This window comes from Melospiza melodia, chromosome 2 (assembly GCF_035770615.1).
Source record: "Melospiza melodia melodia isolate bMelMel2 chromosome 2, bMelMel2.pri, whole genome shotgun sequence".
NCBI lineage: Eukaryota > Metazoa > Chordata > Aves > Passeriformes > Passerellidae > Melospiza > Melospiza melodia.
Window position 1 is genome coordinate 137,012,514 of NC_086195.1, and position 72,089 is coordinate 137,084,602.

The 72,089-nt window shown below is 37.0% G+C and overlaps 1 long non-coding RNA gene across 1 annotated transcript; it reads right to left on the reverse strand.

The window, feature by feature from the left end:
- Window positions 1–23,442: 23,442 nt before the first annotated feature.
- LOC134415279 (uncharacterized) lies at window positions 23,443–29,104 on the reverse strand. The gene is made up of 3 exons (XR_010027013.1): window positions 29,037–29,104; window positions 27,532–27,595; window positions 23,443–23,459 (listed from the first exon to the last, which is right to left on the reverse strand). It is a non-coding gene; the product is annotated as an uncharacterized LOC134415279 (long non-coding RNA).
- Between the last annotated feature and the right edge of the window lie 42,985 nt (window positions 29,105–72,089).

Sequence of the window (72,089 nt, forward strand, 5' to 3'; positions counted from 1 at the left end):
TTCTCAATATGGTTTTGCAATGGACTCATTTAGTGCTGTGCTTACATGGTACAAAAATGCACATTTCTTCTTTGGAAAAGCTGCAAAAGGGAAAGAGAATCCACCAAAAAAATCAAAACCTGTGGTAGTTTTCAAATGGATCAAATTTTAACTGAAGAATTTATATGGCGGAAAAATAATTTGCTCATGCATAAGCACGCAAAGAGAAGGTGCAATGAAACAGAAAACATTTATCCAAAGATACCTACTGACAGAACAAGAGGCAATGGACACGTGAAAGTGTCCACCTTCAGACGGAAAGGAAAGGAAAATTTTCGTAAGCAAAAAGTTAATCTCACTCAAACTCAATGTCTTGCTGAAGGATGAGGTGGGTTTGAACCCTCCTCAAGAAATATAGGAATAAAGCATGGGATGAATCTTCCACTAGAGTCCCAGCTATGAAAAATAACAGAAAAGGATGGAGTATTTCAGTGTCCTATGCTGAGTGGAAGGGGCTCTGCTTAAGTGAAATTCCCATCTGGAAAATGCATTTCTCTAAATATATTGATGCCAGGTTAAATTCCCAGAGAAGGTGTGCAGTTGGAACACATGTTCAGGGACCTAGATGGGTCCAGCTATGAAAGAGGGAGTGGACTCTTGGGCCCTACATCAATAAATTTCCTGATTGCATTCTGAAATATTTCTGGGGAAAACAGCAGTAAAAAGTGCTAAAATAAATTTTCTAGGAGCCCTATTGACATGCTCTTTGTTCTTTGAAGAAAAAAACCCCAACGCTGTAGATGCATAAAAATGCTCTGATTGTCTGTGGTGTTCCACCTTGACAAATGTCAAACACGTTCCACCTTGACAAACATGTATACATTGCAGAATAAAGCATTTAATTTTAGTGCTTTTGAATTTCTTCAATGACATATGACAGTATAAACCAGTAAAAATCAGAAAGTATTTTTTGGGTGGTGATTTTGTCCTCTGGAATTTGATTTGGCTTTGTAGAATTTGTCACCCTATGAGTCCTGATGCAGAAGGTTCTCTAAGAAGGTTTGTAAGAAGTACTTTCTTCTTCAAGCCCTTAGCTGTGAAGTCACTGATATCTGAGAAAGATGGGCTTGTAATATAATGCAGCAAATCAAAAGCCACCAGGACATAAAGGAGATTAGAAGAGCAGATTAATTTCACAATTTCATACAGTCAGTTTCCAGGAGATAAATTAAAAATCTCTTCCAAATTATTTGTATTGGCTGATAAATAGAACACATGAACATATAGGATTCATTACATTGCCATATATAATATCTTGTAAATACAAGAGTATCCTCATAATAAATCTGCAATAGCATGCATATCACTTCTGCATGCAATGTTAGCAAAGAAAAGAAATTCCACCCTTTCTAATTAAAGGGTATTTTAGAAAGAATTATACGAAAGTAGAAATGAAAAGACAAAAAGCTCTGCAGACAAAATTTAGGAGATTAATCAGGGATCTCATTTTATTCTCTTTTCCCCATTGCTTTGATTAATTTAAAGCTATTTTCTATTAAAACAAACAAAACGTGTGCACGCACACAAAGCCCAAACATAACAAAATAAAGCCCAACAAACACTGTGGAGGTGAGAAAGTAAAAGTTTTAACAGTTCTCCTATTCATAAAAAAAAAAATTGTGTAAAATTTGAAAGTGCATGTTGAAAAAGTATATGAAGAGATGATGAAGCCTGAAGAAGGAAAAAGAAATCTCCTTCACTCCATTTCTGTTCCACAAAAATGCAAAAATTCAATTAACCTCAAGCACTTAAAAATGGCATTGGAGTTACAGAAAAGATCTGTTTTATTTGTCAGCATTCTATACAAAAATGCCTTTTTCAACAACATTTTGCTGTACTTTCCTGTGAAGTGCTGAGGTTAGAAATTTCCTTGAAGTAATCTGTACATCCTCACATTTCACCAGTGAAAATTTTCTTCTGATTAAACAGTTATTCTTTAAAGCAGAAATGACACCTCCCAGGCAAGGAAGGCTTGGAAGGTCACAGATTCTGTCTCCATAGGAGGCCAAGCTGTTTAGCAGAAAGGATGACCTACTGTGGAAACCAATGACCTAGCAAAAAAAAAAATAAACAGTGCTGTGCTGCAAAGTGGTGGAGCCAGCTGAGAAATAGAGACCTCAGTAATGAACTGCCTTCCTCCTACAGAGATCAAATCACGTTAAGTTATGCTATTAAAATAAATCGCATTTTAGGAGTCTTAAACTGAGATATTAACTTAAATTATTAAACCACAAAAATATCAATGTTATTTTCTACATATATGACCATGATTATTTTTTATTTGCAACAGACTGAAGTCCAAACTCTCAGCTCAACACCCACCCAAAAAAAAATTTAAAATAAATATTTAAACCATAATAACATATTTAAAATATATATTTAAACCATAATAACATAAACCCAAATATTTCTATATTCTGTTTTTCTAAATTAATTAAAAACTCTGAGAATTATCTGCTGATTTCAATGAACTTTGAATAGTGACCTCAACTTTAGAACTCAATTTCTTATTAATATTGTCAAACAGCAATCAGTTAAAAAAGACGGAAATAAAATGTCACTGCGTTAATTGTAGGCTACTCCTTTGCATATAATAAAAATACATGAGTTTAATCCTCAGAGCAAACCATGACAGCACCCTCCCTATCAGTGGGGCTATGACCATCTGCCCTGCCAACAGTCCTTTTAATTAGGCAAACCACATAAAACCTTGCTTAAATTTGAGACACAATGGACAACGCTTCATGGCATTATCTTAAAGATAAACTTGGTCATCGTTCTGCAAAAGAAACCAAAAACTATGGGAAATAAAAGTGCCATTGACTACATTTCAGCAGCGCAAAGCAAGTTGATCTCGCTTAATTTTAACCTTAAAAAGAGGGTTAAAACTAACACAGCATCAAGGTGCAGCAGAGATCAGTCATCTAGAAACTGGGGTGTTTACTCTGTTATATTCACATGTAATTACTGAGAAAAGCAGATGTGCCAGTCACCCAGCAGGCCCCACACCGTGGGGTGCACAGGGAGCAGTGCCCCGAGAGTCAGATATGAGGGATTAAAAGAAAGGCCTTGGAATGGCACCCAGCCCATAGAGACAAATACAATTTAATCAAATTATCTTCAGAAGAATGAATCTTCTGTGATAGACTGAAAAAAAATACGGTTCCAGAGAGGAAGGTGAGGTGTTTCTCAGGAAAAATTGCAAATACTTTTTATTTAGTAACTCATCCTTCCTGTGCTGCTGGACTGACAATAAAACTAAATAGAACAGCACTTGCAAGGCTGTCATATGTTTGTAAAACACAAGAAAAAGCATCTTAGGATAAATTTTTATTTCAAATAAACACTTATGGCTAGGAAGAAAATTCTGGATGCTGGGTTTCGTATTGATTGTGGCTTCTAAGAAACCATGTTTATGAACTAAAAGAGAAAACATCCCAAAGCTCACATCCTCAGTGAGAGGAGGAAGTTTTTGTCACACAGCTTTTTAACACATTCTAATAAACTTTTTCACAGATTATATTTCACAATCATTTCTAACCCCATCTACCTACAAAAATGTAGCACGTGGTGCTCTCCTAAAGACTAACCATCTGAGAGAAAAAGTGCTCTGATTATATTATGTTATATTTCCAAGCAATGCCATAGATCTGGAGTTAAAACTGTTTGTGATATCTTTTGTCTTCCAAGCAGAGAAAGGACTATTTTCTTACTCTTACTGATGTTACAAGATGAATTTTATACAGGCTTGTGTCTGGGACTTTCTGCTCAGCTACTTGATTTGTAGCTGCACAATTAAAATTCCCCTATCACTTGAGCTAGTATAAATTTCCCAGCCAAAATCAAGATTTACACTTACATTAAAGAGTAAGATCCTCTAATGCATTGAACCTCATAGCAGACCAGTAGTACAACTAATTAATATTATCACCAAACTTGTCATATCTAATACTTTCTTCAGAAAAATCACCCCAATACGGTTTGCTACCCGCTCCTTTCAGACATTTTCAATGCAGTGTCTCTGCAGAGCTGCTCCTGGTGTGCACAAAGACATCCACTGACCTTGTACATGACACATGGGGACCTGAGGATGCGCTGATGTGTCCTTGTGATGGAAAGAGACCTGTTAAAAAAACGCAGTCCCCAGCTACAAAATTACACGTCAAGTTACAGATACTTTCAATTACATAAATCAACCATCTGGCAAAAAAAAAAAAAAAAAAAAAATTAGCTATAGACATGAAAGAAGAGGGAGTGTGTCCAGAAAAGGGAAACAGATCTGGTGAAGGGTCTAGAGCACAAGACCCATGAGGATTGGCTGTGGAAACTGGGAGTGTTTGGCCAGGGGAAAGGAAAGCTCAGAGATGACCTTACCTGAAAAAAGTTGTGATGATTTGAGGGTCAGCCTCTTCTCCCTCAGGTCACAAGCAGCAGGACAAGAGGAAATGGCCTCAGGTTGTGCCAGGGAAGGTTTAGCTTGGATATTACAAAAAATTTCTTCGCTAAAAGGGTTATGAAGTGATGGAACAGGCTGCCCAGGGATGTGGTGGAGTCACCCAGCCTGGAGCTATTTGAAAGTTGTCCAAATGCAGTTCCTAGGGACACAGTTTAGTGGTGGGCTTAGCAGTACCGAGTTAACTGTTGGACTCTATTAACTTATAAGAATATTTTCCAACACAAATGTTTCTATATTCTGTGATCCAAGCAGAGCTCATCACCCCTGTTTAAATTTTGTGATATATGTAAACATAGATGACCATCCTATGGATACAAAGAATGAAATCCTCAATCATTGACATCCAATTGTTGGGCTAAGCATCAGACTCTCTCTCCTAATGCCCACAAAATGTACATTAAAACAGAAAATAAATTTTGAGATGGCATAGAAAATACTCAAATGTTCCTTGACTCATAGCTGGTTGGGGATTAGATTATTTAATAAGAAATTTATCGTGCTTCTGTAAAACTGCTTGTTAGGTCACATATTACAAACTTGGAAAAGCTGTTAGCAAAAAAAAAAAAAAATGAAGAAATCAATTTCTAGTCCCTGTGGTGATGTATTCTAAGTGTGAACTGTGTTATGCCTGGGGAGCACAGATTTCAACCTTAAATAGAAAAATTCTGGCTTGTCTTAGCTTTTTGAAATATCTTTTTAGTTCAGATTTTCTTATGAGGATATGCCTTGCTGTGAGAATGCCATGCTCCCCATTTGTATTACCAAATATGAGATCCATCTCACAGAAAATTATTATTATTAGCTGTTCCAGAAGCAGAGCCAAGTTCAAAAAGTTTGAAGAAATGGAAAAACTCCCTTTTAAGCTTTCCCTCAAGAACTCATTCCAAATTGAAAAAACGAGGATGGTGAAGGGACCAGAGGGGAAGCCTTAAAAAGAGTGGCTGAGGTTACTTGGTCTTTTCAGTCTGGAGAAGAGGAGGCTGAGGGGGAACCTCATTGTGTCTTCAACATCTTCCTGAGAGGAGGAGGAGGGGCAGACACTGATCTCTTCACCCTGTGACCAGTGACAGGACCCAAGAGAATGGCCTGAAGCTGTGTCAGGGGAGTTCCAGGGTTTCAGGAAAAGGTTCCTCCCCCAGAGGGTGGTTGGGCAATTGAACAGCTCTCCAGGACAATGGCCACAGTCCCAAACCTGACAGAGTTAAGAAGCATTTGGACAAAGGACTCAGGAACACGGTGTGACTCTTGGGGTGCCCTATTGAGGGCCAGGAGTTGGATTTTGATGATCTCGAGGGGTCCTTTCCAACTCAGCTTGTCCTATAAATCTGTGACAAAAAGTAGCACGACTTATAAAAAAATCTTCTTTTTAATACAATTCAAAATGTAATACTTAGGTTGTACAGTAACTTGAGATAGAATAACAGAATTATTTTGGTTGGAAAAAGATGTCTAAGGTCACCAAGTCCATTAACCCAGCACTGCCAAATCTACCAGAGCTGTTCTACCTTACGTTTGGAAATCAATGAAAAAAAGATGTGGGATTAGATGACAGACATCTGCTATCAGCTCTTCTCCAAGTATTATACAATGTAAAAAAAGAGGAAGCAAGGAGAGAAACCTGTGCTGTTGTATTTCTGCACCCGAGTGTCACACACTATTGATTCACCTCCTTGAGGACCAAGTAGGAAAACAAACCAAGACAAGTATGAATAAGCAAAGCCTATTTATAAATACGTTTATATATAGCTCAAGCCCCAAGTTTGTAGGTACAGACCAATACTCCACCAATATCCCGCAGCAAATATTAAGTAGCTGTGCTGACAGCACGTTGGAGGATGACAGATGACATTGGCAGCTGCTGTAGCAGGGAAGGCCTTTTGCCAGAGCTGTCAGTGCAGCTCAGAGCTGACAGCCAGCTCCGAGCGAGCCGGCCTGCCCTCGCCGCCCCGCGTAAGAGATACCGGGGAAAAGGCTTGACAAGCCCACGCTTCTCCACACAGCAGACACAAACAAACACCGTGTCAGGGAATACACAGCATCTATAATTCATCCCACAGCTACAGCAATTTTTAAGTGAAGGCAACTGCAGTTAGCGCGTCGCATTTATAGCAGGTCAGTCGGAGACTTTTAAAAACCTCAACCGAAACACTGTGACTCAAAGCAAAACCCTCTCAATATTTAATATTTCATATTGGGTAGAACTCCCTGAGTCATCTCCTCTCCTTAAACAAAACCAAGCAACACAGGTAATAAAAAGCAGAATATGATGAGACTTGAGAATTTTGGACTGAGAGATGTCAGTATGGTGAGATGAACAAGGGAGAAGCAGGCTGATGATAAACTCTCAAAAACTCTTGTCTTCCTGCTTCCCATTTCTGAACCTGGCAAACTGGCAGAACAGCTGAGAAAAACCACTTCAGTTGTTACCAGTTGGCAGAAACAGTTTAGACAGGTCGAGATACAACAAAAATTAATAGATCCCATTTAAGAAAGGCAACAAAATTAAAATGTCGTGACACGATCTCAAAAAAAAAGTAAAATAATGGTAAAAATATTAAAAGTTAATAAATTATTAATAATGAATTAACAATATTTAATAATAAAAACCGGATAAAAATCTCTACAGCTTTCAGAGGTGTTTTTATATTCAGATTTTTGCTCATTATGTGCTACTCTTACAATTTTCTGTGGCTTTCTGTATAATTTTGAGCTTTGAAAAGAACTCTGTTTAGTGACAGCTACTATTTATTTATTCTCATTTAACTTAAGGATCTAACAGAAGAATAAACTTCTGCTTTATAATGAGATTTAGAAAAAAAACCCATAAAATCTTTCAAGTAGTAAAATATTTAATATTTAGGGTGTGATATTAGCCATAGTGCTAATCTTGTCTAAAACAGCCTTACATCTTTGAGATCTTGAACCAACCTGCTACCAAAACCACAAATGTCTGGGTGACCTGTAACATTGATATCACTAATTAGCTGCCCTCCTCCTGCAGACCAGACAGAAGTAAAGATAATGAGAAGGTCAAGGAGAGTGGCTGAAGAATTGCCATAACTTGCATTGACTCCGCATAGACAGGGCCATTAGAGACTTTGAGGATGATATGCTTCTCTAACACAATAAATATTCCAGAGTCACTGAGAAGGAACAAGATTCCTGTCATTTTGACTGTTTTTCCATTCCCAGAGTATTAGAATAGTGACTTGCAGAAAAGCTGTAAGGCTTATCAACTCCTACTAGGGCTGCAAAATCAAAGCCAACATTTATGCAAGTTCCTTGGTTTTAAATGCACAGGACAGGTGCCTAGGTTTGGTACAGTAAATTTCTAATTAATGAACATTCATTAATGGACATAGTAAAGAAAAAAACTGTTTGACTGTCCCAAGTTACAAAAATGATGCAAAAAATTTAGATTTTATTTCTCATTTTTAGAGGTGCCCAACGTCTCTACACATTCCACTCACGTCCTTTTGCATGGTACCTCACAGAATCAGCTGTAACACGGAGATTATACAGGTACCTAAATCACAAAGGAATTCTAACAATGACTTAAAAGAACATACTGTGACTCCAAAGCCTTCTGATAAAAAAAAAAAAACCAAAAAAATGCAAAATACTCCGCAAAAAGGTAAGTAATAATTTCTGATGTGTGCAATAATCCCAGCACGTGCTAACATCTTGCCCTGCCTAATACATTAGTAATACTTTATGGTTTAACATTAGGAAATATTTAGGTAAACAGTTAATTAAGATTAAAGCCATATTTCCAAGTTATTCCCAAATTCTCATACTCATAAGGGTTCTCATTGTGTGCAGCGGAGCTCACCATCTTTTCAGAGGTACCTTCTCTGAGGACTGTTATCAAATATCCATCACAAAGAGACTTAAACCTGCTCATGTAGGAGCACCAGCTTAGTTCATGCTGGACCATAACAAAGCCCAGTTCCCAAGTAAACCTTGGATGGATTATTAATGAGATCTGGAAAAGGGGATTATCACCACTTGGGCAGCAGAGACAATGAGAAGAGCAGCAACCCTGACACCCAACAGAAACTGGGATTTATCATGGCACCAGTTGTAAAGTGCAGGCTAAAATACAGGTCACACAGGCCAGAGGCTGTGCTGCATCTACAACAAAACCTGCAAAATATGGTTTGTTGTAGTTGAGAGAGCCTGACAGCTGAAAATGAATCTTCACACCTGGCAGAACTTTTCATGCACAAGAAGACTGCTGGAGCCTCTTCTTACAGTCAGGTTCTATGGTTTCAAACAAACCAAATTTTTGTAAAAGCAAACAAACCAGTTCAAACCAAGAAAAACAAAGCAAAAGAAGAAAACAAACAATCATAAAATAAGCAATAAACATTGCAGCAATGCTCAGTCAGAAATCCTTATCTTAAAAAGCCTTTCATTATTGAAAATGGCAAGTATTTTTAAAGAGAGTCTAGAGATGCTTTTAATGCATATCTGTTGAAAGTAAGAAGTTGAAATTATTTGAAAAACTGGATGGATTTTTTTCCCCCCTGAGAAATGCTGCGATATCTTTTTGTTGTTTGTTTTCTGTTATTGTTTGTTAAAGCAGTTTATTCTTTTTTCTTCTCATTATTGATTTAATCAAAATTTAAGCTTCTCTTTTTTTCCCAGCCAGGAATATCATGGTTAAGAGAACTTCATGGGATACTAAGGTTGAATTCCTTGCTGAGAATCACACCAAACATTGAAAACATGGCCCTTGCACTGACTGTGACAGACCCAGCTGCTGGCTGTGTCATGCAATCCCTCACTTTAAAATTAGAACAGGACTGTTTATTTTGGTTTTGTTTTTTTTTTAATGAGGAAAAAGCAGCAAATATTCCTCAAAACAATGCCCCTGAATTTAGGGCCAGATAGGTCTTAGTTAAATGCCTCAACCTCTAGGCAAATTCACACTGGATCTGCGAAACAATGAAATTATTTTTCACAAGAGCTTATTCCAGCAAATTTTCACATGTTATGAAATAAATCTCTTCAAAATGAAAAAAAAAAAAAGTTTTGTCAGTTGTTAGCATTACTGGGAAAGAGGGCAGAGACTTATATAAATCAGTCATTAGATTAATCGTGTCATAGACAATACACTGAACAAGCATTTAATTTCCTTGATGACAGTTTGATGGTTACCTATTACTTTTTATAGAATGTTAAATGCAATGTCCTCCAATTAAACTATTTACAAATATCTGCGAAGCTAATTATCTTTTGATCATTAATCTGGCTTCTCTGCATGTTTATTTGTTTTCAGAGACAGTAATCCACATTACAACAGCCAAGCACCCAATATCAGCATAGCACAGCGTTTTCCAGATTTTTCCAGGCTTTTGCCTATTTCCTGATGCCATATGACAGATCTGCAGCACTTTATGTTCTGATTTACTAGGAGTATCCAGCTGAAAGCTTTGCAAACAATGCTGATTTTGAAGGTCAAACAAATTACAAAGATATTCACAATTTTATTAAGTCTTAAAAAAATTCTGATTGCTCTTTAGCTTTGAATTCAGGGTTAGGATTTAATTTTATTTAGCATTCATATTTTTAAACTACTTTAACTGGAAATCATTCAAGGTTTTTGTGTGTATGAGGAAAAATAATAGAGGTGAGATCATTCTTAGGATTTAACATTGTTTTCCTCCTTAACATCACGAAAACCTCATATTTTGCACAGAAAAAGAAGAAAACATGAAGAAAACAGGAAAAGCAGCTTCACTCATTTTAAAGTGTAGATGGTCATGGACAGATGAGATAACACAGAATCAGTTGAGTTAGGACAGAAAATCTTTAAAAATCTAAGAGGTAGGAAATAAATTAATCTCTGTTTTCCTGTGAGACTTTTGACACAAGTACATCTGACCAAACTTCTCATTTGAAACCAGCATTTCATTTGCAATCTTGAGGAATTATAAGAGTCTATGCAATTGAGCAGTACATTGTGTATTAATTTAAAATTATTATTTTAAAATGTCCTCCTCAAACTCAAGCTATTACACATTTCACCTGAAATGACCTTTCAGTCAGTGAAAATAAAATTTAAAAAAAACCCTGTGTAATGTGAGTAACATTAAAAATTATCTCCTGCCACATCTTTCCAGAGACCACTGATGTTCAACCTGAAATGCAAAATGTTTCAAACTCACATCTATGTTGATATTGACCCAAAATTAAAGATCAACAGTGATAAACAGTGGCATAAGAGTCCCAACACATAAAATCTAGTCCTATTTGAGTGGGACAGCACTTCCACATATTCAATTTATCTGATTATTAGGGTCTGTAGGCTATATACAAACAGAAAGGTCACAGCTCTCTCCTTTTATAGAATATTTGTGCACAGTTTTATGGATTGAAAATTTTTTGAGCACACCTTAGATTTGTTCTACAAGGAACCTGAACAAGTTTTTTTTTTTTTAAACAGCACAAATATCTCACATAAGCTGTGACACTTTTCAGAGGAGTCTCTTAAAGCGCGCTGTGAATTTGGTATTAAACAATTCCATATGTTTGCCTCCAATTTGTGGCTAATTACAGCAAGTTTTTTAGCACCTTCTCCTCTGTCATGAACCTTTTAGAAAATGACTGAAGAAAAAATCACGGAGTTCAGGAACATGCAGTTGCTAAATATGCAGGTTTTATGAACCGCAAGGCAATCTCAGGGAGTATTTTAGCATCGTTTTCTCTTTTCTCACTATCAGCAATGCCAATATGAGATCATCAGGTGCAACACAATAATTCTATCATCACCTTACACACTTCTGTGTACATCTAATTACATGGACTCTTCTGTAACAGACGGAAAAATACCCTTTTTAATGAAGTATATTTTCAAAAATTTTTATTGATAAATGATAAAATTAGCGTTACTCTTAATTTAAAAATATGTCACTTGATTTTGTATTTCTTTTCAATTGATTCCACAAATAATTGGATGTGTTCCTCTCAGACAAACTTTTTAAAACTTATATTGCCTCTCCAAGGTATAAATATATTGACAAATACTCTGATAACATTAACAATTAAAAATGTCCTGTATCAAACCATCATCAAAGGCTAGGAAATGTTCCATTGCTACTAACATATCACAAAACTGATAAAATCAATTAATGATTGCACTTTATTTGTGAAAATCATTAGTAATGGAATTTCCCTCTGGTGATAAATATTTTTATGCTTTTTTGTTGGTGGGAAAAGTTCAAAATTCTGATGGTTTGAAAAAAATAAGCAGAAGTGATAAACACTACTGTGTCCCATCTTCAATTCCTCCAAAAAAGATATCTTTAAAATACTATGAAACCATAATACAGCATGTTTTGGAAAATTATACTTTACAACTCACAACAAGGCAAAACTGTGAAATATCCCTGCAACGTAAGAATTGCATGTTTCAACAAGATCATTTCCTTCCCTGGCAGAATTATGGAGCACACAGCAGGACCCAAATGCAGCATTATCTGTGATTATTGTAATGGTAAGTTTTGATGGAAGTTGCAATTGTTCTTTCTACTCCTTCCCTCTTCCACCCTTGTTAAAAAGTGTGGCAAATGAGAGAAGCCCAGGATTTCTGTTCAAGAGGCAATGATGGCTACATGCAGATGAAAATTTATTATCCTACCCTTGGTTTTCCCTTAAACAGACATCTTTATTGTGTTCTTCCTCCTGAGCATCCCACTGCCACCTAATCTGTAGTCTTAACAGTCTAAACAAACTGCTTTATTAATATTAACAAGATATTTCAATATTTATAACATATAGCAAGACTAAGGGGTAGTGAAATGATGGGCAGCTCAGCACTCAGGTGCTGAATCTAAGTGACTGAGAGAGCACATTACAAATGGGTACAGATGGATGTCAAAAAAAGGCAGGAGAGAGGCAGAAGGAATGTCTTTTGGCTGTGCTAGAGAACATCCTGCTTTCTAGATATGCTCAGGTCTGCTCTGGCTTTTGGTGAGAAGCGCATTTCAATTGTCCTTTTATTTTACATACTTCTATCATTTTGATTTTGTATTAAGACCTTGACATGCAAGAATTTGTAACACTTTACAGGTATTATCAACAAATGTCACTAGTCTGGAACTACACTTTCCTATTCGAGTGTTCTAATGCTCCATAGCGATCTGGGAGTCAAAGTAGATCAAAACCCAATGCCAGCTTTCTTTACATAAACACAAACAAGCAATCAACTACATTGTCACCTAATCACCCTGAAGTGTCTTATATTAATAAAATAAATTGATTTTTCAGGTTTTGCAGTACAAGTCCAGCTTTCCAAGGCCATGCCAACAACACTGAACAAGTCTCACAGGACATGGATAAGTATTTTGACCTGAAAGTAAGTGACTGAATTCCACTCACCAGACAAATGATGGAAACCATTCTCAATAACACAGACCCAACAAGACTCCTGCATTGCAGTGAAAATACTGAGGCAGCTTTACTCACCGTGTGCATGAAGTTCAGTCTCTTTCATCGAGGACTCTCTGCTCATTCTGACTCAAAATCCAGATGTTAGATCCGTGTCAGGCAGTCCATCCATGTCCTGAAGTCCAGCAGTCTGGTGCCAGCTCCTACAACCAAAGGTGAGACCCCAAATGTCCGAGCCCACAGTGCCTCCTTTCCCTTTCACCTTCCCAGAGGACACAGCAGCCTCCAATCTGAGGAGTTATGACACCCGAGTCAGCTGTCTCCTCACCCTTTTTACTCTCTGGAGAAAGTGAGCTACAGGATAAGATAGGCAGGCTCTCCTTCACAACATGGAAAATAAATCCCTGCTGGAAATAAATCCCTTAGGATATATATTCCCTGATTATGTTAAATTTTGTCTTGAACTTGCAAAGAAAGTTTGTTTTTTCTCTTAACTGTCCACATCAAATCAAGATCCTCTCTTTGAGTTGGATCCCACCAGAAGGGAAGCCACTCTTTCCATTTCTTTATTTAATTCATAGTAATGTTACTTATCTAATGCATGAAGAAAGTTGCTGCCCTTTTTCTTTTCTTTTTTTTTTTTTAGGCACAGGTACTTTCCCAACAAAGAAAAGACTTTCATACCTTCTTGGGTTGATTGGGTTGTCTTTTTTATCTTTTCAGAGGATGCAAACATATCCCTTTTTCAGGTGAATCAATTAATTCTTCTGCTATAAAGAAATGAGTGGCATTCTCTCAGGTTTTGAGCATGCAGCTCCTTTGTTCAACACCTAGCACAACTCTGGAATCTATTTTGTGAATGATTTTAATCCTGCAGGAAAAAGAAACTAATTGTGTTAAGTTTAGCATGATAGCCAGTTTTTAGCACAAAACCAATCATTACAAGAGCAAAATGAGACATACATTGAATATGCAACAAATGAAAACTGAATTACACCTTTAGAGAGTATCTGCAGTACACAGCCAAACCACTGTGCCCAAATGAGCTATTTTATTAGGACAACTTTTATTTGTTTAATTTTATTATTTTAGAGTTTTTATATACCACTTAAGCAGCTCTAATTGCAGCCTGTTTCTGAACCTCTTGCTCCTAGATCAGAGAGAACAAGTAGATACTGACAAAAGCTCCTCTGCTCAAAGCTGTTCTGCTTCAGAGGACACGTATCCACATTCAGGGAATCCTGAACTTGAGTTAGTGGGATCAATATTTCAAGTCAGTATCAACTGTGCCTGCAGAGACTCAGAACCAAAGCTTCCTCTCATCCTTGCAGTCAGACATTTGGGAAAGGAGCTTATTCTGCTGTGCAGGCATGCCTCTGTCTCACAAACCCTGTTCTTTTTTTCTGTCCTTCAGCTGTTTTGCCAAAGACAATCATCACCAAACCTGCTTGTACATTGTTACTTACCATCATTTCCTTCCTTGCTGCTGTGCTATGCAAAGGGCTAATTATGTATCAGTCTCTGCAATTCTAATGTAGGAAGTACAACCACTTGCAGTACCTTGATGACTGCTCTAAGCTCATTTTGGAGGTGCACATAGTAATTATTTTTTTTACAAAATTATGTCAGCTGTATAAAAATATTAACCTGAGGAGAAAGAGGATAGCTCAGAAATGGCAATAAGCTACTGAACTTCATATAACTAGTTAACTGGTTTAAATCTAGTGAAACTAGATTAAAGCTAACACTCATGAGAAGACTGTTATAATGTTACTTGTCCCAACATCCAGCTATTTCTCTTCACTCAGACTTGTCCCATGTGCCCATATCCATGGCCAGCTTCCATCCTGCACTACTTATTTCACTTTGTTGTGCGCAGTTCACAGGTCACCTTTTGCAAGGCTGACAGATTCTTTTCAGGTGGATATTTCCTGCTTGTCCTACAAGAGTTTAGAGGGTGGTAGCAGGAGGTGGCAAAGCCTACACATCATGTAGACCAATTTCCCAGTGTGGAAGGTGTTTCTACAGATAACCACAGCTTAGCATTTTTCATCCCAAGGCTCACAGAAAACCTGCTTCCCCTGTGCCACCACATGTTCAAATGTCAGACATGACCTGACAGGAGGAGCAGGTTGGCCACAATAAATTAGGAAGTAGTGCTGCCAGGTGGGAGAGTAATGACTAGGAAATATTGCCACAGCAGGGCTACATGTTGGAGTAAGCTTAGAGTAAAATATCCTGTAAAAACCCATGAGTCCTTTCCTTTTTCCTGGCAGTTAAGAGACAAACAACCAAATTTTGACTTTAGAGCATCAGTTCCTGAGGACAAGAAACATTTATCCATCTTGGCTAGAGTTTAAAATAAGGAACAAGCATTTGAGAGTTGAAATGCTGGATAATTGCTTGATAAATTACGTTAATAAAAATAATCTGTCCTCTAGCTCTTGCTTTCTTTCACTGCCCATTCACAAAATGGACATAGCAGTACTGGTATGATGAAGAATGAATTTTTACACTAGAGCTATTTTTATCATAGCTTTGGTGTAAACAAACAACTTCAGCTTCAAAACTACCATTTTGCCCTCTTTCACAAACAGCAGATCAAGTGGAATTGCTTTTAACAATGCTTATTTGTATTGCAAAATGAGGCTTTTATTATTTCCAGTAAAATAAACTGAATCAGATATTGTGCAAAGTTTTCAGTAGAACATTTATTTTTTTCGAAAGAGAGGGATATTCAAATCTTATTTTAGAAAACCCAGCTATGTACTGTAAATCTAAACTTGTTTGAGAGAGAAGTTAAAGGCCAGTTCTCAGTAATTGTTTAGGGAAGGATTAGAGTCATGTTAAAAGCCTAATTTGTTGCTTTCCTGGAAATGTTGTTTTCAGCTCCAAGCATAATTTTGAATGGACTGCCTTGTAATTGGCACAAAAGATAATTATCCCAGTCCCACCCAAAGAACTGAGCTTGAGCCAGCAGGGACAGCTGAGCTCAGAATTAAACAAGTGCCGTGTTCAAACTGAAGACATTGTACCATGTTTCTAGTAAGATCTTATTGAGTTTTCAGCCACTTTTACACACTCTAGAGGGTGTCACGTGCCACTGACCTACAAGCAGTGTGCAGGAAGGGCAAAACTAAACACTCTTAGCCTGTTAACAGCACGAACAAAACTTTTACACCAGTCTCATTCAGAGGGGCCAATGGAATGTAGTACCTACAATCAACGGCCTCCATGCCATCAGAACATGTCAAGCCTGCAAATTATCTAGATGATGGCTTTTTAAGAAAGCTCATGGTCAGGAGCAGCAAGTGAATGACAGTAAAAAATACAGAACTAAACAAAATTAACAGCATAAAAAAATATAGTGTCATTATGTAACTTGCTTCTTACGGAAAACTTTGTCCTGGCCCTATGCAATGTCAGAACTGGGTGGGTACAGAAGCAGAATAAACCAGTATGTTCAAGCCTAATGACTGCTTAGGCTGATCCCAGTTTTAAAAGAAGTGATTTTTTTTTTTTTAATTTTAGCTAACTCATTGTCAAGATAACATCCTTTATTAAAGAATCATTTAAAATGGAGTCATTGTGAGGTTTAATTTAGAAACTCATCAAAAGTCAAGCCTGAACATGAAAACTAGATTCACAAATCCAACACTTAGCATTTGCAGAGACAGCATCATTTCTTTTCCATTAAAGTTAATTATTTGTATGCAAGAAGTCTTTTCAAAACTCAAAGGAAGTATTAAACCCAGTAATCAACATGTCCTTGAAATTTATCTTTTAGACAGTCAACTGCAGACAAACAACATATGCTTATGTCATACAGATTCAAAGAGTCTCTAAAGTCCCAACACACTGGAGATACTGGAAGATGTACACATTTTATTTACTTATTTGTACCTTTTTGTTACTCACCTCCACATATCCTGGAAGAGAGCATGTAAATTTAAAGTATACTGCTGCCCAGTCAGCATGGTGGAAAAAAAGCTTAATATTCAGGTTATTTGACAAGATCAGAGAGGCAGCAAGAATGGTACCTGCAATAGATATGGAAGACCATCTGAAATTTTGATTTGACAAATATTTCATTAAAATATAAGTTGAAATTCAAATTCTAGTCATGAAAAATGATAGCTTTATGGAGGCCCTAGTCAGGAAGCAAAGGAAGAAACTTTTAACCAGGTCCAGACTCGGAACAGGGTGGGGCTCAAGAGCTGTGATTAAAGATCTGCCCTGCATAACTCAAACAGACAAAACCACGCCTAGGTTGGACATCCATAGGAGCAAAGAGACTTGCAAAGTTTGCTATTGCTTGGTACTGCAAAATGTGAAAAGCAGAATAACAAAGAATAAGGAAGTTGCCAAAATCCGTGAAGGACAGTCAAAAGTTTGAGCAGTAGGCTCAGAATTGTTTAAAACCATATTAGAGGCATAAATCATAGGTACAAAGATTCTGAAAAAAATTATGAAGTTGAGAAAACCTAGTTAAATATCAAAGTAGGAGAAGGCAGTAAAAATCCGTAAGTCTGCTTTCAAATAGTGAAGATGTGTGCAAATGAGGAAGATAGAAAAGTTCTTAATCTTTAGCAGGTTTTAGCAGGCTAAACATGAGCTTGAAAACCAACTTGCAAAGAACTAAAACCAAATAATACAGATTAAAATATTTTTAATTTTTCAAATACATAAGAAGAAAGACGCCTGCAAGAAGACCACAGAAAAAGTAGAACATTTAAGCATAACAGGAGTATGCAGAGCAGATAATGCTAAAGCTATTTTTTTTAATCTATGGATCCACTTAGGTAATTATTCTGAAAAACCTTCCTTTGCAAGGTAAATAGCAGTGATCCATGCCAAGCTGAAATACTGGTAGAACAATTTATTAAGTTGACAAAATGACTTTTCAGTAACAGATAGCATAGTATTCAAAAGGAGATCAAGGGTTAAACAGCTGATCTTTTGCTCATAATAAAGAATTGAATTAATGAAGTTAAGAATAAAATACATTGTGAAGGGTCAATACAGCTCTTCCAAAGAGAAATATTTCCTTCCCAATTATAGGGTCTTTTGAAGAAATGATCAAGTATAGTGATGAATCAGATTTGCATCTCATCCCCTTGGAATGGCAAAATGTGTCTCACAGGTTCAAAACTGAAAACTTCTAGGCATAGGATGATGGCAAATGTTCTCACACAGTTGAAAAAAAAAAATACAAGAAAAGTGGCTAGATTTTACAGAGCCAGAAGTGTCTAGTGGGGAGTTATGAGTTATATTCATAAATTAATACAGAAACTTGGATGAACAATGAAGGATGCAGTGTGTTGATGATGCTGACATATTCACAGTAGCAAAAACAATGACTGCTTTCAATAAACAGAGAAACTTAGAAGACTCTGCTTTGGGCCAATAGAATTCATCCTAAAAAATTAAAAACTATTTGTGTATGGAAAAAAAAAAAACCTAAACAAAACTCTACAAACACATTAAAAGCTCTGCCCAATCAGGTACATCAATAAAATGATCAATGGAAATTTGAAATAATAAAAAAAAAGTTTGTGAATAATTAGGAAAGAAACAGAAAATAAGTCAGATTTCATTATGACTATGTAGAAAACGATGCTGTACCTTCCTGTTAAATGTTGTGAGTTCTCACATCAAAAAGGACACACTGAAAATGAGAATTCCTATAGGAGAATGACAGTGATTATCAAGGTAAGAAATGTTTCTGTGCAAGAAGTGACAAAGCAGACCAGGACCTTTCATCCTGAAAAAGACCTGGCAGGGTGAGGGGTACACGGCACAAATGCACACAGCCATCCATGAGCAGAACATGCAGAGCAAGTGAAGACCTTGCTCTCAGCCCAGGAAGAGCTGCAGTGCATAAAAACTGGTGTACAGCTAAAGGGAGAGTAAAATCCTTTGAAGGTGATAAAATGCAAAGTGTTACTGCTCTCTAGGAAAAGCCTCTGACCAGAGGCCGTGGGATTTTTGGGAGAGCATTCCAGGGAATGCCATTACACTTCTGCCAGATCCTGGAGATCCACTGCTGGCCTTTGCCAGACTGTCAGGCATGGTCTGAACTCATTTGGTCTCTCTCATGTCACTCATGAAACACTGAGACCATTCACTGCTTCCAAACTGAATGCAATATTTGACTGTAGCCTCCTTGAGTGTGGTTTTTCTCTTTGTACATTTAATGTACTCAGAAAAAAGACACAACTAGATATACTTATTGACTAAATACATGAGAAACACCTGGAACAGTATTTCGTGTCGGTTTACACAATGAGCAAAATGTATTTACTGAAAATCTCTTACCTTTCTTTCTAATCATTCAGGTGTTGCCCAATCACTTTGAAAGAGCTGATAGCATCAGGCAGATTTCCAGCTGTGCTTTATCTGAAACCAGGAAATAATGTGTAAGCTTGCTCATGTAATAATGAACAAGCAATTAACAGAATCAAGACAGTTTCCAAAGGGATCCTGTCTCTCCACGTATCAGTGGTGAAAAGAAATCTGTAGCTATATTTATCTAACCTCCAGTTTCTCTAGGGCTGATTTTTAGTTCATTGGTTCAGAATTACTGTGGTCCTGACAAGGTGAAGTGAGCTCCCAAAACTATGGGAGCAGCTGATAAAATTCACAGTAAGTGGGAATGTTCAGGTTATCCACTCTAACATCTGCATCACGTTGTTTTATACTTGTGAACAAAAACTCTTTAACAGATGTTCCCATATATAGGAATGCTTCTGTAGAGGCAGTTAAAACTGCTTAGAAAGGCTATCATAATCCACTAGCCATAAGGGAAAATGGAAAATAAAAGTTTTAATAGATGGTACTTAAGGTACTCTTCAATGTATTGGCTCAAAAAAAAAAAAATCCTAAGAATCTTTTATTAGATTTTTTAAAATAGCTATTATCATGCAATGATGGTAAAAATGACTGAAGAAATTAACTTAAAATTATTTTAAGTATTATACATCTGTATTTCTACAGCTGGAAAAGATATTTTACAAAAACTGAAGGAAGCACACATCCTTTGGAACTCATCTCTCAGTAACTTAGAAGCTGACTCCATCATCTCTGATTTCTCCTCTTCCTCTCAATATTGCAATTCTATTCTGTAAATTTCTCAGAATTTAAGAATAAAATGGACCTAAAAGGAAAGATTAAAAAGAGTTCTGTCTTAGAAATATCAAACTTCCTTTTCAACATGAAATCCTGGAAGAGTAAGGAACAAATTACCTAATTTAGCCAGGAGACTGTATCACCTTGGCATAACTGCTGATTCTGGCTGTTCTCATGGGATTTAGGAGGTGTGCTGCGGGTCTCACAGAAGAATAAAAACAAAAACAATATGATCGCTTATGAAATAATTTTGAAAACATTGGTTTTTTGTGATTTTTTTTCTCTAATTTCACCATAGATTGTTTCTATTGCTGTTGCATTTTATGCTTTCACAACATTTAAGTTGATTTGACCCTTTTGATACCACACCGCATTGCAATAAAAAGAGATGCATTTCTCAGCGAGGAAATGACAAAGCTGTGGCAGCTTCCCATGGAGGTTGTTAAAACAGAGTTGATGAAACATTCTGTTTGTTGTTTGGTAGCTTAGCTACTTCATCAAGCATTCTGCTTATTTCCCCTCATTACTGGAATTATGCCTTTCAGCTATGGAGACCAAGAATATTAATATATGATTTAGGCAACAAGAATATTAAAAGTGTGTGCGAATGAAATACTGACTAGGCTGAAAAGAAAATGGGACAATGCTAAGCATCCTCATTCTCCTGGTACATCATGAAGATATAGTAGGCATTGTTTTAAAGATACATGTCCAAAACAAACAATAAGGACCATTTTTTTTTTCATATTAGCAGAAGCTCTACATAGCCTTTCTACCTGGAAAAAAAAAGAAATAAATAAAAAAACTGCATTTTTCAGTCTCCTGAATGATACAAAGAATAACATTTTATAATTCCTTGATCTTTAGTTTCTATCACACCATTACATTTTGGGGCTTTTCCTGACTTGTTGACTGCAATACCCCTGAGCCTAAAAGAAAACAAACGTCTCATCCAGACACACACCCCAAAAGCAACAAGCACTCACATTTCAAAGTACCTGGGAGCATCATTCCATGATGAACACAAAGATAAGCATATATCTGAATAGACAGGTATATAATGAACATTATTAATACAGGATTGAACTGCAAGAACAAGAAAACTTAATGTGAAATAACCCTTTCATCCCAAGCAATCAGATAAAAAACATAGTTGATTTTTCAAATTGAAATCAAAGCAATTTTTAAGGCTCTGAATGGATAGTATTACTTTTTCTGAGCATTTTTCTTTTTTATTTCTAAAAGATAAAAAGCAAATTGATTTCTATCTCAATGACTTTTTGCATTTTATGTTAAGAAACCAAGCCAAGTAATAACTTCAAAAATTCTTAAGCATTCAAATTTTCCAAACATGGACCAGAGAAATGAATCAGGATCGTCATCACTGTTCCTGCTAAAGGTAATGCTAAACAAAACTCCCACGATCCTTAATGAGATAAAATTAGGACAATGCTGAAAGTTTCCATTCCTGTGAAGTGAAAAAGCACAACATCAATATTTTTGCTACAAATCCAAAGCTGATTAAAAAAAGTCTACCATGATTTTCCTGGGATGTTCAGGCATCAGAAAAGAGAAAATGGTTGGGCCATGGATAAACACCACCTTCTCCATAAGCAGCAGGGAACAATTGTGGAATGATGATGCTCCAAGGAAAGCACAGATCCTTCTATCGTTCAGACCTTGATGAAAGAAAAAGATACAAGCCGGGCAAAGTGACAAAATGTATGGGACATGTAGATTTTAAGCATTTTTGTCAGCTCTTCCATGTCTGTAGTTATGATCAGATATACAGATGGAGAACACAATGCTAAAGCATAACGAGTGAAGATGAGCTTTAATTGGGGTTAAAAAATGAAGATGATCTAGAAAGTATACAATATTAGAAGAGCATCAATTTAATGGTTTAATGGATTGCTGTTGCACCAGGAAACTGTTCTTGCTGTTCTTATCCTAAATAGCAGGCTCCAACAAATACTTTATACATATATATACATATATATATATATACACACACACACGTCTGTATGTATTAATATGTAAATTATTTCTTTTTTCCTTAAAAATAAAAACAGAGTTTTCTCTAGCTCCTGTTAACTCTGAATTTCTTACAGCCCTCATAATAGAAATTTACCTGAAATCCTGATTTAGAAAATGTAAATCTTTGAGCTTTACAGCTCTTTAGGAAACATCATGAACAGACCTGTGATAGAGATGGACAGACATAGAAAACTTGAAGTCAGATAAGCAAGGAGTATCATAACTGTGAATGACCTTAAAAATAAGAAAAAATGATGTGAATTGAAATTGCTATGAACTGGAAGCCAAAATATGGATTTGAGGAATGTAGGTATTATTGAAGAGGTAATAAAAATAAACAAGTTTAATACTGAAAGTTGTAGTACTATGGTTTTGATTGACAGGTAAGGATGGTGCTATTCCATCAATATGAGAAAAAAATATGGAATTTGGAAGGGTACAGGAGAAAATCAAATTCTGAATGGATAGACAGATTTTAGGAAACCAGACGCTAGAGAGGTTATGGAGCAGGAGGGAAAATAGCTTGGAAGGATGAGGACAAATTGGTTCTGGAAATATAATTTTCAGATTACTACATAGCTTGGGAATGTATCCAGTAATCAGACTTAGTGTTACAAAGACAGATTGCTCCAATAAGTCTTACTGCGCTATTGTATCTTCCTTGATTTTCTGGGAGGCAAGAGAAGTCTGAAATTTATCCCAGAAAAAATATCCTTATTTCAAATTGCACCCCGATATCCTAAGAAACAAAGCTTATTCACAGGCTTGCTGCCTACCCTCCTGGTGAAAACGTTTTCAATAAATCACCTAAATCCAACAATGTAAGTCTGGCTGCATCAGAAACATGAAGTCTGAGAAAATCAGCCTCTGGGTAGGAATAAAAATTTTTATCCCTGCAGAAGGAGCAACTCTTTGAGTTCTCATTCATCAGCTGGTCAATGAAACAGACATACATATTCATTTCAATAAATTAGCTCAGTAGCAGCCTGAAAGAAGTAACAAAGTATTTTTCTATCCACCTGGGGATTCAGACACCTGAGAAGATCAAGGTACAGTGGAAGAATATAGAGAGTAGAGGAAAAGAGGGGGAAAAAAAAGAAAAAAAAAGGAGCAGGGAAAAAAGCACCTATTAGATATGAACACTTAGGAACAGAGAATCATGAGTTGCAATGCTCACAAAACAACTTCCTTTAGAAGACTGTCCCTTTGAGGTGTGCATATAAGAGAAAACAAAGAAAAAAATATCTGGTACTACCTTTATAAGTAGTTTTTCATTCTCATGTGTTCATGACTTAGATCACTTACAGACACATCAGAGTTCAGGTTTACTCACTCTGCATCCCGCACATTTGTATTGGGCACCTCTACTGCTTCAAGTTTCCCTTTGCCTTGAATGTTTCCTGAACTGTATGAGACAAGATTCCAGTTCAGATAATTATAGCAGATGTAGACTAAAAATTCCAGACCCCTTCTGCTCACTCTGAGAACCTGTGAAGGAGGCAGGTCCAGTTCCACCATCCTCATTCACCCAACATCCCATTGATTTTTTTTTAAAGTATAAAATACAATCTTTATAACAAATTGGGTTTTAATTTACTTGTAACATTAATTGATGTTGCCTGGTAACAGTTTGCATACAAAATATGTACAGTATCACACATTTGTATGCCCAATCCTCAACACATATATTATTCAGTGACTAGGAGCAAAATCCACTGCAGAGTAATGAATTAACCATCCAAAATAAGGAATCACTGCAGTTAAAATGACTGAGCACATACTTAATGGTATTCTCATGATCCAGATCTGGTATTTGGAGAAACAGAAAAATTCTGTAAATTCCTTGATGAAGTATAAGACATTTACAGGTCAATAAATTGTGAGTGCCCTTCCACTTCAGTTAAGCAAATACTTATTTGTAGTTAGAAACAAAGACTGGCATTGGGGAATGAACTTTGTTTCAGTTCAACAGCTGCATATTTACACTAAAACAAGCGTTCTGCATCCTCATGGATTTTATTGAGACTTGACAAACTAAGCTCTGATTTATATTCAGATTCTAATGAAGGTAACCAGATATTGTTATTATTGGAATGCACAAAGACCTTCCTTTGTGTTCCCAAAATCCCTTCCCATATACTATGTACTAACACTGCACTTAACTTTTTATTTTGGAGGTCTTGGTGATGGTGAAAGAAATTACGGGTGGTGGAAGAAGGGCAGTGAAGATTAGACTGGAATTCTTTTAGCCCTCATGTATTCCACATTTTTGGAGGTGTTATAAGGGGGTGGAATTAGCATTCACATCACTGCAGATTTCAGGAATCAGATAACATCTTTAAAGGATTTATGACACCTCTTGGGCTTCCCAGCTATCAGGTAAAATTTTTATGCAGAGATTTCCTTTATCAATCTTGAAAGAATAAAGTAAATTTATTTCCTATTCTAGGTAAGGGATCTGGGTCAACAAGGTTCCTCCATTTTCTAGCAATTCACTTGCTCAATATTTATATTACCCCTGTTTTACTCTTTCAAGCGGCCTGTAGAACTAGTCTGTTTCCTCTACACAGTCACTTTTCAAGAATACTTCACAACTCACAATTTTGGTGTTCATCTCTTAGTGGATGAAGGCTGCAGTTTCCATCCTAAGCTAACTCTGTAGCCCATTCTTAAATCCAATTAGTTCCAAAAAGCATTCCCAGTCATTAAACTGGAGCTGAGGAAAAAAATCCTGTATAGTGAGACCATGCTATAAAGAAGGACTTGAGGTGTGGGATTTTGGAAACCTTTTAGTAGCTTCTAAACCATAGAAATCAAATCTCACCTCACTCTGATGCCTTTTTGTGCTATCAAGAACACAGAGTAAACAGGGGTAAATATTTTGATATCTGAAACCCAAATTCAGAGGCTCAGGGTTTGGTGCAATCAAATCCTTGCTCTGGAGAATGGCTCACATTTGACAGAGCTTCACCTTGCCCTGGGGGTGTGCAGGATGGCAAAAGAGCTTTCTTTGTCTATAAAACAGTTTAATTGTTCTGAAATATTTGTTGCTACATTGTTAAATATTTCATTGTTGTAGAAAAACTGAAGATATTTTGTTGAAATTTTAATGGATTTCTTATTTTGCCTGCTCAGGCCAGCAATTCACAGTTATTTAAAACCACCATTTATGAAATGTAAACAGCTGTTAAAATTGTTATCCAGAGTGCAGAATTTTGCCACTAACAAAATCAGTGTTTTATCAGTTTTTGTTTAGTCTGTGGTATAATAATATATTCTAGTGTTATGAAGACCAAAGGACCCATTAACCAGGCTTATGTACACAACGTTATACAAATACTTAATTCACTGAATTAGTCCACAGAGTTATCCAACATTTCAGCCTCAAGATTCCACGTATGGTACACAAGGCATTGCAGCTTGAACACATCTCACATTGTTTTTACTTTGGATTTGTATCCTCCTCCTCCTGTGCTGCATAAATTTAATTCAAGATTTCTCAGTTACAAACAACAGTGTAAACATGAGTATTTGGAGGTAAAGAATCTACATTTTCCGCTCTAAGAGAATTTAGTTGCAAGGATTCACTGCTGTTACAGAATGAGACCAAGAGTAGAATTAGTCCTTTTGTCTAAGAACTTTTAAAAGCCAAAACTTTTAGTGATTTTAATCAAAGAGCAAAAGTAACAATGAAGGTCTTACCAATTTTACTTTTGTAAGGAAATTGGGCTTTATGTTTTGAGTGTCTGAAACTACAAGAGCATCACGGAAATTGAACTACTGGGGAAAAAACATTATGAAAAGAGATTTCTTTGGGGTTTGAATGTTTGGGTTTTTTTTCCTTTTTTTCCCTTGCCCCAAAAAGTGTCTACTGATACAGAGCTTTCTGAATATTTAACATTATAATTTTGGCATATAAGGGGAAAATTAGTATTAGACTCCAAGAGTCAGCTTCCACATTGAATTGTATCATTTTTCCCCAATTTAAGTCAGAGATTGTTCATAACCTAAAATTAAAAAGAAGTTAGACTTATACAAGAGGGTTCAAAGAATGTTTATAACACACAAAGGATAGAGGAAAGGATTTAGGAAACAATAAAAAATAAATTATTTAAAAAGAATAAGCCGAGTGGATTTAACCACAAAGTGAATAGAACTTGGGAGATGCAAATGTGAATGCTGATGTCACACCACTACATTCTCCTATCTCTGCACTCAAAACCCGAAATTATCCAAAAACACCTCCCCATTCCTTTTTAGAGGGTTACATTATCACAATTATGACAAAATAAAACCACAGACTTAAATTCACCAGAAATGTAAATAATTAATACTTTCTACAGTACATGACCAACAGGGCCATTTTGGGAAGGGATGAGAAGTGTAGAAAAAGAGAAATGGACAAATTATGTTTGTTTGTCCGATTTGTTAATGCTGCTCCCCAAAGGCACTTTAGAACATTTTAATTGCAATTACAGACACGCCTATCCTGGCATGTCCTACAACCACTACTTTTAATGCTTCCACATTTCCCTTGTCTGTAAATTTCTACTTTTTATGAAGATAGGATGACATAGGAGCTTCAAGTTTGGTTGCTCCATAGAAACAAGAGTTTATAGACTTCAAATAGAAACCACCTTGCTTTACTTTTAACAGGTGAAAACTGCACAACAGCCTGTGGGTTTTTGTAAAGAATTCCTATCTGTTACAATTTAAAGAGTTTAAAACCCAAGGGCATCGATCCTTATTCTCAATAAAACAACAATGGGCAACAGAAAAGATCTCACAGAATAACACCTACATATTTTAACATATTTATATTAAGTACATTTTGGTGAAATCCAGATCCATACACCAAATAAAAACGTCAGAGATTTAGAAATATCCTACAAGTTAATGGCCGTAGTCATTAACAAAAAGCCTTGTGGGGTGATTGTGAAAAGAAATATTTATCCTACTAGGGACTGATGTCTACATTAGTAGGTAGAAAAGAAAAAAAAAGGGTAAAATTCAGTTTTTAAGGTTCATTTTATTGTACCCCCTATTTTTTACCTGATGTTTGCAATGACAACTAACCATGCTGGCCTATTCTGAATAAATTCCACCTCGCAAAACTGGGCCCCAGAACAAAATTACTTTCTGAAAACTGACAAGGCTTTTATGCAAAACACAAGTGTTTTACTGTTAGTAGCAAAATATGTTTGCAAATACTGCTAATAGTTAATTTGTTTCAAAAACACCAGTGATGAGTAATTTGTTTTATGTCTTTTGTTTCAAAAGTAACCAGTGTCACAGATGCAAAAGCTTCTTTTTCTTTACTCTCTCATCCTTTCACTTTTGTGTTCACTACAGTAATGACAGATACACATAGGGATGATTTGTAATTAAATTAAAATCAGCAATAAAAAAGGTGTGCAAAATGCATTTACTCCAAAACAATAAACAAGCACAAGATTAATTGCTTGCAATATGCCTACCTTTGATGTGTGAAAATAAAGATGATGCAGCACCTGATCACCTTCGAATCAATTCAACATCCACCTGGTACAAAAGCACATTATTTACTGCCAATTTAGACAGGTTCCATGAAAGAATTTCCAAGACCTCTGGTGGAAAGGTACCAGAACAGAAAAAAAATTACATCCATTTAGCTCTTCCCCTTCTACTACAATGACTTAGACCAATTTCTACAGAAGGAAAATATTCCCCAAATGTCTATAATTCAAACAGTGTGGTACAGCAAAATGTAGAAAACATAACTACTCATTTTAGACATTCTGATAACAGAGAAATATAATCACCATTGGCACAGTATATGTCTTTTGTTGTGATTTTCCATAATTTCCTATGCATTCACAGAATTATACTTACAAAACCCACAAAGAAATAAAATACAGAAGAGCTCCTTTAGCAGTGGCATCTAATTTCATTGACATTGTGTTTTGAATCTCTGAGCACTCTCTTGAATTGCACTGTAGCACAGTAAGACTTATTAAACACACCAAGTATACAATTATGTGCACAATGAAAATAAAGAGGAAAATATGTGGTAATAACAAATACCATTTCTCCTGGTATGAAAAATTCTATTACTCTGCTTCTAAGTTCAAAAGTGTAAGAGAGTTCACCCTGCTTACTTTCTTTGGGTATCTGTAATATTTACAGGGCAAGCTTGGATTAGTGTTGATTTTCTTTGTTTTACTGGAGAAACAGTTCCATTTCAGTGGTGAGTGATGATGGTACTGATCATCTGAAGGCTTGTTTAATTCTTTATGGTGTTCATCTAAAATGCATTGCTGCCAAAAGAATAGTTTACCCTGGATTTCAGCAAGGTTGCAAGTCAAAGTCTATATTCAACAGATTTGGGAAAATACTTTTCTCCCACACAAACCTTGTAGATATGTCTGGAATGCCAGAAACTTGAGATTTTGAGATGTGAACAACTGAATGTGAAGCAATGTAACAGTGCAATTCAGAGTAAATGGAATAAACTAGGCTGTCTAGCAGTGCTAAAATATTTACACCCCATCCCCACATGCATCTCTACTCTCTCTTTACACCTCCCACACACATGTCACCCTTTTGTAACTGGATGTACAGAATAAAGAAGAAAGGAGAAGTCAAGTCACTAGCTTCTAATTTTGTTCTCTTCTAGTAGCTGTGGGGTATTAAGAGTCTAATAGTGAAAATATAAGTGTGCAAATGTTCATATAATAGGATTTCACCTTCAAGCCTGCATAATGTCATGTGATGCAGGAATAACCTGTATTTGTAGTTTTCACAAATTCAGGAAAAAAGTGAATTGGTATAAACAGATCAAATATTCAAAAACTAACTAACTAATGAACAAAACAAAACAAAAAAAAAACCCAGATTTTGCTAAATATGAAAATACTTAAGATATGAAGATTAGAAAAAGCAGCAATATTTTCATTCCTAAGCAGAACATGAAAGGCCTGTGAAATGCAGGGAGATAACTTACGTTATGACTACAGGCAACTGGCGATGCTAAAACCTGCTTAGCTCCTTGGAGATTGGCTGCATTCTTTTCCTATCAGATGACCACTGCAGTTTCACAGGCTGCTCTACAGCTCTTTTTTACAATAGGGAGCATTCTGCCCAAGCCCTGGCAAGTTGTCGTTGATTGTTTCAAACGCTCTGTATTCAGCTATTCACGGAATGATTCACTGCCTTTTCAGACTGTAAGCCAGCCTAGTGTGTCAAATATGCTTCTGAAGATAAAGGCATTTGTAAATGTAAAGGCATCTGTAAACTCAAAAGGTGTTTAACTATGTATGCAGCCCTCACAAAGCACAGGCAGCAAGCGTGAGACTGCTCCCGGTGAGAAAGAAAGTAATTCAGCATCACTTTTCCTCCTTCTGAATTCAGATTGCAAAATAAAGATTTAGCAGGCTCCCACATAAATGAAGTCAGGAATTTTAACAATATATCAGCGCTGGCCTACCACTATTTCTCTATTTTCTGCACCACAGAAATGTTAGCAGTGTGTCTCCCAAGGAGCTATGATCCCTTTACAGTGTGAAAAGTGCATAAATACAGAGGCTGGGAGGCCTCGGTGGGCAAACCTACTGGCAACAAAACAATAACACTCTGGCATGTATTTACAAATACAAAACCATGGCTTTCATTTGAATTAATTTACTCAGGGAACAGAAAAGAACCAAAGGTTTGAGTGGAGGAAAAGGATGGAGAGATCCCAATAGTTCAATACTTAATTGTTCCCTAAAATTTCCCTTGCGTCATGATTCCATTCTTGTCATTTATTTCTTATATTTCCACATCTCTTACTGAAAAATCTATTCCTTTTAGCAACGGAGAAGGAAAAGCATAAAGTTGTGAAGGCTGGAAAAAACCTCAAAGGTCACTGAGACCAGCAAATAACCCAGAATCACCATGTTCACCAGTAAACCAAGTGCCTTTTGAACACTTTCAGGAATGATGATTCCACCTCTCCCATGGGCATCTTGTTCCAATGCCTGACCACCCTTTCAGTGATGACATTTTCCCCAATATCCAGTCTGAGCCTCTCCTGGTGGAACTTGAGGCTGTTTCCTCCCATCCTGTCACTTGTTACGCAGAAGACCGATCCCCACCTCACTATAATTACAGAATTATTTAGATTGGAAAAGCCTTTTAAGACCATCAAAACCAACAACTAACCCAGCACTGCCAAGTCCACCACTAAAACATGTTCCTCACTTCCACATCTACTGTTTTTTTAAATACATCCAGAATTGGCGGCTCCACCATGATACTCACCTCCACATCTGCTGTTTTGTAAATATATTCAGAATTGGTGACTCCACCTCCGCCATGGGTTGCCTGTTCCAGTGTTTAATAATGATTTCAGTGATGAAATTTTTTCCTAATATCCAATCTAAACCTCTCCTAGGCACAGCTTAAGGCCATTTCTTCTCATCCTATTGCTGATTACCTGGGAGAAGAGACCAACCCCCATACGCCTAAATCCTCCTTGCAGAGAGTTGTAGAGAGTGATAAGGTCTCCACTGAGCCTCTTTTTCTCCAGGCTAAACCCTCCAAGGTCCTTCAGCCTAACAAAACTTGTGCTCCAGACCCTTCACCAGCTCTGTTCCCTTCTCTGGACTCATTCCAGCACCTCAGTGCCTTTCCTGTAGTGAGAAGCCCAAAACTGAACACACAATTTTGGGTGTGGCCTCACCATTGCTGGTCACAATTCCAGTCTGGCTGGGCATGATGCTCTGATTATCCTGTACACTCAAGATGTGATGGCACTAGAGATGATCTGCTCCATGACCTTCCCTGGCACCAAGGTGAAGCTAAGAGACCTGCAGTTCTCCAGATTCCCCATCCCACCATTCCTTTGTAATGTTTGCTACTTTTGGATGTTTGTTACTTTTCCTAACCTCCAACCAACTGGGACGCCCCATTTGAATAGGGCTGCTGGTAAATGATTGAATTTTGCTCAGTGACCTGTTCTGGCAGTTTCCTTGGCATTCTTGGGTGGATCCCATCTTGCACCAGAGACTCATGTGTGTTTCAGTGATGCAGCAAGCCTCAGCAAAAAAGGATAACTTTCCCCCCCCAGTTAGTTCAACTGAAAAAAATGAGTTCCTCTTCCTTTAGGATTAATGAAGACAAAGTGAGTGTGCACTGTGGGAGGTCTCCCAGTGAAAAAGGAGCATAAATAAGCCCAAATCAACTCTTAAGTTTAAATAAAACACAGTGATAACATGTTAACTCTTTTTCTCACTGACTCACGAAGCTGTGTGTTGCACTGTAACTCAGAAGGCTCCGCAGCGATCTTTCACAGTTTTGAGTCTCCCCAAATCTTCTAAGTTATGTGTGAAATAGCAGATTGTGTGGAGGGGAGGAACCAATAGGTATACAACACATATTTTAAGTTTGGTGGTACCTTTTATTAAAAAAAAATGTGGTGCTGGGAGGACATACTATATATATATGTAAATGCACCCAAAATAGAACACTCACAAAGTAGAAAAGTAGAAGAACAAGTTGTAGAGTTGCTGCACGCTCCAAGAAAAGACAGAAACCCCTTTAAAGTAGGAAATCATTAAATTGAAAGATCAAGAAATACTACAAGCAAAAAACGCTGCATAGAGGGAATTCAAGGCAAGTAACAGTCAATGTGTACAAATGATGTGGCACAATGGATTCTGCCTACAGTGAAGAACTTTGTTATACCCACACCTACTTTCCAGCTTCCCTAGAAAAATCAATGCCTTTCAGTGCTTGCCGGGCCAAATGGGGAATGCCAATGAGACTCCAGTTTGCTTTGACACAGCACCCAGTTACACCTCTGAAGAAACAGGCACAGAATTTGTCATCATAAAAAAAAAAAACAACTTTGGGGGATGAAAAACTGCATGTTAGAGCCCTGTTGGCAGTGCTAGCAGATGGCATGAAATTGCCACCATATGCGATTGCGAAGCGTAAAACAATGCCGAAGGAACAGCTGCCTACTGGAATAATTGCTAGGTGTCAAAACCAGGATGGATGTCTAAAGGCTTAATGAAGGATTGGCTGAATGTTGTTTGCAATAGGTGACCAGGTGTGCTATTAAAGGAAAGGAGAAATGCTTGTCCTACACACATTCAAAGGAGCCTACCACTAGCAAAGAGTAATGTCAGAGAAGTGAATTCTGTTCTCTGGTCATGATGGGAGGAGAACATTCACAGCTGCAGGTGGCTCCATGTATTAGCAAACAAACCCTTTGAAGACCATTTGAAATCTATTCAAAATGGCTCTGGAGGTGTGACCACGTTATAACTCCTATAGAAAGTAATTTAGTTGAGCACAACAATGGAGTTAGACAGAATCATATCAGATAAACCCAGAAGATGCAGTTTTAAAATTTTGAGTAACTCCACATTTCATTTTCCATGTTGGAATCAAAAGCAATTTGCTTGAGTTCAAAGGGAAAGAAGTTTAGTGGGAAAACTCTGAAAATGAACAAGAAAGCGTATACGAGCAGGAGAGACAATTAAGGGAAATGAAGAGGGATGAGACATGCAATAAATATTTTTTTGTTTATAACCTTCTATTCTGGATGGAAGGAGATGTTGCCTTCTGTTCAAATGTGTCATTTTTCCTGGTTGATATAGTAGCTGACTCTGATGCTCAATCTCAACTGCAACTGCACCAAGAGGGAGGTCAGAGCTGCCTTGCAGAACCCGTGTGTACCATGAGCTAGGACCAGCCACAAGTCTGGGGAAGGGACAACAGAGCATCTTCTCCACGAGCTCCAATTTCATTTGAACTAGTGGAATTCACTTGGAAACAACTGCATTATAAAGCATCTCTGCCTTTCAGATTAAAGACAATATCACGGGTTTACCTCTCACACAACAGCTCACATTTTCACAACGTGGCCTCACTTGTTCCTAAAAACATAAACCCACAGAACCAAAAAACAACAGCAAACCCCAAAACAAAACAAAAAACAACCCTACCCCCTCCCAAGAATCCACATATATCTGCAACCAAACAACCAGTTCCAGCCATATAAAGTGTCTCTCCACACAGGATAAAAAAAATTCAGTTAGAAAATATTTGTATGAATTTGTCATGTATCCTCCTGGATTTTGGCCTATCATTCACATCCTTTTTTTTTATTTTTCTCTCCCTGAACACAGGATTGGACTAGTGACTAGCTGACTTTGAAATGTCTTGGGTTTTAAATCAACGGCGCACGTAAGAATACAACTTTGTGCTACTTCTGTATAAATATATCTAGACAGGTATTTATAAACTCACAGGAGTCCTTACAAAACTTCAAAGCTTACCCACACTACTGAATTGCTTTTTCCTATTGCAACATTCAGAGGCATATCAGTTTGAACATTCTGTTGTGATCGCAGGCATTTCTGCATGAAATATCTTCAGCATGAAGAAGTGCCTAACAAGAATATAATCGAGGCTGTATAAAGAGATCAACTGCTCCCTGCCATGCTTAATGTAGTCTACGTTTTGTTAATGACAGTTCCTCCCAGAAGCATCTAAAATTTCTGAATTTAAACACAAGTTTAAATTCAGCTGGAAATTTTAAGGCCTGAGGAGATTGACACAGCTCTTGCTCAGTTCTATTGGAGTAGCACTGGGAGCTGGTTCCTTCTTGCTGCTTATGGAGCATCCATTTTTATGAGAGTGCTTTAAAAGAGTGTTCTGGAGCTGGAAGAGTTTTAAATAGGGTATTTGTGTCTTTGCTACTTCCCAGTAGCTACACTAACTTAGGACTAAATATTTCTTGGACAGAATTACTTCCTCCTCCAGCTACATCCTTTGTCTGCACTGAGATTTGTCTTGGTAATTAAAGAAGCAGAGTCAGTGCCCAGACAACCATTTGAGCAGAGTGATACAAAGACACTTTGGTGTCACCTTTGTTCACACATGGTTTTGGTGTGATTCTTACTTCGTGACATTGCTTCCCAAACTCAGTCTGTGTTATTTTAAAATTAGTCCTTAGATCTAAAATTTAAAGTGAAATGAAGTGGCACAATCATTTAGCCTTGTGGCAAATAAGTTCAGCATTTGCACATGTTGAAAAATATGGAGTTGCTATATTAAAGTTAATTTAAATCTATATTCAATATGGCTCATATTTATCACTTTTTAAGACAAATCTATGTGAAAGAAGTGTACCTTGGCTTCTTAAACATTGTAAAGGAAATGTGTTTAAATTTACAGATCCCACAGAAGCTTGAACTGTTCCACTGTGCACATACTTTTTAACAAGACCTTTCAGTACATGATCACATGCAGCACTTATGGGGGAACAGGCTGCTAGCTACTGCACATTGTTAGATTTATTGGCAGTGGGCTGGGAATACGTGCTGCTTAGGAGGTGGTAAGTACCATTTTTTTAAACAGGTAAAGCAATACTCCACTTCTGGCTTCCTGAGAAGTGATCTCCCCTTTAGGATCAATTTTCTATTAAAATAAATAATTCCTCTGAAATCAAATTTCAGGCAAGATAAACGGGTTCTTGGCTTGCCTTCTCTATCTGTGGAATATATGGAGGATATTAAAATTATCTCTTCCAAACAAAAGATATTTCAGCCCACTGGCAAGAAAAAAAGCAGTGCAGTCCAATGTCTGAAGGTTACTTCTGCAAATATTATTAGCACTAGACCTAGCTCTTTATATCTTTTGGGCCAGCAAAGCTAGTTTATTAATTATAAAGAGTTTAATATTTCTCTGACAGAACTGACAGGACAAATACTTAGTAGAAAGATTCCTTAAGTGCAATGTGAGATCACCATTAGATAGAGTGTGGTGTGTGTGTCTGACAAAAGACTGAACTATGTTACTACTGACAGTGGGATATTAATATTTCTGATTTACTACTTCTATGTGCAGCTAGTTTTTTAGGGCCAAAGTTTCATTTTCCTTGTGTTAAAATTACTTAGAGGTGATAAAAGCTTTTATCCCTCCAAAAATGTATTCACCTCCTGTATTCACCGTTAGACCTCCCTTCCCTTACAATGGTCTATGCAAAAAGAAATGTGGGTCTCAGTCTTGTTTCCAGTCTATGTAAAATCTATTGCAGATGAGTCTCAGTGGGCCAGTTAAATAGCCAAGAAGTGAATTAGCATGGAGACAAAGGATGTCTCTGAACATGAAGGTAGTAACAGATTTTTTCAGAATAAATAAGCATATGGTAGATCAGAATAACAGAGGCTTCAGTGTTGTATCACAGCAGACACGTGCAACTCAAGGAGATTCCTAACAGACTTAGCAATGAATGGAGACTTACCCTCAGAGAAAATAATTTAGTCAAGATCTCAGTGTTCTTTCACAAAGAAATCATTTATGCCAATTATAAACATGAATCGGAAGATACATGTCTTTGTTGTTTCAAAACTAAACATCAAAACATTTCATCTGAGAATGGTGAAACAAAATGCTCCAATTCCTAAAGAAAAAAAAAGACCAAAACCAACATAAATCAGTTTTTAAGACTGAACATTTGAACAGATCCAGGACAAATTATTCTTCTGTTGTTAGCAATCATTTACCTCCAAAAGATGCTTAATTTTAGCCATAAGCATTACAGACCCTGCTGATCACTCCAGCTTGGTTGGGGAGGAGTATCAAAACAGGAGCTTTAGCTATGGGGTTTTGTTCAGTTTATTCCAAAGCACAGGAACAAAGCCACAAAGCCAGGGTAAAACCATTCACATAGTGGCTCCTGTTCTGCCACTGCGGGACCCTAGACCTGCAGGTTTCACCATTTCCCCCATAATCCAGCAGGTCTGCAGGATCAAGCCTCAGGAGTTGGGAAATGGAAAGTGTGTCCACATGGAGATGAGGTCTCTGTTGGCAGTCAGTGTTGTAGCTCAGATTTACAGGAATAAGTATGTGTGGATTGAAAGCAGGGGAAATAAAATGCTTTGTGATCCCAGTTTGTGACTGTGCAGCAGAAGAGTGGAAAAGCTGCAAGGTAAATTGAAGATGTATTTGTGCAGACTCTGTAGCAGTATTGGGAAAGCAGCAGATCCCAAATGAGCTAAGTGGGTGTAGCCTGCAGGGATGAACTGTGGAGCAGCCAAGCTTTCAGGAGCCAGGAATTGCTCTTGGGGAAGGGAAAGGAAGGGATTGAAGCAAGCCATCTCCTCTGTGTCACAGGCCTGACACAGACCTGAAGGCTGCTTCCAAGAGAAGCACCCATACCATTTAAATTTGGAAAGCATTGTTCAAACAGGAGAGTGCCTTGAGTTTTTGCAGAGCTCTAAACTCTGGGAGTCAGTTCTGTATTTGTCAAAATAAAGCTTGGACTTTATGACCTTGAGATCGAGCTGTGAGGTTCCCAGAAATATCAGAAGTAGATAAATATATTACTTCTCAGTATTGCAGATGTTTTTCTGTCAATTGTCACAGACCTCTTTTCTCAGAAAACACACTGAAGTGTCAGTGCTGTCTGCAAACCTCAGAGAAAACATCAGTCATTCTAATTAAAGAGCATCCAGAAATTGTTTTCCTTACACACTGTTGGACCATCAAAGAATATATTGGAAAAGACCATAGCCTGCTGTTGGGATGATGCTGTTAAAAAACTGAAACCTGGCAAATACTGACATCTTATGCTTTTGGCAGAATTTATTGTTCCAAATTCATCCACATATGAAATATTCATCCATAAAGCTAAAGAAGGAACAAGAATCTTAGGAAAATATTACAAGACAACACAAAGTAAGAGCCAAAGTAAAGGGAACTGCTCTTAAAGAGAAGACCCTGATGAGAATTTGTTTCAGAGGACATATTGCCAAAACATCCACAGTAAAAACAAAATTTGCAATACAGTTTAATACTCACCACTCTGTGCTTTTTTAACAATCTCCATCTCGAGATTTTTAATGCCTGGTGACAGTGGCACTTGGGTTTTGTCTCTTCCTCACTTACACCACTGAAGGGAATTGATGGCTTTGTCCTTTCCTCCATCTGCCAAGCCTGTGTTATCTAAGAAATGGGTGGGGAATCACAGCACTGAAATTATAGTCACAAGGAAAAGAAAATCTCCAGTTCTAGCACCAAGATAATATAATAATAATTGCCCAAGCTAAAGGGTCAGGATTTTAGGGAAAGCATGGATGTAACATTATCCCACTTGACTGAAGTCTGCAAGAATCAAAATAAAAGGCAATGCCATTCCTGTCATAGCAAATCTAAATCCAACTCAGCAAGCTAAATGCCTTTCAAGAACCCAAATCAATGGAACATATGAATGGGATAATGAGATGCTGTTAGCTTTTCTTGATCCACTTGTTTGAAGGACGATTTCTCTAAAATGCTCTACATCAGCCTTACATTTACCTTCTCTTCTTAACATTTTTTTCCCAGCCTAGGCAAATTGTATGATGTAAAAGATGTACCTAAAAAAAAAAAAGTATGAAGAGAGGTGAAAGGCCTTATTTTCCAAAAGCATTCAAGCAAATTAGTGACAGACTCAACACTGGCATTGCTTACAAGAAGTCATTGCTTGCAACCACCCACAAATCATTGCGCATGTATGTTGCTTTTTTCAGAGTGAAGAGGAGAGATAATGGGAAAAGACATGAATAGGTTAAAACCCAGTATTTTAGGAATTCCTAACCTCTCAGTTTAGATTTCACCCTTAGTTATCAGTCATACTTCTGGATCAAAAAGTCAAATAGTTTAGATATTATTTTCAAACATTTTTCCTGCTTACCCAGAATTGCAAGGAATGGCAAATAGGTACCTCTACATATCAGTTACTTTTGTAGCTAACAGTTTATGTTAATTCTGTTTAAAAAAATCAGGCTCCAGAATGAGTTACAGTCCTCTATTACAGAGCAAAATAACAATGTAATACTTAATGATGTCCAACAATTTCTTCATCATCCTTTGTTCTTGAGTCATACACAATCTTTTGTGCTAAAATGTCTCAGTAGGACTCCACCAAAATTTTTCTGATCAAATTTTTAAATTCTTTCCTTTGCTAAGAATTTTCAGCTAGACAGAAGTATTCACATTACGTTTTAAGCTAAAAGCAGAGAGAAAAAGATACAAACTTCTTCACTATCTGTTCTTCGAATTATTTGAACCTCCATTGGCTTTTGCTCCTCAGACCTTGATTTTATACAAAAAAGACACCCTTGGGCTTCACTTTAGGTCATCTCAAGTGTCACCTTTCAGAGAAGACAAAAAGGCAGGTCTACTTTTGCAATTTACCTCCACCACTCCCCAGTAAAGAGGGAGACAGACTTGGAATGCCCTCACCACTTTTTTTGGGATGGCCATGCTTTTTAATTATGTTCCCTAGCTTCTACTCATATTGGAGTTAATCCTACTGGATCATATTGTGTTGTTTCCATTGATTACAATGGGCTTTAGATCCAGCTGACTGAGAAAAATAAATCCTGGTGTTTGTCCACCATGCTGCATTGTTATGTTTTAAAACATTCCATGCAGAGAAAAATATCCCCCAATACAAAATCATCACTTTTGCAACCCAAAAGAGAAATAGGGGAACTAAAGAAAGATACTAAATGCAAGAACAAGAGGGGAACAGCAACAGTGAGAGAGAAAATAAACAAACCAACAGAAGAATTTAAACTCTGCAGTGTTTCAGCATGAAGGGACACAACAGGAAGATAAATTTTTCTCATATTATCATATAGTTGCCAACTGATGCTCTTGTTGGGGAAGGGAGGCCATTTCTTACTAAACTTAGTGAGGAAAGATATAAAGCCAAAATAAGTTATAAATACACCTCTTTAGGAACTTAAAAAGTCTTAACAAGATCTTGACAAAGACTTAAATTACTAAAACCAGGAACATTTTCTTAACATATATATGTGCATATATGTATTGGTAAGGGTTAGTCCAAACTTAAACTAGAGACATTTTTTCCATGAAATATATTTTAAAATACTAAATACTTCAGCAAGGGCAATATTTAGAAAATGTTAACATTATCAAGAGATGCAAAATAAAGATTAAAATTAGGCTGACCTTACTACTTTGGAATTTACTCTATTTTGGAGCTGTATTTCAAGGCTTTGCATGCCTATGAGAATCTCAAATACAGCACTGGTTGTATATTCTCCTTCTCCTGGGCATCAGAAATGTTGCAGCGAGGTTAAGAAACCATAACAAATATTCAGTGGAATTACCTTGTATGTACAAACCAATGAACAACTTGTACCTTGAAATGCTGATGGAACTTGGAGTGATCACAGCTTTCTCTTTTTATCAATCTAATGCAGCTGAGTCTGTTCCCATCTTAGTGCTAATAGTCCAATGAGGATTTGCCACAGGGATGAGGAAGGACAAAGACAAATGTTAATAAAAACATACATAATAATACAACTGCTGAAATATTCTACCTCTGTGCCATGGTTTAAACCCAATCAGTAACCAAACCCACCAGAGCCACTCATTGGTGGTTTCTACTAGAAGCAGACAAGGCCTTGGCTCTGTAAGAGCCCTGTTCAGCAATAACAGAAAACATCTCTGTGTGATCAACCGTATTTCCAGCACAAATCCAAGGCACAACCCCACCCTCACAAGCTACTGTGAAGAAAATTAACTGTGCCCCAGAAAATCCAGCACACCACACCTACAAAAAGTGTGGCATCTATAATGAGGTACAAAAAGTCGTGGGATCTCCCATTAATGAGATAAATTGGCCATGGACTGGATCCACTGGGGAATTTTCCAGTGCTTGACAAGAGGGCTGAAGGAAAATGCATTTTCCACCACAGGGCAAGGGGATGACCTGCCTTGTCACCCTGATCACTGCATTGCTGATTTGTATGGCTAATGGCCATCTCTCTCCAACATCAGGGCTGAAAGAACACTGCAAGCTTGTTAATTAGATAGAGCATAAATAAAAGAGGTTTAATAAAAGAGGTTTAATGGTTGGGCACGGGAGCAATGAAGTCGTGGTGGAAGGCAGTTGGGTAGGTGGTATTTGGTAGCTCATTACAAGGCAGGTGGTGGTCCAGAACATTTGCCTTGCTTAAATATCAAAAGTAAAGGCATTAAACTGGAACACCTCTCCTATGAAGACAGGCTGAGTGTTGGGTTGATCAAGCTCAAGAAGTCCCCAGGAATATTTAACTGCAGCTTTTCAGTACACAAAGGAATATCTTAGAAAGGCAGCAGCAGATTTTTCTACCAGTGTCTGTAGTGACAGAACAAAGAGCAACAATTTTGAACACAAAGAGGGCAGGTGTAGGTAGGGCATAAACATGAATTTTTTAATGATGAGAGTGGCAAGAGACTTGAACAGGTTCCACAGAGAAGCTGAAGATGTTCCACCTAGGAACATAGGATGTGTTCAAGATTAGGTTGGATGAGGCTTTGAGCAACCCAGTCTACTTGCCCCTGGCCTAAGGGAGTAGATAGATTAAAACAGATGATCTCTTAAGGTCCCTTCTGACTCAAACCATTCTACTGCTCTGTGATTCTAAAGGAATATCAGCACACACAAATATACAGTGATTCACAATTGCCTGGCCACTGGTACAGAATTGTCACTGAAATAAAAGAAAAACCCCAAACCAACCAACCCTGAAAGACAATCATTATTTTCACTAGTAGTTGCGTACTAGGAGACCTAATTTCTGAAGCAGCATTTGTGCATGGGCAAGCCTAGTGATTCCTTGTTGAAAACTAGTCAGCAAAGTACCAGCTTTGCAGAACTTTGTGTAGGATGAGAATATTGAAGTTCTTAATTTAAACATTACTTCTCTTTTGATTACAGAGAAACAATGGTGAAATGAAAAGTAACGTGCATTTTATCCTGCCTGATGACAAACAGGGGGGGAAAATAACATCTTTAGTTTTCAGCAATATCCAGTGGGGGGAAAGAACAAAGGAAATTGAACAGATGTCTTCCTTCTACTGTGGGTTCTTTTTCAAACAGCTACTCCTATAATTTGGCAAGAGGAACAAGACAATCTAGCTTTCTGTATTAAAAATAAAAGAACCCAACAGGTTTAGCTGAGAGATTAGTCACTGGGTACTTATTTGTGACGCCAGCTTCAAGATGCTGCATTACAAAGCAGTACCAGGCAGCAGTTAGTTTGAATCCCTTAGGATTTTCAATGAAATCTGAAGAAATCCCACAGTAAAAATATTTTATCCAAAGGAAGAGAATGGGCTTATCAAATTGTTACGACACTTCAGAGAAAGAGGGCTACATGATGCCTCTCAGTATCAATTTTAGCAACATACATAACCAGGTACACAACACAGGCCACCAATGAGGACTCAGAAACAGAAAGAGAGATGTAAAAGACTAACGCTATCTGTGCAAGATTGTCATTCAAACTTCTGATGTTTCAAACCAAGAAACCAAGATTTTATTAGCTTATTTTAGCCAAATATCCAATATTTTGGAAAGAAAATGCACTTTGAATGCCCAAGTCCACCTGGATCTTAGGCTCTAACATAAAAATTTGAAGCCTTCTCCTTTTTCATGGTCAGTGGAGAAAACTTCAGAAGTTAATTTAGTATGTGAGTGATTGCATAGGGCTGTTTCTCTCTCACTCACTGTAGAAGTGACAGTAGAGAGGTACAAATGATCAGGGGAGCTCATTGAGCTCAGTGCCTCATGATTGAGGACAGCAGTGCAATATCTGTTTTAAAGACTCCACAAAGCACCATCATACCAAATTCAGAGTGAGTTACTAACGATTTGCATGATTGTGAGCAACTTAACAGCTTATGGTACCTTGACACACACTTTAAAATTGGAATAAAGGTCACAAGTTCAACACTACAATTTGTTATAAAAGGGCAGCAAAAGTCAACTGCACTGCCAGAGAACACGCTCCTTTCACTAATTGGGGATTTTTTGCATAAAACCTCCAGAAGACCCTGAGCACCAATGCCACTGAGGAGCACAGCCTTTCCTTGCCTCCATCCCCATCAGTCTGATGCAACAGAAAAACCCCAACTCCTGAATTAGACAACTCTGCTCAGGTAATAGGAATCTGACCACTGTTCTAGATGTATCATAGCATTTACAAGAAACAAAACAAAAAAGAGCAATTGCAGTACAGTAAAATATTTTGGAATAAAACAGCATCCAGGATACAGCCTCCAAAAAATTTCTAATAGCTGTCCAGAAAATTGCCCTGTCAAAATCTACTCCCTGTGTGCCACTTCAACAGCAGGAAGACCTGGATACCTAACAGAAATATTTCTGGCATGGGAAGCCTAGCACCAGCTGACAGAAAGGACACACACACAGCACCAACACACAGGCTTTGCCAAGGGACAAACGGGGCCTAATCAGAGCACGCTGCTCTCCAATAACTCTTGGCTGCAGAGCATCCCCCTTGCTTCCACCACAGTTTAGCACAATTTAGAGATGTGATTGAGCTGTCATAACTTATCCAGGAACCCTCATCCAGGGATTACCCCAGCAAAAAGAAAAAAACAACCAACAAATAAACAAACAAACACAACAACAACAAAAAAAACCAACCCAACAACCAAAACATCCACAAAAAAAAAAAAAAAAGCAACTGTCCTGAAGTCAGTCTTCCCATATGCAACTCTTTCTGGAAAAGAGATGGTGCAGGGGCGATGCAAAAATCACCAATTTGAAACACAGCCAGGGGAAGGAATTGGTAAGGTAAAAGAATTTTATCTCTCAGAAATTTTTTCACCTTCCAAAGACACACAATGAGAATGGATAAGTTATATTGGAAAGGTAAAAAAAAAAAAAACAAAAGCAGAAATCATGAGGTGCAACATATAACTGAATTTAGCGAAGTGACCTACAATTAAAACTACAGTGATTTATTTAAGTAAAAGAATGTTTTCATTCACATGTCCCAGAGCACAGGAATTTACTTGTTTCTCAAGTTACACATGAAATTTCCCACATCTCACAGTGATAATGTTACCCATAAATTCAAATTGGTTATTACCCTCAGCTGATACATCACAACAAGCGTTTCAAACCATATCAGGCAAGTGTAAAAATTCACAGAGATTAATGAATTTAAGATTCAAAACAAGCAATGTACCTTTGAATAGAATATATTTGCAGATTTTTTCCATAAAGATGAGTTAATTTATTAGGCATATGTATGAGCTGATAGAGTTCCTGAAAAATTTATTGCCATTTCTAACTAGCAGAACCTTTTCTTTTTAATCCGTTCTTCCCCACTAATATTGAATCAAGGCTGGAAAGAAAACTGCTTCTTAAGAAGGGCATGATACCTAATGTCACAGCTTACTAGTCCATGAATGTTCTTTGTTCTGGTTAGGCTTCCTGGGTGAATAACTCAAATTCTTTTCTAATTTTATGGAAAGCAGGTGGTTACTTTTAGATTAACACAATATTCTCTTTGTCTGAAGCTTTCTACCTGGCCATAAATATATAGGAGCCAAGAGCAGGAATTTCCATACTCAACCTTCATTGCAACTTTTTGGGTTCACATAATTCTTTATCCTAATGGGCTTTTATCTCCCAAATACATTTTAATTCAATAATAAATAAGCATCAGCAGAACATGAATAATTACTCAAGGTACATTGGAAATTAAAACCTCCTGCTATAACTGTCTCCTAGTCAATGAAAACATTTGTTATTGAAGAGTAACTGATGCCTTGAGAGATTCCAATTGTTCACACATACTTTTAATCTGTGGCAATATAACTGCTACTAATGGAATCTCTGTGTGGAAGAAATTTAAATCACATAGACAATTTAGACAATTTAGGTTATATGAAAATTTACCCTTTTTTAGTAGAAAAAATTCTGGGCTTCAAAATTTGTTACTGTCCTTTCAGAGAGAATGTTTCTGCTTCAAATCCATTTGCCACTGTGGAAGGTAAACCCATCCACTATTCTTTTTACCATACAGCAGAAGCTTAGGAGGAAAACATCTTCCACCTTCAGCTTCTTCAGAGTCAGAAGAGTGTATCAATTCTGCAATTTGTGGATCATTGTCACTTTACTCAACAACACCAAAATTGTTTTGGAGTCCTTTTGGGGCTGTTTTATCTTCACAGTTCAACACAATATTTGGTGCCACTACAGTTGTTTATGGAGTCTTTCCTCTTTCAATGAGAACATGGCCCGCCTTTGATTCACCTCTTAGAGCTTTTTCTCAGAACTGCCCAAATCTGAAAAGCTATTTCTTCCATCCTGCCCTTCCTTTTCCTGGTCAGGGAGCACAGAGCTGATGTTAGCCAATATTTTCTTCCCTCTACAAATATCCTTGGCATTTGACCCTGCTAACCCAGCTCTCCCTGGCTCCTAGCAGAAAGTGTCCTGAGACAAGCCTGCAGTGTGTTGCTCACCTTTGGGAGGGCAGCACCTTGCCATGCTGCCTGAGAAAGGAGCTTTTGATGTCCTGGAAATGTGGGTCAGGGTTCTTCACTGCTTAGGAAATGTTTCCAGCCTAGCTCACTCAATAGAGAGGGGGAAAATATATATATGTGGGCCACAAGAAATTTCGGAGGTCTGTGTAAGCCGTTCTGCTGGGAACAGATCTGCTCTTCAAAAAAGTGATGAACATGAACATCACAATCAATGTCAGAGATTTGAAAATTCAATTTTATGTAAAGATCCCAAAACCCCACTAACACTCCCCTCGTAGCAACACATAGGACTCTTCCCTGTCAGTGTTCTTAAAGCATTTTCAGCCTAGGTGAGTAACACAAGTGTGTCCAACTCAGCCCTAAAACCTTCCTGTGTTTTGAAAGGCTTTTATTTTGAGAAATTGACTCTCAGTATGGATGTAGAATAATGCAACTTTTGTCTGACACCAGTAGAATTTATTTCAAAGGAAAAACAGCTACGTAAGAGTTCCAGGAACTCACGTCACCCCAGAAATAAAGAAAAATTACATAGTCAAAGATCCAAATTTTCTCTGAAAAATAGACTTTAATGAAAATTTTCAAAGAAATTAAAACATAGGATGTAAATTTTTCTAGAAAATGCCCCATTTATTCCTCTCTGCACAATCTGTTTCCTTTCAGTGTGAAATTTTCACCACAAATAGAAATAAGTACATCTAAGTTGACCTTCAGCTATTAAATTTGACTTTTACAGTCCCTGGCATCTCTCCATTCTGTTGAAATCACTGCACAAATCTTAGGCTAAAGTGGCTAAAATCTCTTTTTAAGCATTTCTTTTAGTTCTATTCCTTTCAACAGCCTCAGTCAGACACAGAGCAGAAATGGTGAAACTATATTTCATGTAGTGGAAATTAGGCAATGCATTAAGAACATCTCTCTGAGTAGGTGATAATGGATTCCCATCATAGCTCTCAAAATTAGACATCAAGTCACAATCTGAGGTCAAGTAAAGAGCTTTTCAAAGAAAATGAGCATGAACTGACAATTAATACATTTAGACTGGAAATCTGAGAGGTTCTAATTATAAGAATGGAGAGAATTTCCTGAGCAATAACAATGAGGCCAACAATCTACTTATTGGTGGGTAAAACCTGTTTTTTGTAATGAGATTGGCTATAAGAGCAAGTATTGATTTCCTGGGTTTGGTGATCCAGCGGATCACTCTCAATACTTATTTTTCTACAAGATTATTTATTTATTATGATTTTATATATCTTCCCACAATATTCCAGCAAGGGTAATGGGAAGGCTGCTGAAACTCACTTTAGAATATAGAGAAAAAGAAATTAATTAGAGGTCATTTTAAACCTTTTTCCAGTTGACATTTTTGAGTGCTGCATAAAGCTTTATATGAAAAAAGAACCCATGATTTTCCAAAACCAGAAAGCACTGCTCAACATCTTTTTATGACAGATTAGATTTCCAAATTCTTATGCAGAATTAATTATAGTCCCTTATTATTTATAGAATATAATTTCTAAAATCAACATGAGCCTAATGTTGAACACCAAATGGTATTTTTGAAAAGTAGTCCAACTAAGCTTCCAGTAACCAGTTGCGTGTCTTTTAATTAGTTCTCATGATCAATTTTAATTAAAATGAATAATTCAAATATTATGCACTACCATGTCAAACATTAATCTTCTCAAGATAGGTAAAGAAACTCAAAAGGCTATGATTTAAAACATAGTCTCCAAATTTGAGTTTATAAACCTGTGCGTAAGAGAAAGGATCCACAATTTGGATTGCCCTCTCATGTAACCTTTTCTGGTGCAGAAGTTCCTTGGACAAACAAAAGTCCCAGCAGGGATGAGAAAAAACTAAAATTGCTCAGAAATTAATCTTTGCATTTTCATAATCAAAATAAAAGAAAGAAAAAAAAAGATTAAGCAAAAAAAAAAATCTTTAAAACCTTGGTTTAAGCAAATATTTTATATTGTTGCAACCTTCAGGAGTTTCTGGAGCTGCTGTGAAAAGAATATCCAAATTAGATACCAATTAGCAAGAATTAGATGACTAATAATTTAAGAGTAATTTAGGAAATCCTAATGGGGGAAAAAAAAAAACCCACCCAAAACCAGTTTACCCTGGAAGCTGACAGAAAGCAGCTAACCTAGAACAGAAGTACAGTGTGAAGTTTTAGCCATAATGCATAACAATCTTGCATATTAGAAGAGTAATGTATTTATTTCCTGAAAATAAAATATGGAGAGTGAAAGAAGAATTTTCTTAGGTTTTTTTTTCAGTGAAGATGTCATATTTTGCTTTTAAAATATACTGTGGCTGTATCCAACAATACAGTATACCTAAATCTATTAGAAAAAGTTCAACATATATTTTGCCCATAGCTTTCCTTCCATTTTCTGTTACAACGATTTCTGTCACAACGATTTCTGTCACTTGGGACATTCATATGGCATGCAAGAGGTGCGAGGGTAAACACAGATAAACTTAGAAAAATAAATGTATCAGATTGATCTTCAGCTTCTCTAAACTGGTGAACTTGTATTGACTCAGTGAGATGACTATCAGCTCCGCTCTACAGGAGCTGCTCACAGCAATCTTCCCCAGATTCAGAGATGAAGATGATGTGTTTCAGAGCCTTAAGTAGTCATATTCCCTCTGACCCCAAATGCATTCACCTCATGGCAATCTCCAGCCTGATGTAATAGCTACAGAAGTTTCTGCAAGCAGGAATGCACATTATTGGCATACTAGTCTTGCCTCAAGTTATGAAGTCAGTCCTTTTTGTGCTAGCTTTGCACAAGCTGAAAAGTGAAAAAACCTATTTTACAAAAGGAGAGCAAAAAGGCTTGAAGTATTTGCCTAAACAAAATAAAGAGCCAGAAGACATGCAGCTGCTATCCCTAAATATAAAGGAAGAAAATGAGCTATTTCACCCTGGCCGTGTTATTAGCAACTCTGACATTGAAACAAATGCATGTGAACTAGCTGAGAATAAATCCAGGCTGGATATTGCAAAAAGGCTTCACACTATCAGGGAAGGAAGACTCTAAAGCTTCTTTCTATTAGAGAATAGTAAAAAAAAAAAGGAAAAAAAGATCCTTCTTAAATTTTGGCAAATATGATTAAAATATGACATGATAGATCTGGGTCTGACTGCCCAAGACATCTTTGTCTTATATCCTGTATTCCTATGAAGAAAAAAAATAAAAAAATTACTCCTACTTTCCAAATGGAATCAATTTTACCTTGGGCAGAAAATTACAAATAACCCTTTTAAGTGTGAGTAATACTTGGTTCATTCCACTCCAGCTGTTTACCACATATGATGCCCTTATCTGCAAGCCAGGAAAAATTTGTGTTGTTTCTCCTTATTACAATGTTAATGAAAACATTTGTTTCCACAAAGCAGAGTTTCAGATCAAACAAAAACTCAGTCCAGAGCAGTAGTGCACGTGTGTGCATGCATGCACCAGCCAGTAAAAACTCAGCAGAGGAAATTATCCAGCTGTTCTCTGCTAAACCCACAGTGATTCTGGCACAACAAATTATGGGAGCTGCTTCATCTTCAACCTCAGCTGCCTCAGTTTACCTGGCTTGAGGCTGCTTAAAGCTGCCTTTGCACCAGGCTGGTAGATCTTTGTGGCACACACCTTACACACACAGAGAATCAGTAAGGGTGGGAAAAACCTCTGAGATTATTGAGTCCAACGTTTGAGTGACCACCACCTTGCTGACCAGACCATGTGCCGTGTCCAGTCTTTCCTCAAACACCTCCAGTCCATTCCACCATTTAACAACAAAGCAATTCCTCCTGATGCCCAACCTGAACCACCACCAACCTGCTCAATTTGAGGCTCTGTCCTCTTGTCCTGCCACTGTCTGCCAGGGGAAATTGCCTCTCCCTTACGTGGTTTTGACCTCCTTTCCAGGCAGCTGCAAAATTTCAGCGCCTGGCTCCGCTGTTTTCTCACCTCCTTTGCCCTGCTTTGTGTAACTCTCAGACCCCAGTCTGCAAAAGAGGGATGATAAAATCACTCTAAGTCAGCTTTAAGGGGATTAGGAATTGCAATATCTAGACAGAGTGAGAGCCAAAGTAATTTATCATTTCAAGATTATAAAAGTAAGAGTGTTACCACAGCAGCTATTTTTGTATGCTAGGGCAACATAATATTGTTAATAAGAAAAAATGAGTCAAATGTTTAGCAAATATTAATTAATTGAATAGCAAACAACAAGCATTCTCTTTCGGCTGATAAATACACTTGTTTGCCCAAGAAAAGGAAGATCTGTATGAGCACCAGTATTTCTTCAAATCCAAAAAAAGATTGTTCATATGCTCATTAAAAAAAATTAGGAGACATACTTATGCATAAACCTAATGAGTAATTAAATTTTGAAATTGTGTTCAGAAGTATTTGCCAATTATTTGATCAAACCACAAATTAAATGTTTCACTAAAAATAGCATGAAGGCAAAAAATTCAAAGACTACAACATGACAAAACCTCCATACATAAATTGCTCATATAATCTGATTTCTAACCTCTTGACCATAGTACAGGTCAGCAATGTGATATCATATTCTGACATCTACAGAACTTTTATTATCTTTATGCAGAGAAATGAGTGATATTCAGTGAATGGTATTTTTACTCAGTTAATTTTCTTCTGCTTCTTTAATTACTTCTCTTTCTTCTCTTTTCTTTTTCTTCTCTCTTTTTTTTAATTTCTCTGTTAAGTATGGTGTGGCCTAATTCCTTATAAACCCCATTTTGTTGATGCCTGGTTTCAACAGCACTTTATATCTCTATATAGAATATTTTATCACCTTAAAAAGCTTCTATTTTCTAAAAATCTACAGCATGTCTTTGAAGTGAGGAAGCTCTCCGTGAATATTTCACAGATGGGAAACTGAGTCATATATAAATATAACATTTAAGAAATCTAATTTGGGGTGTTAGCTTGATGACAAGATATATATTTTACATATCGGAGATGCTCCCATGTTTCAACAAAATTCTAAGCTGTCAGCATTCCTAATCCAATTAGGATTCAGGATGAGTTTTTTTCCTCTTGAGTACATCAGAGCTAGAGAGGACTATAGAGAAAGAAAATAGACATCTAGAGGTCCGATATCTCACCCAGAGTTGAGATCAGCATAATTTGTGCCTGAAAAGCACCAGGTTCTTTCCATCAGCAAGAAAAGGAGTCAAAATATCAAAACTCACAAATAAACATCTCAAATTAAGCAGATAGACCCAGAACAGAATTCCCATGTTTTTGACCCTTGACATTAAGGTTCTTTAATAGTGAAGCATGTTTGATAAGAGTGAGTTATTCTCATAATTCTTTGTCTGAGTTTAGACAACATCAGGGGCACTAGTCATTAGGAGGAACCATTGAATTTGAATATATATATATATATATATATTAATGTCCCTCATGATTTAGAAATCGAAACTTCTTTGTTCAGTGGGGAATGGAAGACAAACATATCACCAAAAGCGTAAATTTGGCCAGTGACCTGTCAAGCCCTGTTTTCTTCATTCTGCATTTGATGTGACAGCTCAGAGAGAAAGCTTGCTCTTACATCTCCTAAAATCTCTGAAATGTCCCGTTCTCTTTGGTTTTTTTCCACCATATCCAAGACAAAACCATACAAACCTTGGCTGCTGAACCTTTCAGAAGACAGACAGAACACACTCATCCCCCCTGAGACTGTGATTCATTTCTAGTGAAAACCTTGTGGGGATGGTGGGAAAGTAAAGGAAAAACAAAAGCCTTTTCTGGTTATAAAGTGGAAAAGCAATGTTCCATAAAAATCTCCAGCAGCATCCACCTGCCGCTGGGAATTTCACAAGCCAAGTAAATGATTGTTGCATTGGCTGCAAGCGAAGCCCAGACCTCCCATATGGCAGGGCTGATTCAGCCACCAAATGGCCAGTGGTGCAGGGAAAGGTCTTCCACCCCTCAGAAAAAACTTGTCTTTTCACCCAAGGTATTCTGCTTGCAGGACTGGATGTCCTTTGATTTATATTTTGAGTTTGTGTTCCAAATGTACTCAAACACAAAAAAAAAAAAAATAGTTTGAAGGTTTGCAACACAGGGATCCAAACAAATAGATAACACAGTATTGTTCCTCCAGAGTTTACAAACTTAAAACAAGCAGGTCAAGCATACAACAGTGGAACATTCAACATCAAGAGACTTTTTGACACAGCTACCTTACAATAATTTCCTAATATTGCTGTTTTGCCACTTGTATATACAAAGCAGCCCTCTGATTATTTGGATTGTTAGACAATTGTAAAGGCAGTGACTGCTAAGTACAACTCTCTTATTACAGACATAATGAAAAATAAAGTTCCTTTTTCTACAACACAGCAGGAACCAGCTGAGACCATGCTGTAAAACACCAGGTAAGGCCACCTCAGAAGTGTGAGGTGAGAAGGGCTTGGCAACTGCAGAGAGATTAAAGGATTTTAGGGAAAACTCTGAATGTTTCAGTCACGAACTCAGTCAGCACTGATCCCATTCCTCTGTTCTTCTCACAGCTGATTTTAGGTTTTACAGACTCTCCTGTCACACAATTTAGCAGCAGCACATTCTGCTTTCCACAGTGCAGTGCTTAATGTGTCAATCTTCCTTGCATCTGAATTCTGATTTAATTTCCCCAAATAAGCTCCCTTCTTCCCCAACCCTGTCTTTGTCACATCTTCACCCATCATTGCTTTTAAGGAGGCTCAGCTATCAAAGGGAAATTAGAAAAGAAGCAGGAGTCCTTTCTAAAACCAAGTTACCTTCATTTTTCCTTCCTGCTCTGTTTCCTCAGGGATACAGAAACATTTTGGGCCTTCTCTTGATGGAGAGACCTGGTGGCCTCTTATTCTCACGCTGGGATGGAGAGAGCTCAATCACTTGTCAGTGGCATAAATGTTTAATACTCATGCAAGCAGAACAGTCTCATGGTGGCTTGCTAATTGCCCACTCCAACTGGCTCTGGATTGGATGGCCTTACATTATTCTCCTTTTTGGCTATGCTTTGAAAAAATAATTACTCATCATATTTTCAGAAAAATACAACAGTATGATTTCACAGCAGAGGCTGCACTAGCAACAGGGAGGACACTAAAAATAGGATAAAAGAGGCTAGTGATTTCTTTGATTCATTGGCACTGTTTCCAGCTCTGCTGTGTGTGACTGGAGTTTGTACAGAGAGCAGAAATCCACTGAAGATGAAATCTTCCTCTTATAAAAGTAAAGCTGTGTGCATTACTACTGTTGAATGAGCCATTAGTGCAATTTGCAGAAAATTAGCAGATATTTTTAATGAGAAAAGTCGTTTGTTTCTAGGATTGCCATTTTACATGCCACAGATTTGGTGGTATAGAATTCCAAAACATAACTCAGCACTTCAATTAAACCACTCATGGAGCTCTGATGTGTGTCCCTAAAACACAGAATTTAAATAAGAATGACTGCATAATTCAATATCAGACAAGCTGAAACAGAAAATTATCCAAAAGTACAGCAGATAGATTTTTTTTCCCCCCAATCTCAACATTTTGCATTACCAAAACTGACTAAACAGCTGGAATTTCAGAAATATCACTTTATCACAAAGTGCATAGACAACCAGTGATAAGAGACAGTTTTGACTGATTAGTTGTTCAAATCAGAGAAAATTAAAGCTACAATGAAGCATATCTAGAATATGAGAAAATTGAGTGAGAGTGCAAGAAGAACAGAAAGGGACTTGGACACCAAACTTACTGTCAATGTGTCTATGTAAGAGGCAATGCAGAGGTCAAAAGCAGAAACTGCCAGGATGGAAGAGGCTGATAAACTTGCCTGCAGTCTCAAACCTCAAAAATTAAAACCAGCAACAACATAGAAAGAACAGGGTGCTAATAAGTTCATATATACAAGGACATTAACATGTGACATATGGTTTGAAAATTGACATTACAGAATCACAACTAATAGAGATTAGTATATGATGGTTTTGTCTTAAAGAAATGCTCTTCATACCCATGCCTTCAGCTGCTCTGCATCAAGTGGCTGCAAAAACAGAGATTCAGTTCATATTCCTACAAACCCATTACAGATTGCACAAAGAATGCTTGTCAACTCTGAGAATAAACTGAGTTACTCTAATCATTAGAATTAGTCATTAAACAAAGGCACTCCCAAAATTAATATTCATCCTATTAGCAGGTTTCACTATTTTCACTATAAAGCTGCAGAAGGCATTGCTTTCAAGTTTATTCTTTTTCAAAATCTTGTTATGTCAATACTGACATTTTCCATTTATCTGAAAGATAGAAAATTGAAACTGAGTTAACTTTTGTTTTCAAACTATTATCAGCCCAAAACAAAAGAGAAAACCCAGTTTACGCCCCCTCTTTCTTGTAGCGAGGCCGGATGCAGAAAGAAAAAGGGATTCTTGATAATCGATAAGTGAGTAAGTGAAAACAAAACACATTTCTTCTCATCCCTTATACTCCAAAACCAGATGGAAATAGAAACCTGAGCTTACGCATTCAGGAGTGAGAAATCAATGAAACAGTGGCACCCCAAAAAAGACTACAGTGAATGTGTGTGGGACGAATTCAAAACCAAGGAACTCTTCCATCTTGGACAAACTCTTCTGCTTTATTTTTTTATATGACTGCTGGCAATGTTACACCATAAAGAATGCAAAGACTAAACATTATTCTGAGAAGGGCATAACATATTTTTCATTTACAGCAAAAACTTCAAGTCCTTGTTTTAAATGTAGAACTTCTGTGACAATTGAATTTGCAACTAAATTTGGGTTATTTACTGCTGATATACTTATTAGCTTAATCATGAAAACATGACTCACACAGGCCAAAACACTGTCGGCAGTTTCCACATAGACATAAAATTCACAAATGTGGAATATAAGACATACAAAAACCTTCATGCACACATATACTTTCTGGGAAAAGAAAAGAAAAAAAAAAAGGAAATTACAGAACCTTCAGACTTCAGTAAAACTGGTTTTTGCCCCATAGCTGTGGGGTACTTTTTTTGTATTCTGCAGTATTTTTTGTCTGTCTTTGGTCACTAAGACCAAACTTTCCAGTGACAGGAAATAGTTTCTATCGAACTCCATTCTACATTATTGTGTTAGCTAAGATTTGAACATGCCCATCAGATGAAACCTCCCATTGGTATGAACATCTTGAGAGAAATTACAACTGTGGTAGTCATGCTTGAAATTTGCTCACTGCCCCAAAGCAGCAGGGTAAATTATCCAACAGCTCTGAGTTTTTGTTCTTAGTAAATTTAAGTTTTATCCTACCAAAAAAAAATGTCACCATCCCTCCAAATTTCTCCCCCTCTGGAGGATTTTCTTTTTTTATTTTCCTCATGCAGGAGTAATTTCTGTGCTGTTCTACCAGAAGTCAAGTACTTTATGACAAGTAATTTATAAACTTTCTTAATATTTTCAGACTTGTTCCTCGTTTATTTTCCTCCATCTTCAACAATCTTTACAGAATAGCAAATTAATATGGGTTATAACTGCTGTACATGCAACCTAAATTTCTATGGGTAATGGCTAGTTTGAGTTAGTTATGGGAAAAATACACTTACACATCCAGGTAATTTCACCTGTTTCTCCAAAATGTCAGCATTTGGAGTATATGTTGATTATGTGGACCAGTTGAAATAGTGGCAAACACAAGCTTTTGATAAGCTAGGGTACTATTACAATCAAACACTGCCTACATTTTAAATTACCACTGTTTCTTATGCAAGGCATAATGCAGGATAATGCACGTAGCTTTACAGCTCGTTTTGAGTTTCAAAACAAGTTACAATGCAATCACCTATTAACCTTTTCATCCCAAGGGTTTTTCTACAAAAAGTTAATATCCCTGACAGCTCCTTGTTTATTTTCAGATCCACGCACTGCTTGCCACCAGTGACCTTGCAAGCAGATTCACACCTTACAAAGTCCCTGACCTTGAAGTCATTAAAATCCAATCACACACCGGGCAGGCTTCCATATTCATTAGGACAGCAGGAAGATAGATTTGAACATGCCTTTGAAGTGACCAATACATTCATCAGCCAATTTCCATCTTCTTCAACAATTTCAGATTGCTCAGGGATATTACTAGATTAATTGCTACAAAAAATCTTCTGCAACAAAACAGTAGCAATGTTAAGCAGATGCAATGTGTTTCTAATTAAAAAGGCTAAGATCAAACATAAGTCATAAATTATAGGCTGTCCTATGAATACCCATATGAAGTTCCTACAACAATTCTTTTTGCTTGTGCTTTTGATGTAGGGGTCAGAGCATTTTCTCAAAACACATGATAATGCAACTAGCATCTAAAAATGAGAAAAGTCATGTCTACAGCTAAATGAAACCTCACATAGGATATATATTTTTAAATTATATCCATCACTGGAACATACCAATTAACCTTATTAAGTTTTTAAGCATTTATTTCATAAGCCCCTTTGGAAGGTAATACTTCAAATCATAAAGATAAGATTTATAACAACCATTAAAAGAATAACAAAAGCTGTAACAGAGACCTAGAGGAAACATTTTCTCCATCTTATTTTGACATACACTTGCCTTCATCTACACAGACTGTTCTCATAAAAACGTGAAATTTATGTGAATATGCATTGCAGAAAAAGAAAGCTTTTTTTCACATTGATATATGTAGGCATGATTTCTTCCAAATTTAGAGTGAGAAAGATTTGGAAAAGGGTGGGATGAAGGAAGACGTTTCAAATACATAAATAGCAAACCTCAAATGAATCACTACCTGTCAAACAGGTTGCTCGAAACTCTGTTTGCTCTTCTCACAAATCACATTTACAGCAATACCGTTCAGAAGAGTTCCACGTTTACCTGGAAAAGGCCAGAGTTATATCAAAACATTTTCAAGGGGACTGAGCTTCAATACTTTGGTCAAAGGTCTCTTTGCACAGAAGGCAGCTGAGGGCATGTTGCTAGCTCCTCTTGAATTTTTAAACCTGTTGCTTTTTTGTGCATGGGGAACCCATCCATGTGAATTTTCATCAAAGTACAGACAAGAGGCTTTAAAAACCCGGGTTTCTTACTCCTTGTCTTAAAGTCACAAATAGCGTTGTTAATTGGCAATTTCATGGTGGCAGCCATTTCAGTTTGTTTTTTACTGGGGTCTGTCTGAGGTACATCAGTGACAACAAACTGAACCAAGGACCCATTGGAGAGAACTTTTAATTCAGAAAGCTTTTACCTGATTAACAGCTTTTAAGCAACATTTCAAAACAAATTACCTCTTTTTACAGATCCCTCCAGCTGTCTGATGGCAGAAGCCAAAAGTGACACATGTACTGCACAGGGGGCTGACCCACTAAATTCCTGTATTTTGGTGATCACAGTCCAGCATATAACTTCAACTGATGCAAGGTTGTTTCAAAAAAAAAAAAAAAAGACCAAAAGGCTAAACAATTCCATGTAGAGACAAGAGACAAACAAGTTTAAGGACCAAAGATAATTCTAAAACTGGCTTCTTAAGGAGAGAGGAGAGGAGAGAAGAATGAAAGAAAAATCAATATTGCTTGAAAATGTGTTCCCCTGGATGGGGAAAGGGCTGTTGTCTTGAGAATACAGTATATAACAGGCAACTGGTTATTCCCCCATGTTTGTTCAAGACCATGTGATGAATGTCCCAAAACAGCATCTGTAACTATAAAACTGGTATAATAGACTTTCCATACTATTGCACAGTAAACAACTGGATAGAGCACAATAGTGTCAGTATCCTTTGTGTAACGGTCAGGTATTTTTCATTTATACTGTCCTTTCATAACCTGCATTGTGCTCACACTGAGCCAAGGCTCAAGGGCTTTGGCACCCAGTTACACCATAAATTGAAATAATGAGAATGGTTTTATATAGTTCTACAAAACGTGTCCAGGGTGTTGTGTGTGTAATGCGAACAATTTTCCAGCCAAGAATCTTTCTGTGGAGAAAACTGAGACCTTGAGCCTTGCTTCTGGAGAAAGCAGGGATATTTATAGCAGTAAATGCACTGTTTTGAAAGCAACTAATTTTAACAGGACCATTAGTCTTTATTGAATTATTATAAATAATTTTTCTTCAAGAAAATTAGGTTCAGGAGCATAAAGTCAATTATCTGGCATTACCTTTGCACACAAGAGAGACATTTCAAGTCATTACATCATACATGCTACAAACTCAGAAAATTAAATACACGCCTGAAATTTCAAAAGCACAACTGAGAAGGTGTCTAAAGCAGTATATAATCATTTATTAAGAAAGATAATGTTTTAAACCGATAAAACTATTTCAGCACAAATGATACATACAATAGCTTCATGAATACCTGTTTTTAGGTATAAAAGGGGAAAAATTTAGCCCTCCTTTTCTCATTATTTACAAAGGAGATTTCTTGCTTTAGAATTTTATTATTTGAATGATGATAGCCAAATAAAACTCAAAGAATAACAAAAAATAAAGCTATATAGAAAAGCGTAAATCAAAATTTAGCAACTGCACATTGTTATATTTGACACTTTGTGTTAATGCATCCTGGATTGTTTTCTATTGACACCAGAACTCTAATTTCATTTTTAAACACAGTTAAGTTCACAAAGGAGTGGAGGATCACTAAGATTTTGATTGCTGAGGGGCTGGGAGTCTATGCAGTCTGTTGCATTGAAATTACTCAGTGACCTTCTCTGTACCTTTGAAAAACTAAAATCACATTGCAAAACTTTACCCCATGCATTATCAATCCTACAGCCATGCAGTTTGGATATATGAGAGATGACTGTGAGACCATTAAAAAATCAAAATTAATAAGGATGCATGGAAATAACCAAATGAGCAGGTACAAGGGTTGTGGTGCACTAGACCAGCAGAGAGCTCTTTCATTTGAGTGGTGACAACACTGATCAGTCTCTGGACCAAATTCTCCATATTTGATCTGAATTTATTATCTTTTAATATCACCTCTAATATTTAAATGAATGCTCCTAATTATTTTATATGAATTTTATGTTTTCCACTTCAATTATGTAGTTATTTGACTAGGTGATTTAAAACAAAAAGTTTCTATGTTACTGTTAGTCTCACTCGTGTTTTTTTAGAATGTTCAGCTTCCAGATTTCTTCAACAAAGTATAAGTTTCATCCCACAGCCCTAGTTGTTTAAGACAGCACTGATCTCATGTTTTCAGTGTGTTTTAAGTGGGCATAACAATTACCTGAAAATATTTCACCAAATAACTTACTTTCATGCTACAATATCATGTTAAGAACCAATTCCCCAAAACTCATTTTCTTTAAACAAGAATGAAAATGCACTTAGGCATGGATTTCCTGTTCATGGCTCCAGCTGCAATTTCAGCTTTAATATAATTATTATTTCTGTGTTTACTAAGCTTTCAAAGTGCTTAGTACAGAGCCAGTAAGTGCTTAGAAAACTTGGTAAGAGAGCACAACTTAAGATAGCAATAATGGTTGCTCTTAAAAGGCAGAGTTTAAAAAAATGTCAGTGTTTCCAAGTCATAGAAGCATAAAGATGTTCAAAATAATTATGAACCTAGTAAGAAAAGGATTAAGACACTGACTTGACACCAAAAGAAGTAAAACACCAAATCATACATCCCAGGAAACAGAGGAACAATTCAAGGGAAGAAAAAAATCACATCAGCATCAATTCCTTATTATGGGTACTTAATAATTTGTTTATTTGGTTGTATGCCTGCATTCAGGAGGGGACACAGCCTCAAGCTGCATCACAGGAAATATAGGTTGGATAATAGGAAGAAGTTTCTCACAGAAAGAGTTAAAAAATATTGGAATGGCCTGCCTGGGGATGTGATGGAGTCACCATCTCTGGATGTGTTCAAAAAAAGACTGGATGTGACACTTGGTGCCATGGTTTAGTTAAGGTGTTTAGGACATGGGTTGGACTTGATCTTCAAGGTCTCTTCCAACCTAGTCATTCTGTGATTTTTAAAAAGGCTTTATCATAGGGGTTGTACAGGGCCCTGTTTTGGTTTTTTCCTCCTTTAGCATTGACAGGAATTGACATTAAATTCTTCATTATTTTTTTCTTTAGTCTAAGCTTAGGAAATAAGCCTTTGCTCTAGACAAAGGGGCATACTCCTCAGCTAACTCAATATTATTCAGGCATAGAATTTACCACCCACTGACCAGCAGCCATAAAGTCTGTCATTCTCCTACACTGCAGAGAAAATAGTTTAGAGAATCATGGAATCATTTAGGTTGGAAAAGACTTCTCAGGTCATCCAGTTAAACCCATCACTGCCAAGTTCATCACTAAACCCTGTCCATAAGTGCCACATCCCTTTTAAACACCTCCAGGGATGGTGACTCAACCACTTCCCTGCACAGCCTGTTCCAAGGCTTAAAAACCCTTTTGGTGAAAAAGGTTTTACCTAATAGCCAATCTAAACCTCCCCTGGTACAACCTGAGGCCATTTTCTCTTGTCCTATCATCTGTTACTCACAAAAAGAGACAAACCCCCACCTTGATACAACCTTATTTTAGAAAAAAAAACCAAATCATAACCAAATGAGAAAAGACTCTGCAGTAGAAAGAGTATAAAGAAGTTAGCAATTTCAAAGTTAAATTTAACACAAAGTGATCCCAGGAGTTCACAAAAGCAGCAGCTAAAATGTAGGTGGTGATTTTTTTTTTGGTGCAGAAGTGGGTAGTGATTTTCAGTGCACTTTATATTTAAATTAGCTCAAAGTGTATGACTGAATTACCTAGATGGTTAGATGGTATCTAACCATCTCAAATAATTACACAAAGGTATGTGATCTTCCATCTGACTAATGATCCCAAAATGTTTCTTCCAGAGGGAAGCTGGAGTGACATTGAGTAGGGGACAAATCACAAAAATGAGGACAATCAGAAAGTTACTTTTGCTTCAGTCATAAATAATGTGAGAAATTTGATGCAGCTGCTCCACAGGGACTCTGTAATGCAAAGACAGAGAATTTTGATATCCCTTTCCCCTTCCTCATGCCGCAAAAAATGCTTGCCAAGATATATCAAATCAGTATCGACCTTTGCAGATAAGCAGCATATCATGGAAGTTTGAGCTGAATCTTGAGAATAATAATATACATGAAACACTTGGAAGATTTAAAATACCAAGTAATAGGGGGTGGGGGAAGAGAGGGAGATCACAGCGAGCAAGATGCAAAGACTAATGATAAGGCAGAGCAGAGCATTATTTGGAATAAAAATATGTTGTCACAGCTAGAACCTGATAGAAAATTCCTACAAGATGGAAACTAGATCTTTAGTGTTCATAAGAAATGAAAACCATTCATCCTGTATGCCAAGTTTATAGGCCAGGAAAGCACTTCAACAGAAAGCAAATGTGATCTACACAAGTGTTTCAGAGTAGAACCCTCAGAATCTGATACGGGAAATCCACTGGTCACAGAACCATAATTATGTGGCAAAGGAGGGAATACAGTTTTTAAGTGGCATCCAAATACGTTATAACTCTATCCTGAAAAGGATCCACATCACTGGAATAGCAACTGTGCTTCAAGTTTTCAACTTACTACTCAAAATATTCACAGGACATCTCACTTTAGTAATCAAGCGTCAATTAAAATCTGCAGATGGCAAAATTTAACGATGCAATTAAGTAATTTTGGTTATTTCCCAAACTGAAATTTAACACACATCATTCTCAGGACAAATACACTCAAGATAAAGCCAGATTTTTTTCTTGTCTCCTTTCTTCTTGCAGAGATTTGGTTACACCTTTTGTCACTTTTATGAAACAAGGCCACTTTTGCCTCTTTGCTGTTTTCCTTGCAGCCTTTCCCCACGGCCAGCAGGCATAAACTGACATCCAGTCTGGCTGCAGCATTTTAGCTCCTGCCCTGCCCATTTGCTCCTGGGGTCTCAATTGCTCTTCCTCTGATCCCTGGAGGCTCTACCTCCTTGTCAGGACCGAACAGAAGAACAGGGATGAGTCATGAAAGTGGGTAGATGACCACAAGAGAAAGACAAATTTAATATTGCATAAAGAAAAAAACACAGCCATCATTCAGTGAAGACACATTTACTATGGTCTGGTGGTCAGAAACGCATTAAAAGTACAAATAACATCCACCCTAATGTAGTCCTGTGGCAAACCCACATTGCTGGAGCTAAGATAAAAGGAATGAGGAGCAATAAATTTATAAAAGCTGACTCACAAAATAACCAGAAAGAGGGATGGCTTTTCAGAGAAGAACTGAGCAACTGAGGGGATATTAGGATAAAACTAAATAAATGTTGAGTTCATAATAAAATTACATTGCGCAAGAAACTTTTTTTAGCGGCATGATTAAAGTGCTCTATTTAGACTGTACTATTGAGTGCCTGGAATGTTGTAAAGGCAGAAAAAGGCAAAGAAAGTTGAAACAGCAAACTAGTAGCGGCTCTTGAACATATGGCTCACAAAATAAAATTAAAAATATTTGTATTCTCCCTGAGGAAATCGAATGTAAAAGTGAGCACAGCTCTGCATAAATACATGGAATAAATGAGTAGGCAAGTTAAGTGTTTAATTGAATACTGTGCAACAGATAGAAGCTAACAAATTTAGAAATAAAAGCTACAGTTTATTTCAAAATTTTTAGACTTATGCAGTTTAAACATTAATCTGAAATATGCATTCCAAAAGCCTTTTGCACTCACAGATAATAGTTGAATATGTGTGTATATATATACACACATATATGTACATATATACATATATGTACATATATACATATATATACACACACATTTAACTATATACATATATATGTATACATGTATAATAGTTAAATATGTGTGTGTATACATACGTAGCTTGCACATACGTGCATTTATAAACACATGGACACATGTCAGTATTCCAACTTACAGATAAATAATTTTGTACAAATATTTTGGACCACATACTGCAACAGTGGTGACCTACCAAGGAAAGAAAAATACATATTCATACTAATTTCTAACAGCCATTTATAAGAACTTGTAATAATGAAATAATTCATAGCATACTATCTGAATTAGTCTTAAAATATCCTACCTGAGATGTCAGGTAACTTTTAGTACTTCTGAAGTTTTCAATAATAGGTTTATGGGTGATTGCTAAATTAAGAGGCCCACATATATATATTAGAAGCAAATTATACAACAGCACAAGGTATTGTCAAAACATATTAGTAAAGAGGCAAAATTGCAAATGATTTGGCCAACTTGATCAAATCAAAGATGGTTGCACCCTGCTGCAGGGAAAGAGTCACTTGAAAAACAGCAGAATTTTTAACTCCCCGGAGATGCACTTTTTATGTGCTTGAGGGGCTCTTGCAACAAGAGAAGGTAGTTCATAACTCCTAATTAGCTGGGAAACACAAGGTTGGAAAATTCAGTGCTGCTTCCTGCATCCACTTGAAACAAGTTTTAAATTTCCTAAGAGGGTTAGTTTAAAATAGTTTCATACAACAGGTTCCAGACACTTTCCCAAGCTACTTGGTATGACCAGTCCCAATTCCTTACTGATTGCACTTGCACAGATATTGAAGTGTACAGAAACTTTCCTCCCTCTCCTGCTGGCAGCCCTGACCCCAGACATTCAGGCTGGCAGCACACAGGCCACAGTTCCACAAGGAGAGGCGTTCAATACTCATTCTGGCCAGCAGCAGCCACCTCCTGCCCCTTTTGTCACTGCTGCCTCCCTCCCCTGCTCTGCTCTGCGCTAACTCAGCCCCTGGCACAGCTGTCAGCCCGGGCCAGGGAATGAAATGGGATAAAAGAATAAAGGTGAGCAGAAGGAGGCTTTATTTTTAATCTAAATCGGTTCTCCTGATCTGATTTGATGCACTTCACACCCTCGCAAGCAATTTTCAGGGACTTGGCAATAGGAGATATGGGCAGGGAAAGGTACGACTTAAACTGTCATTGTGGTATCAGGGAACTATATTCTCATTTTGTGCTTTAACCAGCTGACAGCTTGGGAAGAGAGTAAGCAAGATAGGAGATACACATGGACAACTCACTCCATCCCAGTATATTGCCACTTCAGCTAAATTGCCCTAAAAAATGCCCTTTTTATTTTCTCACTTCTTACCATCCAGAGACACCAAAAGCTTTCTAAGTTATCAGAGTGTCAGATGGATTTAAAGTGAAATTACAACATTCAGAACATTCATAACCACCCATTTAGGTAACACAGCTAAAAGACATTCTTTGCACACTTTGAGTCAAAGTCTACCTTGAAATGAAATTCATCTTAGATGTCTTCCATTATTTCACCTTAAATACATGAAGAAGAAACTATTTGTCAACATCTCATCAATTTAATACTATTCTAATGATCTTAAAAAACATCTCTCTCCCAATGTTGTCATTATAGTGCAAGAGTTCTATTGTCATTATATTGCAAAGGTTCCATATTGCCAGAGTTTCATACCTCCTTGATGTTTCTCATAGGCAGCTCCTCTGGGCACTGACTGTTCCTTGTCCTCACAGCAGCCAACTGACTCCAGCTCCCCTCAACCCACTCTGCTTTAACACTCTTATTGCCTACACCTGTGGCCTGTTAAAGCCACACCTGCTCCCAATCTTGAATAATTAACCCAGCTGCAACTCTTTAGGGGGTAAGATTACTTGCTATACTACCTTTACTTACTTTTATATTCTTATCCCCCTACATCCCACTATGGTAATTCATGGGGAAAATGCACTCTCTCTTGCATGCAGTCTGAAAGATAGGTCTTTTCTCCCAGATTTGACACATTTGGTTGCTTTTCCACAAATGCTCAGAGCCAGGCAGATTACCACTCTGTGGTTTAGCTCTAATTAAATTCAAATTTGCAGCAGTGTGACCTGGCATAAGGGAGTGAATGGCTTGGGCCCACAGGCTGAACACCTGCAACAAGGAGCTCCTTGAGCAAGGAATTAATGCTGACCAAGGGGAAGCAAAAGGAAGGCTCTGAGCACAAGCTGCCACCTGAGCTCTCCCCCTGTGAACAGAAACCTCTGCCATCAGTAACCCTACATTTCAGAAACATCATCCCTAAAACTAGGATTTTATGTCCTCCTCACCTTTTGAATGTATGGAACAATCCTGTATATTTCAATCTAGTTTTACCCACAGATACAATGGATTAGAATTTACTTACACTGTAGTTTCAGCCAACCTTCCTCACTATCAAGTGCAACACATTTCTTTCACTGTAAATCCCCAGAAAATATTTTATATCAACAAAATGTTTTCTTAATGACTTCTGTGCGAATGATAAGTCATCAAAATTGTAGCTTGTTATCATTTCTATTGCTGTTATGGGTGTGTTAATGAAATATAAATTAAAATTGAGAAAATCTGTCTGCTTTTCTTTTTTGACTTGTCAAAGCCAAATACAGTTCCTAAAGCCTCTATTTCAACTTTGCTATAAATACTTTTCCATTTCCCCACTTACATATCATTTTCTGGTACTATTACTAACAGAAATTATGCAATTTTAGAAATAATTCTGCTACACCATCTGACCTATGCAGTTTCCACAGTTCAGACAATAGAGGGCCAGAGGTTTCTGGCTGCTTACATGTCAGTGTTTAAGTTCTGGCCCAGGTCTAGCTCTCAGTACATTTGAAACCAACATCCCACCAGCCGCCATTAAAATTAGAAATGTTAACAGGGGCAGTTCAAATAAACAAAATCATTCTCCATTTTGAAAGTCACATCTTACTTCCACAGGCCATAAAATTACTTCTAGAAGAGAAAAAAGGAAATACCATATGAATTTTATGCTACTTATCCACCTGTACTTTCATTTTCTGTCACAACAATTAGAGAAAGGAAGCTCCTACCCCAAAGTCTGGCAGAGCAGACCTTGGCCTGTAGTGTGATTGGGTTATTCTATTTGAGTAATGGTGCTTGGAAACTGAATATTTGAACTGAATTTTGAATATTGTGTGCTGCTGAGGGCCAAACCTTCAGATGGCATCACGTGGCATGGTTCCACTGATTCAGTGATATGGAACACAAACCCTGTGAGCAAAAGATGTGTCATTTTTTGGCTGGAATGCACCACTCTCATTTTGTGTGTCATTGTAATTCAGCTGGATATAAACAGCTGACAGCTGAAAACTGAGTCCTTCCAGGAAAACAGGAAACCAGCTTCTAATAAAAGAGTCTAAATAGGAACTAATTTGAAAAATTAAACATCTTATAGACTATCCTGGCAAAAATTTCTAGCCAGTTCAGTACTGAGGTTGTCCTATGGCATTTTCTCACTCCATCATACTGTTCATTGGTATGAGAACACCATAAATTCCTTTTCATTAACATGTATGGTTTGATGTTAATCTGTGTTTTCCTGGATCAGTTATGTGGGTATTTCCATAGGACACAAGATGCTCATCCTGTGCTGGGACACCAAAAAGGTGAGAAGTAGTAAATGGGAAATTTATAATAGCACATATCATGCAACATGGATAGATTTTTTACTTTCAAAAAAATAAAAAAAAGAGGGGGGAATGGAAAAATATTAATACAGAAAGTCAGAGTTGCAAGAAAAAAAAATCCAAAAGCCCAAATCTTTTAAGAAAAAAAGCTAAATGATTGCTCATCTAATTCAAAACTGAGAAAGTTGTAAATGAATCCACAATAAGAAGCTGATTAAGTGGTTAAAAAAACCAGGAGAGAGAAATTTTTCACAATTACAACTGGATGATTTCTCATTTTCCCATTTGCAGTAACCTGGAGAATTTGAAGCTAAACCCATAGGAATAAAAACTATCATTTGCTCCCTAAGCACATTCAGTTCTGACTGCCTGCTCTTATTAACCAGCTTGTCACCAGAAAATGTTCCTTATTAAATTGTACAAGTAATAAATTGTTATTATAATAATGTTCCTCTGTTTCTCTTCATATTAATGTAACCAGACTGGCATTGTATTTGCTATACTTTGCACCTTAAATGTAAACATTATCAATTGTTTTCATTACAAAACTGATGTTCGTGTTGTTAATTCAATTTTCCCACCACCAGCTTTACTCTTTCTCATGTAACCCAGGTGATAACACTCTGACAGACAAAACAACCTCTGCTACCAGGCTGTGGTCATATCAGAGTTAACCTGAGTTTCACACAGCAAAGTCAAATGGAGAGGCAGCAATAGGAGAACATTTGAGAGCAGCAGAAGTCAGAGCTTACTTCTATAATTTCAGAACATAGAGAGGGAAATGGTCTGTCTTGCTAGGGCTAGCAATGCTTATTGTAAATTTATGTTGAGATTAGTCATGTTAATGATCTAGAACACATCTTCAGCTCTCTACAAGGAAAGCTGGCAAAGTATGAAAAGAGAATGGAGGCAAGGGAACTTACCCAGAGTCAGAGCAGAGCTGGGGGAATGAAAGAAATGAATCAAATTTAACAATGAAGATACATGGTATCAAAACTGAGACAAAATTATAAATTTATTTTTTACAGCTTGACATTTTACTCTGGCATATTAATGCTGGCAAATCTGAAAGAGCACTTCAGTGTCTATTTCAGAACAACATTTTCATTCATTGTATTCCTCTTCTGTTTACATCAGAAACCCAGCTAGACCTTTTAACAGCCACTGACCCATATCCTCCCATGGTACTTCCATACTAGATAAAATGGTTTAGGATGAAGAGAGGCCATACTGACACAACAGTACAGAACCTGGGCCAGACAAAAGTTCCTAATCCAAGGAACTCAGAAGGCTTTACTAGCTTGGTGGAGTAAAGCAGCATCATTCACATTCCAGAAAAGACAAAAGCCATTGTCAAAGGGAGATTTTAAATCAATTGCCTGAGCTCAAAAGTCGAGCCACTTGTGCAGCCCTTTTTTAAAGTTAAAACAAAAACCCCCATTAATGCAATTTGAATGATCAAACACCCTTAGCATACTTTAGTTGCAAAATGTGTCTTCAAATACTAGAGATGTTATTTGCAATGCACCTGGACAAACACTGTGGGTCTTGATGGTTGTTAATAAATTGTGCTTCCAGGAACAGCACACTAAGATCCAATCTGGATCATTGCTTGTCTTGTGAATTTAAACAGAAAGAGACATTTTAGTGTTCTGAGTGCATGACACAGAACCAGAAGTTCACTATTTCACAGCCTGCCTGCAGCATGCAACAACTCGGCTCAAATTTTCAATTTCCCTCACAAGTTCTCTCTCACAGACTTATGTGGGTGCAAGGGACTCCCAGGCCTTGTGAAAACAGAACAACATTTCCTTTCACTGCCTGCATCTCCAGACTTTCAATTCTGGGTATTTCTTTCAGCACCTTTACAAGTTCTAAAGGGCATCTGTTGATTCTGCATGGCACTTTTTAAAAAATGAGTTTTTAAATAAAGGTGACAACTTTGAGCAACTATCTGTCTGTGTGAAAAAAATAACATATATCCTACTCTTCTGTGTGAAGTTTTAGTCTGTATGAAGGTAGCAGCCAAGAAACCAGTAATTTTTCATGCATTGCAACAGATCTTCCTAACACTGATATTTACATACTATTGGTTTGTTATGTTTGGCCATCTGTTTGTGGGTGAAATACTGTAGACATATTTCATTTTCTTTTGACTTTACTTAAAAAGCTTACCAAAATCTTATCTCTTTTTTTTTTCCCCTCATAAATACTCTGTTCTTTTCAGCCTGTTGGGGAAATGCTATATAATGATAACCCAAGATATGCATATTACCCTTACTGAAGTATCATCTGTGTGTTTCTTTAGAATCTGAATCACTGAATGCATGATTCTAAGAACTTTTTTTTTCACTCTAGAGACTTGATTTTTACACTTGTACAGTTAAATGGAAAGCATGGTTTCACAGAGCTTAACTCTGTGTTCCTCTATTTAAAATCCTCTACACGATGCCAATGATTTTGAACCAGTTAATACCCTTAAAGAGCAGATCAAGATTGCTCAAAAAAAATACACATTAGACAAGGACAACGTAAAATCTACATTTCACTTCAAAATCAGCTAGAATAAGACCTGCTATACTAATACCCTGGAAGCAATATCATGTGTAAATCCTTTAACAGCAGCTGCTTTGAACAGTAGCTGATCTGAAATACCCTGTGATTTAAATCCAAGTCATACACAAAGTAATCCTCAAACAACTGAATCCTATTTAACTTTTCAAAACATCTGAATTTGAATTTGAGAAAAGCAAGCATTTTTAAAACCCTACTTTTAAATATACATTTAACCTTAATCTCTTTTTCTGACTCTTTCTTGGAGCATACCACCTGTACATCCATCTCAATTATATGTTCATGTATATACATATATTTGAATGTATAATGTATGCAGCTTGCTAAAGACAGATTTAAATGACAATTTTCCTCAGTTCTAAGACTACCACTCCAGCTCTCAATTTCTGATCTCAGTTTGGACAGCAATATGCTGTATCTTTTTAAGCCCCATGCTTTTTAAGCTGGTAAGCAGGAAATATTTACTTTTTTTCTTTTTTTTTTTCCCCAATACAAGAAAAATACAAAAAATCAAAATCAAACCAAAAAGCAAACCAAATGAAGCAAATCATGTTCCACTCAGGCCTCAAACAGGACATTTCAAAATTCATACTGAGATATACATTGGATAGCTACATAAAACAAAATAATTTATAGCAAGGCATACTAGAGTCATATCAGCACTTAAGCCTGTTGTTATGGTACACAAGATTAGAACACAAGGGTTGGGTTGATGCAGATTTGTGTGTGAAAAGTCCTGATTCAGATTACTCCTCACTGGACTAATATGAAGGGAAACTTAATCTTTTTATTAGTCTATCACTATTCCAAGCATAAGATGGCACAACTCCACTACATGCATTTCTAGAGCTGAATATCAGGAAAGCAGTTCAGGAAGCTTTCTTTCATTTACTGGCCTTGTATCAGTGGCAATATTTTTCCTATGAACTCAAATCCATGACTGGGGGAGATGACTTTACTTTGTACCTGCCTCACATCACGTCAGGAGAGGACCCAGCAAAGCTGCCAGCTTCAAATCAGACAATTTATTAATTGTATCATTTATGACACTCAGAGACATTGACTCTGAACCCTGAAGCCTACAACCATGAGCATGCAAACACTAGTACTTCTCCAGCTTCTCAATTTTATTTTAAAGTTTTCTTTACATGCCAGAGTTGGTAAAAAGGACCATTCCTTACTCATTCCTCAGTCATTCCAGTTCAAAGGCCAGTGTCTTTACTGAGCCATGTGAAAAAGCATCAAAGTAGAGGAAAACATCCACTTCTGTCAGCTTTACTACAGCTATATTACACAGATAACTTCCATCAAGGCAAGGATGAAATGATGGAGATGACACCTTCTAATTCTAACAAGATTCACCAGCAACTGCCCCTTAGGGATCTCAGTGCCTCAGGAAGGTAACACCCATGCTCAGTGACTCCAAATCATTAAGAGAGCACTTACAAGTATAAAAAAGATTAAAAAAAAAAAGTTTAAAAAAAGAGGTGCAGTTACAAAGTCTAACTAATTGTAGCAACGTAAATTAATCTCAGCTTTCCATCTCCTCAGCTGCTTCTCGCTGTTTGATGGTAGCCTAAGTACCATCATGCTTTCTCCTAACTAAGAATAAAAGCAGCAATTCATCCCCTGCCTGGTTTTCAAATATTGAAACATTTAATTTTTTTATAAATGTTTGGTAGTGATATCTTCCCAGAGTGATGACAAACTGCTATTGTATAGTTTTGTTTGTATCATACTGGTGTCTATTCAAGCCCTAAGAAAATATTATTCTGTGAACCTTGTAAGGTCATTTCTATGGAACAACATTAAAAATAAAATCAATAAATAACGTGACCTGAAGATACAATGAGCTTCTCACACTGCCTATATTATTTCTAGTACAAGTCTCCCCTAGGCTCACAAACTTCCTGTCACTTGTCCACTGGACTTCAACACAAATTTGAATGATTCAGCTGGACACAGTGGGAAAGTGAACTCAAAAGTAAACAGTGAGAAACAGTCACACGACTTGAGAGGAATTCTGATTTTTTTTCAAGTACTGGAGCCATTGAAACAACCAAAACGAAAGTGACATGACAACCATAATGTATTTCTAGATGAGACTTTAAAATGTTTCAGAAGTTACCTTTCTTCCCTTAGTTTTAATTCAGCCACCTCTTCAATTTTCATGATATCAAAGCATTTTTTCCCTTTTCTTCTGCAGGCCAGGCTATTAAACTACCCTATGGCACACAGAGGGACATAGAATAATAATAATAATTATTTAAATTTTTTTTAAGAATTGACACAGAATAAGGGAAAGATGACTTTCATTTCTTCTTGCTCTGTTTCCTTCCCTCCCATTGGCTAGGGAGCAAAGTGTATTTGAATTTTACAGTGGGGAAAGAAAACCACAACCACTCCCCTTTGAAATGGCCACTTGATGAGGACTCACAATTTCTCTCAGTGTTCACAATTTCTTCTTAGTGCTGTGATTAGACCTGGACAAGAACACCACAAAATAAAACATCTACAGTCATCTACATTGCATAGCTATGAGAAAGAAGTAAAAGGAGAGAAACTAAGAGGAATGAACAGCTATTCAGTAAATGCAAGACCTTATAATTAATACAGTGATGTCTCATCACCATCACTGAGCTGATCAATATCACAATCAATATCCACCCTTCAACTTCATGGGTATTTAGGGAGAACAAGTCATCACACACACTTAAAACCCCCCAGCCTTCCTTATATAAATTGTGTTTTGCACTGAAGGCAAATAACAAAAGCTCATCTGATCAACTTTTCTAATGCTTACCTAAAGGAAATTAGCTCCCATCACTTCAAGTAATTCAACACCAGAAACAAAAATCTTCGAGTTCTGCTGAATAAGGAAAAAGAAAATGATCTTTCAACTTCAGGAGCTTCAACTTTACCCACCAGAATAACTGTTTCCTCCAATTCTTATTCAAAAGCTCCCTCAAATTCTCAACTTGTACATCCAAGAAACTACTCTGAGGGTTTCTTTTCCCAAATTATAATTTTACATGCTCTACAGACTGACAAGCAAGCACCTAAGCAGTGGGAACATTAATACTCACTTGCTGATGAGCCACAGATGTCAAGGCAGCAACAGTAGACACCAAAGTAGTGACTCTCTCTTATTCCTCTCTGAAATCTATCAGTTATTTCTTTAACAATCATTATCATTCCACTGTTTGTATTTCTATATGCAAAACTGTTCCAACATAATCTTGTATTTTGACCATTTCCTTTTTGGTTTTGATGGGAGTCTATTTTACAAACAGAACAAGTCGGGCAATAAATTTGGTTACCTGAATGCTTTAATATTCGCTAAAATCCTGACATACACTTGGAGAAAGAAATATTTCCCCATGGAAATCCAGCTTTCTACACATTCCTCACCTATTTTAGCACAAGGATATGTTGAACAACTCTGATTCAATTGCAGGGAGAGTGGCATTGTATGCTGGTCAATTTACCACAGTGCTCCATCGCTGTCCTGCTTGACCCAAAGATACGTGGACTCAAAAAAAAGGAAGCTACATTTGAGGAAAAACGCTGTTCCTTGAAAGGTCAAGAATGTATTACACAGACTCTGAGCACAGATCATAAAGCAACACAACACTTGCTGTGTTCTTTCAACTGTACTCAAAACAATTCATTTGTTTTCTTGTTATAAAGAAAATATTGCAGACCGATCGGAACAGTTTTTGTGGTGTACTAAATCTGACACGAGTGTGACATACCAAAAGGATGTGCAGGTATCTCCCATTTATATCTGCATGAACATTCGATTAATTTCATCATGAATTGATGATAAAGCATGCAAGTTGTGTCAAGCTTCTGAAAAGTTCCCAGTTTTTTAAAGCATATGAGTACATACACATTAGGCATTTTATATTAACCTATAACAGAGTGATATAACATACTTTTTTGATTAATAACTTTCTGGAAAATTAGTTGGTAGTCACACCAAATCCAAACATTTTCAACTGAGAACAAAAATTGGGAAGGGTTATAATACATGATTTAATTTTTTTTCCAAAAAATAATTCCTATTTTATAGCAAGTACTGAAGCAATATTCAGGTGACAGTTCCTTCTAGCTTGCATCTCTTTCCTGCTCCCTTTTCTGCCCCTCACTTTATGGAAGCCCTGTGGCTAGGATACTCACATGAATCCTAGTCCTAATCTTTGGCTTTGGCAAAGAAAGTAATCTTTAATTGTCTAAAGGTTGTCACAAGCATTCAAGATAGCAGGCCTCCCTTTAAAGAAATCCTATTTTCTGAAAAATTGTTTAAAATGTACTAGAGCAAAAACCAGAAGGAACCAGGTATGAAACACACAATTAGATTGTGGATGACTACAATTAGTCCTAATACTTGATGGGCTTTGTGACAGTCATTTAACTCCCTTGAAGCATATAATTTTATGCTTGTACTAAAATATCCAGAAAAAATTTGTAGATTTTTTAAAAAAATCTGGAAAACTATTAGCTTCAGACTGACTCAAATCAATTCATCTTCAGGTGACCTTCTAAAAAAAAGGAAAATATTAGTTCCTATACCCCAATATAAAACCCTATGTTCACCTCCAAGACAGAAATATCA